The 72089-nt window shown below is 34.9% G+C and overlaps 6 protein-coding genes and 1 long non-coding RNA gene across 7 annotated transcripts in view; 4 read left to right on the forward strand and 3 right to left on the reverse strand.

Moving 5' to 3' along the window:
- Nucleotides 1-741, forward strand: part of LOC136811269 (transmembrane prolyl 4-hydroxylase-like) — a 9912-nt gene extending 9171 nt beyond the window's left edge. The window contains exon 9 of the mRNA XM_067067884.1: nucleotides 543-741. Coding sequence (XP_066923985.1) covers nucleotides 543-625 — 83 coding nt within the window. The 3' untranslated portion in view covers nucleotides 626-741. The remainder of the gene's footprint in view (nucleotides 1-542) is intronic.
- A 9152-nt stretch (nucleotides 742-9893) lies between these two features.
- On the forward strand, nucleotides 9894-11305 carry LOC136811270 (uncharacterized). The gene is made up of 2 exons (XR_010847220.1): nucleotides 9894-10042; nucleotides 10631-11305. It is a non-coding gene; the product is annotated as an uncharacterized lncRNA (long non-coding RNA).
- A 1457-nt stretch (nucleotides 11306-12762) lies between these two features.
- Nucleotides 12763-14308, forward strand: LOC136811316 (fibrinogen C domain-containing protein 1-like). Its single transcript, XM_067067931.1, has 2 exons — nucleotides 12763-13223; nucleotides 13666-14308. Exons 1-2 carry the CDS (start codon nucleotides 12764-12766, stop codon nucleotides 13998-14000), a joined length of 795 nt encoding a protein of 264 aa, XP_066924032.1. The 5' UTR covers nucleotide 12763; the 3' UTR covers nucleotides 14001-14308.
- Nucleotides 14309-17583: 3275 nt separating this feature from the next.
- On the forward strand, nucleotides 17584-34938 carry LOC136811271 (uncharacterized). Its single transcript, XM_067067885.1, has 12 exons — nucleotides 17584-17681; nucleotides 18044-18309; nucleotides 21357-21505; nucleotides 27220-27335; nucleotides 27735-27876; nucleotides 28282-28369; nucleotides 29812-29981; nucleotides 30857-30945; nucleotides 31544-31814; nucleotides 32371-32581; nucleotides 33538-33791; nucleotides 34635-34938. The coding sequence occupies exons 1-12, from the start codon at nucleotides 17586-17588 to the stop codon at nucleotides 34850-34852; spliced, it is 2070 nt and encodes a 689-aa protein (XP_066923986.1). The 5' UTR covers nucleotides 17584-17585; the 3' UTR covers nucleotides 34853-34938.
- A 2336-nt stretch (nucleotides 34939-37274) lies between these two features.
- LOC136811295 (probable G-protein coupled receptor 34) lies at nucleotides 37275-38174 on the reverse strand. The gene has a single exon (XM_067067912.1). It carries the CDS (start codon nucleotides 38172-38174, stop codon nucleotides 37275-37277), a length of 900 nt encoding a protein of 299 aa, XP_066924013.1.
- A 25778-nt stretch (nucleotides 38175-63952) lies between these two features.
- Nucleotides 63953-68195, reverse strand: LOC136811272 (zinc finger CCHC domain-containing protein 9-like). Its single transcript, XM_067067886.1, has 6 exons — nucleotides 67986-68195; nucleotides 67502-67579; nucleotides 66474-66612; nucleotides 65572-65664; nucleotides 65049-65126; nucleotides 63953-64843 (listed from the first exon to the last, which is right to left on the reverse strand). Exons 1-6 carry the CDS (start codon nucleotides 68085-68087, stop codon nucleotides 64707-64709), a joined length of 627 nt encoding a protein of 208 aa, XP_066923987.1. The 5' UTR covers nucleotides 68088-68195; the 3' UTR covers nucleotides 63953-64706.
- Nucleotides 68196-68620: 425 nt separating this feature from the next.
- The window catches only part of LOC136811273 (tubulin polyglutamylase complex subunit 2-like), a 9058-nt gene continuing 5589 nt past the window's right edge, over nucleotides 68621-72089 (reverse strand). The window contains exons 5-7 of the mRNA XM_067067887.1: nucleotides 71124-71213; nucleotides 69753-69910; nucleotides 68621-69477 (exon numbers count right to left, since the gene is read on the reverse strand). Of these exons, the coding sequence (XP_066923988.1) occupies nucleotides 69211-69477; nucleotides 69753-69910; nucleotides 71124-71213 (515 nt within the window). The 3' untranslated portion in view covers nucleotides 68621-69210. The remainder of the gene's footprint in view (nucleotides 69478-69752; nucleotides 69911-71123; nucleotides 71214-72089) is intronic.

The raw sequence follows: 72089 nt of genomic DNA on the forward strand, positions 1-72089 counted from the left end.
GAGATTCGGATATTAGAAGCTCGAATAAACGAGAGTTTTACTTTTTTATGTTTCTAATGAATGTGACGCTGTTTAAAATTATACTAACCTTTGATGAGGGATTCAATAACTTCTTACCTTATACCTTAGGATCAATGCAAAGCACTTTAGTGAAGGCAGCAAGTGATTCTCTGTCCGTTGCTCATTATAATGCATCCCTTTTCACAGACCCGGAAGGCTGTGGGAGTAAAAATAAGGGACCAAAACTCGTTAGTGATTGAAATTCCCATGCCTCTTATGATTGGGGATTTGAGCTCCACTGTTTTTAAGAAGGAAAATTCAGTGGGGATGGAAAAAATAGCTCAATATTTCGCAGTGAGGATTTGTTTATTTGATTATTTTCAATAGGGACAACAGTTCGAGTATTGCTTTCCACAAGGACACAAGGGACGATATTTTGAAAAGTTTTCCCAGTAGGAAGTGGTCCCAATGGGTCTGTGAGAAGGAGGCGTTACAATATCAACAACTTTTTATCTCAATGCTCTTTCAATCTTCACTTTCAGCACATTTGAAGAAGCATGACATGCTTAGTTGGGCAATCCAAGAAAAGGAGAGGAAAATTCAACGTGATCAAAAGGAAACTTGAATCTCTCAATCGTATATTTCGTATGTATGATAATTCTGGAATTCTATTTAACAAATGAGCAGCTCAGTGTAGATGGTATTATGTGAGACAGAGAAATATATAGTTTTCAAAGAAAAGACATTCTCTTTCTTTAAAAAGAAATTCTGAGTGAAGATTTTCTTTGTTCATTCCTGTATATTCCATTTCTGATTTTTTTTCATATTGATTGAATGTGCTGGTACTATACTTATTCTGGGTGAAAAGAGGTTGCTAAGAAGTGCTTTTGTCTAGAAAATATAAAATTTTCGGTTCGCTTTTCTATAGCCATTATATTGCAATCATTTTAGATAGTTTTGAGCCTCGTTTTGGGCACTTCGGCCATTCTAACAGCTTTGATACTTTAAGACCTAAAAAAAAATGAATTCCTTGCTTTTGCTTGAAATGCGAAGTCTGAAATCTTCTCCATAAAGGGGACTCTTTGTCATCACAACCCTTATATTGATATCTTAAGCTTTGGTGTTCTCAGCTAAAAGATTGTAGTACAAGTGTTGTGCTGAAAAATTATTGATCTTAAAATCCAAATATCTCGTGATCTAGGCATCGGAACCCTATAATCCCTACAAATTTTATTTGTTAAATCATTGGGCAACCATTTCGGACCATCCTAGAAGGTCTAGTTAGCGAATACTATATTTTCAAGGTTATGAGCTAAAAATACCTTTCATTTTTGGTAATTATGATAAGATTGAAAGTTTTGAAAGCTTTTTTGAGGCGCTTTAACGCAGCGGGACAAGGAAACTTTATAGAAAGTATTAAGAGAAGGCTAAGGAAAAGAATTATGAATAATTCATGAAAAACTGAACAAAAAAATTAAAAGACGATATTGATCGATTTTCCCACTTCTCATATTCTTTTCTGAAGATCTTCATGTTTTTATAAATATTTTCTTCTTCTTTTAAGTTTTAAGTTAGTGGCTGGAGAACGGGATAAGCGAATCGATTTTTGTAGATTTTAGAGAATAATGAATTTTTTTTTTACGTCTTTTTCAATTTTGACGAATATGGTAATACACTTATGGATTGACGGGGGCTGAAAATTTATTGCGTTTTACGGTACATTTGATATTCATCATACTCATGATAATATATACTTTGTTTATGGACAAGACGATACAGGTTCTTAAACACATAAATAAGTCATTGGTCAGCCCTGGTGACCCTTAAAATCCCGTTATTAATTACGTTATAAACGTTATAAAATCTGTTTTCGGTAAAACAATCCCAAACGGGTTTCTAGAACCGAACAACGCTAATGGCGAGCCCTAAGCTAGACTGGAGTCGTTTATAATGCGTGTAATACTAATAATACCAATACTAATAATAAGAATACGGGATTTAGTTTGTATAAACGACTGGAAGAATCCGGTGTTCTAGCCTTATAGATACCCGACTAGCTACGCAGAAACTTGCGTAGTGAGAAAACAATTTATCAAGCAACAACAAACTCTCAAACCGAAATCAACTCAAATGAAAAACTTTCAATACACAAATCCACACATTTTTTTCTTTCTCAAGAATTATTTTGAGCAGGAAAAAATTATAATTGCAATATTGACACTTTTCTTTTGTTTGGAGTTAGTGCACAAAGGTTTCTAGACGACTAAAATTGTTCCATTCATTACTTTTTGCTTTATTTCTACGATGTATAAATAAGTCGTCTAGCTTGCTAGACTAGCCCTAAGCAAGTGTTAGTTATTACTCCGATCGGAATACAGGTGTGATTTCTTATTCTGTTTTCATTTTAGTAAGGCAGCAAATTCTTTCCTGAGAAAACACGTAACACTAGCATTTTGGGCTGACGTTTTTTTCCTTGTCATTTGCCTGTCAACAAGGAAATCATTCTTTACACCCCTGTTTCACAGACTTAATGAGAGCTTCTTCCCACTGGGGAAAGTTTGACACTACATTGAATCGAAATCCCCATGATTGGGAATTTTTACTGGATTCTTTGAGCTATAGATAATTACAGAAATGAAAACTTCCGCCAACTAAAAACAAGGAACTTCCTTTATCATTTATTTTTTCCTCGGTAGGGAAAAATCACACCGGATAGTTGATACACAGGTGACTGACACTGATTGTTTTAGCTGTAGTCCGGTATTATTATAGTATTGTAAAATCCTTTAAATAGTGCCGAGCAATAGTTTCAGTTTGAATCGACATTTCATAAAAGGGACTTACTTGGTAATAATGTTTAGCTGCATAATTGTATAGTATTCTTCATTGAAAGGTATGATGTCCCTTTGGGGAACTGGTTTTACAATAGTGAAACACTGGGTGTGGTTCCATGCCAAGTTTCTGTTCAAGCCGTAACTTGAAGTAAGAGCTGCGGTGCGCAAGGTTAAGTTATGGGCCCTTGCCGGATTATACTCAAAATTGTATCTACCTCCACATGTGAGAAGACTACCGGGTGGTCGAAGAATGTTTTATGTTAACTCTTTCCTGAAGTCCATCGATCCATCTGGTTTTTACGGCCCAAGACGTCATATGAGCTGTCCAAAATAAAGATGGTTGCAGAAGACTTGCAATCGCCTGCTCCACAGCTTCACGATGATGATGGATGATGACTAAAGATTCTCAAAATGGTACCTGATACCTCTCTACTTGATCACAGTAACTAATGGGACGGATCAAGAGCCTGGGGGGAGGGGGGCACTCGATTTCGAAACAACGGTATGTGCGGCGCAAAACTGCCTTTCAAAATCGCACCTTTACAGTGTAGTTCGAGATGGTTGAAAAGGTACCCTTTCAGTGCATTTTGTCTTGATTTACCCAACCTTATAGTATAGTGCATTATGTTTCTCAACTTTTTCTCAAAAAAACGAGTAAAATATTTAATTTTAAAGCTATAAGCCTTGCTGCGAAAGAAATTTACGGAAATAATAGTATAATATTATTTTTAACTTATCTGCAGTCAAGCAAGTGTTATCTTTTAATGTTGCCTGAAAAACTGGTTACAATAATATTGTAAAATTCGACCCTTACAGTACAATACCACAGAAACACACCCTTACAGTGCATTTTGGGATGCTAAAAAAACTACCCTGAAGCGTGGCACATGACGTAGGCCAGATCATATGAGTGCCCCCCCCCCCCCAGGATCAAGAGTAAGTGGAGTGGCGCCCTATGCTAGAAAAAGTAGAGCTTTCGGGCTGTCCTCGACTACGCTCGCAAACTCACTAACTTCACTTTACTGCCAAAGGAACTCCGATACCATTTCAAGTTTTTATGTTTCTTGTGTGATTTGTAGGTTTTTCATTACCTCATAAAAATGTTTTAAAAATCTCATATCAGTGGCATTAGAAAGATTAATTAAATTGTAAATACAAAAAGAACAAAGATGATTATATCTCTGAATATGCAGCGAAATGACAAAGTTTTGTTATTAGTCTGTAAGAACAATCGAACATTAAAAAAATCTTGATTATCAATTTTCTTTAAAGTTAATTTTTTGAAAAAGGTGTGAATATATCGTGTTCGAGATACAAATGATATGAAGGTACAAGGTTCAAGCAAAGTTTTAGATGAAAGTGTAGCAAAGCTTTGATAATTCTTTGAATTTGTTGGAGAATATTCTTACAAAAAAATTAGTAACCTTATCCTTTTGAAAAAATTACTTCCACATTGTAAAAAGATGTGACTGTTTTGAAGGTTGAAACAGTGGTTAAAAAATCAAAGAAAAAATGTTTTATCTATATCTATGGGAAAATAATTGAATTCCTATGGATTCTAGTCATATGTTTTTGACATATTGATTCTAACCTTTTTCTTAACTGTATAGTGTATATGATGGATTTTATTGATAATTCTTTGGACAAAAGTTTGTTAGTAAACAAACAGTGTTTATTTTATATACTTACTTCTATGAAAACTGACTTCTAAATGAAAATGTTTGGATGAAAGTTTTGAAGTTTTGTCAGAATAAGGAAATAGCTGACTTATGGAGATTATGTACAAAGTTTTTACAGATTTTTAAGGTGTTTTTTGCATTTTAACGTTACAGCAGTGCTTTGGTAGGTCAGTTGATATCAGTGGTAACAACTTTAAAGTTTTGATAAAACATTACGACAGAATACATGTTGAAATAAGAGATAACTCCTTGGCTGACGGAAGTCTAGGAAGTGTGGACTTGACATAATTTTTTTGCCAGCGGGGAGTGAGATACTACACTTCTCAGACTAGGATTCAACGAACTTTTCCGGGATTTTACTCCTGTATTTCCTGGGAAAACCTGCATACAGGTTTTTTAAAGAACTTTTAAAGCTTTGCGACGTTCTTAAAACATGTTATTATTCTCGCCATTTAGTGAGTGTCTTTGTCCATTCTTCTAAGAAATTGGGTGTTTAAGGGTCTTCAAAGCCTTAAAATGTTCTTAACTTGTTCTTAACATTTTTATCATCGAAGCCTTAAGGTCCTATATACTTTGGTCTTATAAAAAACGAGTAAGGTGTACGAAAAACACTCTCCGACGCTCAACTTACAACTACCCAAAAGTCCCAATCTTTTTCCGTTAGAAATTTGGCAGTGGAATTTTAGCTCGGAAAATGGATTCTTATAAAACCACAACCCAACCAAGAGTATATGTTCTGCATTGTCAAATTAGAGATGTACAGGGTGTCCCTAATAAAAGTATCGAGTTTGAACATGCGATTGAGTAGAAAAGTTTGGGTGTGTTATCGCTAAAATATAATAACGTTCTCCATCACATAGGCTCATTACAAAAGGTAGTTACAACGTATAACTGACAAAGAAAAAAGAGGGAGAGCTTAAAATACAATTTTGTGAATACACAATTAAAACTTTCTACTCAATCGCATGTTCAAACTCGATACTTTTATTAGGGACACCCTGTATTGCACTGCATCCCCGTAATCTCTAATAGATTCTAATTAATTTCGAAGCATTTGTCTTCAGCGTAACGATTCTTTTCAATATCTAATTAGGACAAATTTGTATGAACAACTTTTTCACATTGAGTAATCTGTTTATAACAACTGCTTTGTATACTCTGAGAGAAATGGTCAGGGAATGTAGGGAATCTAACTTTTTGCATATGTTGTGGAAAGCTTTGATTTTGTTGTGCTTGTTCAGGAATCATAATTAAGGGCAAGAAATTAAATTAACCATTAGCCTATTATCGGGGAAATAATAATTTTTCATGGTTACACCCCTGTTTCACAAACCTGGTTGGACCTAATGCTGCTAATAAAGGAAATGTTTCTTTTCAACTTAAAATCCCTTTTTTGTTATCCTTTCAGCAATAAAGCTGGTCAAACTTATGCAAACATTTTATATTAAAATTTGGAATTTTTTTAGAGAATCAAATAGGCTAAGGTCTTTGAACAACAAGTACAACTGATCCCGTTTATATGACATAAATGAATCAGGTTTGTAAGTTGGACTCATCTTCCTGGCTTTTTCAAGATGGGCTGGAATTAACAAAAAATATTTTGATTATTTTAACATACAATGTATTGGTATGATAGGTAAAGTTAGGATAAATTTCACACCTTTTTCAGATACAAATGGGATCACAAAACAGATAAAAAAATAGTTGGAAATCTTGGCTCATAATAAAGTATAAAAATTTCAGCTCAGTAACATTCAGCGTATCCGTTTTTCACAAATTTTGAGATGAGATTGAATAGAATTTCTTAAGTGTTTCATCACACTGTAAGAAAAGATTTTGAAAAGTATTGGTTCACGGACACATTTATTAATAATAAGGTGTTTGGGTTCTTTTATGGCTTGCCTAAATCTTGATTTCCTTAGGTATGGTGTTAAATCAGTATATTTTTCCTCGATCTGGGTTATGAGTCAAATTTTAGCGATTATCGACCGTAGCGACCGTAGGATGAAGGTAGAGTATCCAGCTACGGTGCGCAAGGTTGTGGGTTCGAACCCCAGGCGAGTCATACCAAAGATCCCCAAAATGGTACTTGATGCCTCTCTGCTTGATGCTCAGCAACTAAAGAGTCGGATCAAGGGTAAGTGGAGAAATCCAGGGAAAGGACCTGTGAATTTTTGAAACAGAAACTTTGACTTACTTGTTTTCTTTATTGTATTTTTGAAATCTATGCGAAATTTGGGGTTGCGTCAATTGGTGTACAATTTGAAGGCATTGGAAGTAAAACTCAGGCCACAGGACCCTCTGAAAGTCAAACTTTCAATGAAATTCGAAGATGTCAAATTTTCGATTTCTGAAAAGTGCTCAACAGTGAACGTGTTAAAATCTGTTATAAAATCAATTATACTAAAAGTAAGGTTTGAAATCTGAGGCTCGAGTTGTTCTTAGTTTATCTTTCAGGTTTTGGTCAAGTTTTAGCAAAGTCTTCTTATAGAACCATGTTATGACTCGATTTATCAAGATAACGATCCGTCATCCAAATGAAAACAGAGGAAACATCATTAAAATAATTTTACAGGGCCAAAGTGTTTATTTTGATAGATGAAATGATTTTCATCTCAGAGCCTAACAAATAAAATCTCTTTTCTATTAGTTTTTCGTCAATACATTGTCGAAAGCTGATAAAGGAGATAAAAAATAGTTGTACCAATTTTGTAATGGAAGCTTTATGGCAAACAGATATGTAGCGCCTCTGCCTCAGTATTTCTATTGAAAGAGAATCTAGGCAACTGAGGATATAAATGACAAGGAGTGGTTTTAATGGATGAAATTGTATATAATTCTGCAGTTTTAAAGATTCTCGAAAGCTTTGAAATAGTGCGAGTTTATGTACTTACCTATTTGAGGACTGCGGAATTAATGAAACGATTTGGAAGAAACAGTTGTCACGGCTCTGACCCGCATCGAGGCTGTAATTGCCACCACAGCGAGCCTGAGGGCGAGCGAGGATGGCAGTCATTGCTTCACGCTAGGATATTGGACACGCATCTCGAATTTTTGCGCGCGCGTTTTTTTTTTGTTTGTTTGCGTTTGTTAGTAGTGAGGTTAAGTATACCGGGATAATCACGACGACGGACGAAAAATGTAATAGGCTAGTGGAAATACGAAATTTGATTGGTTGAAACTCACTAGCCTGTTAAATTTTCGTTCGTCGTCGTGATTTTACCGATTTACTTAACCTCACTAGTATCGTATAGTATCCCGTAAAGTTGGCTTCCCGGTAAAGTTTCATAGCTTTTCCCTTTTAGCATGCGCGGCGGACGCTTTTCCCTGCTTTAACTATTAACTTTCGGTAATTAGTTCTTACAAAATAAACAATGGATGGCGAAGAAAATTATTATATTTATTTTTCTTATAAGCATCTACTTTATAAGAATCAAATCAATAACTCTTTATTGAAGGTAATACATCTTTCGGTAATTAGTTTTTACAAAGTAAACAATGGATGGCGAAGAAGATGAGCATATTTATTTTTCTTATAAGCATCTACTTTATAAAAATCATATCAATAACTCTTTATTGAAGGTAATACATCTTTCGGTAATTAGTTCTTACAAAGTAAACAATGGGTGGCGAAGAATGATCATATTTATTTTTCTTATAAGCATCTTCTTTATAAGAATCAAATCAATAACTCTTTATTGAGGGTTATATACCTTTCGACAATTAGTTCTTACAAAATAAAGAATGGATAACGAAGAAGATGAGCATATCTATTTTTCTTATATGCGTCTACTTTATAAGACTCTGTTAAAATAAGGAAATTTTTAGTTGCGATTTTGCAAATCTTGTACTGTAAGCTAAGGTTTCAATTCTTTTTTATCAACTTAAAATTTTTCAACCAGTCAAAACCAAAATGCGTAATCCGTAACTTACTCAATATCGACAGTCTCTCCAATGTATTGCTTGTACTTCTTTAGAAAAGATTAACGAAAGATTCTATGATTATTAGAATTAATGAATTAAAAAAGGTATATCTATTTCTTTTTTAGCTTTTTTCGGGGATTCGAAGACATTTATTTCATCTCAAAACTCATCATACAATTGGCGAAATTTTCGACTTTCAGTCGTCTTGTTAAGCTTTGTTTTAAATACGTGACCTTTATGAGAGCGGTAGCAGTTAGTGCAAACTATAACCTAGTACTATCGTCCTTAGTCGATCAGGATTCAAACAAAGAAATAGATAACTGGCTATCTTAGAAAACGCACATACATAAACTCATTATTGACCATCCCAGTACTCTCGGATACCCAATAGCCGTCCCCCCGCTAATTAATTTTTCGAAAATTTTCCACCCAGGACATTCTTATACCTAATAGCCGTCCCCCCGCTTATTAATTTTTGGGAAAATGTTTTTGAAAGTTCCGTTTTTGTCCCAATTATGCTGTATTAGCCTCATTTTCAAAAATATTCCACCCAGGACATTATTATTCCAACCCCCCTCCGTTTATTAAGTTTTGAAATTTTTTCCAACCACCCCCCCCGTTTATTCCAATCCCCCCCGGCATTAGGTACCCGAGAGTAGTAAGGGATGAGAGCTCCTGTGTATTCTTTACGGGGTGAGATCTCAAAAAGTTTCTTCTCAAATAGGACAATCATTCGATTGGTTAGGGGGTCCTGATGTGGCTTATACATACAAAAAACTCCTTCTGATTCGAACTTCTATTTTTCGAATCTTTCTTTAATACGAACTATAGTATTTGTTCCATACTCAGGGAAGTCGTATAAATTACTCTCTGTAATACGAAACTTACTCTAAATCGAAAAAGAATTTTGGTCCCTTGAAGATCGAATTAGAGAGAGAGTTAACTATGTACGTTTAGTATGCGAAATTATGATTCATCATTCAGTAATCTCAGAACTGTATCTTGCTTTTTAATTGCAGTATAAAAATTTATAATAACTGATAAAACCACGAGCAGTAGTAACAGAAAAAGAATACAGATAAAATGTCAGGAAGTCACTCAATGCGATTACTGATTGCAACTATCATCACAAGTCTATTATCAATAGTTTGTTTTATCGTGTCATATTTCGTCAACGTATGGTGGACCGTAACGACGGGCAACGTAGACACGATACAAGGTTTATGGAAAGCGTGTCAAAAATATCAAAATGGAACGGAAATTTGCACGGAGAGAACAGATCTATTATCGTTCAAAGCTAAAAAAGGTTAGTTTGTTGAAATCAGTTACTTGACGCAGGATGGCTTAAGGCTTTTGTTACGAACGCTATCCGTAACAAGTACAGTTCCAAAAAAAAGTGGAACCACTACGTTTGAACAGGGTTTTGCTTTATAAATTCACTTTCGATTTTAGGAACCGATCCGATAATCACGTGTATCATCATCAGTGTTGTTTTTACAATCTTCATTTTGTTTGCATCTTTATCCATTGTTATCTGTTGTCGTAAAAGAACTACCACGTGGTACAAAACCATCCAATGGATGACCTTCTTTGTCATTATCTCACGTGAGTACTCCTTTTTCTTATAAAGCTTAGTTCTCAACTTTAGTTGAGCTAGAATCTGACAATGTCTGTATATATGTCTGTCTGTATGTCCGTCCGAAAACTTTGAGGCATGCAGCCTGTAGACTTCAAAAATTGTACCCTTTTTACGCCGGCCCTTATTACGTCACAAACTAATTTTTGGCTTACACCAATTAGGGCCGTTAATAACGCCAAAATTTGTAAAAATGGCTACTTATACTTCAAATTAGTAAATAATGTTTAAAATTTACATTAAGATGTCATATTTTGGTAGTAAATTGTTGAAAATTCCATTCAAAATCACTGATTTTCGTGAGGTCTTAGATATGGAGTAAAACAATGGATAATTTTTGTCTTCAAATCATACCTAAAATCCTTTGAATTGAGAAATAATCATCGAAAAGTAACGCCACTTTTAATTAAAAATTGCAAAATCTTGGCTCTTTTTACGCCGGCCCTTTTAACGCCGGACCTTTTAACGCCGGCCCTTATTACGCCACGTGCCCAAAAATAACGCCAATAAGGGCCGGCATAAAAAGGGCCGATAAGGTATATGTTTTTACTTTTTAGTTGTTGCTGCTGCAGACGGAATGTTGTACACTGAATTCGAATTCAAAGAAGAACTGAGCAATGGCAAAAGAGGTTTGGCGTACATGATTTCATGGGCGGGTACAGGCTTTCAATTCATACTCTTCATACTAATAATTGCTCAGCTTTGCATCCGCCCTCCACCCACTGTTGATACAAACGCATGGTAAAATGAGTGGAAAAATTAGCACTCTTTCCAAAAAGTGCGTTGCGTATTTCCGTTTATGCGGAAGTGGTTATGCTGTTGCTTTAATGTTATCTTTGGACGTAGTATAGACGTCTTATGCGAGCTCAGGAAGGACAATCAAAGAACATCTACACGGTTATAAGGATACAATGAATCTTGTAGTTTGAATTGATTACTATTCAATTCGACTTGCTGACTCAATCTATTGCAACTTGGAAATTCCATCATTATAAATCAAGCAAAGGCGCTTAAAACAATATTTCAGACAGACTTTTTAAAGATGGCCGTCAGGCCTTGAAGACTAACCTTGATCTTCGAAGCGGGGCGCGTAAATTCGTATTAAACTTGTATAGCGATACATACATTGTGGTAAAATAGATTGATAGAATAAAATTTATACTTTACATTTACCATGTGTTTTAAAATACTGTATATTTTTCAGTTTTGAAATAATATGCGTCAACACTTAAGGGGATAGGTTTGTCCGTTTTTTACCTAGTTTATAAACGGATCATTACAAGGATTAAATTGTAGCTTAATTTTACGATCGCTTGAGCTAGAAAAATTTCAGCCCATTTAACAATCTAAAATCAAATTATAACTTACCCTTAGTTTGTCTGTACCAGATAACGAATATCCACTTAATTCATTTCCCGGGGTAGCGAGTGATAACGCTAGCTAGCCCTATTAATAAGAGCTGATGTTTTCGGGTTGAAAAGAATCTGAAAAAGTGTCGGAAAAACACAAATCTTATAAGCTTTTAATGTTCTTTATATTATGGATCATCGTTCCACCGAACCTCAACTATATTCCAACTAAAGGCCGGTCTCCACTAGCGTGGGCTTCGATCGCGCTTTTTCGAGAATAGCTTCAACGCTATTGGTCAAAAGAAAAATGAAGCAACTACATTGGCGCGATCTGACGCAACGGTTGAAAAAAGTTGAAATGTGTTCAACTTTTTTTTCAAGTGCTCGCTACATTTTTATGAGGTAATCTTTTTTCCAAGCAAAAAGGACTGAACCAAAAGGATGCGATTGCAGCGCGCGCAAGTGGGGACTGGCCTTAAATCTCTCAAAGATTCCCGCTTTTCCCTCTGTTCAAAGGTCAAAGGGTCTAGGGAAATTCCTGTAAATTATTTTGGAAATATATTTAAAGTAAAGAAATTGCGTTGGTTTTCACTCCGAATGTGGGGGGGGGTTAGGTATACAGGATGACGGGGGAGAGTGTGCCGTCCGGCTTTCGACCCTCGGACCCTTAGCAGGATTAAACAGGAGAAAAATTGGAATATTTTGTGAATTTTGACGACCCTTATCGGGAATTTTTTGCGATATTTTTAGGGGCTAAAGTTTTTCCAACCCTTAGAGAGACTGTCAGGTTCCAAGCAGGCACCCTTAAGGCTGGCACATACCTGTACCTTCACTTGCCTAAGTACCCCCTCTCTTCCTCGGAGGTTTATTTTACTGAGTATTCTATTATTTTTCTTGACCATTTTTAAATGCCGAGCCCTTTTTACATTTTTCCAACCTTAAGTCGAGGAAGAGATTTAAAAGTCATGTCATTTTTCATTAGGAGAGGTGCCTTGTTTCTTGGGGAGCAGAATGGGTTACGGGGATGCACCGCTGTTCAGGGTACCTTTTTTAACCTCCATGAGTCCCAGGTAGGGTTGCAAAAACACCAAAAAAGAAAATCAGCCTCTCGTAGAGTCCATTTTTCGAGCCTCAGCGGAGCAGCCCCGCTGGTCGGCAAGGGTAGTACCCCGGGGCCTTGTTTCCCTCTTTTACCATACCTCCGATGTTTCTCATTTTGCTTAGCTACATCTATAGCTTGTACAATCATCATCATCAGAGGGCAGCTGAAAACCAAACCTATTTGCTTTACATTCGAGGACATTCGAGGAACCACTTCTTAACTGTAGATGCATAAGAAAGATGAAATACTTATTACTGTTATTGGTGATTTTACCAGCATTGAATGCGTCTAACAATGATCATGATATCAAGATATTGAAACTTCAAGTCAAAGCTTTAATGAAACTGCAGACAGACACAAGCCTGAAACTAACTCAAACCAATCAAAAACTAGCAACAAATAACCAGATCCTCAAACAACAATTATCTCAAACAGAACAGAAAGTCAAAGCCTTGGTGGCTAAAGATCAAACTCTCAATGGATACTGCAAGATCAAATCCAATCAATGTGGTTCATGCTACTGCGCCCAAGATTTCAACATTCCTGCAAAATTTTATTGTGATTGTCGAGCGAGAGCGGCGAGAAGAGATTGCAAAGAGCATTACTTGCAAGGTGAACGGACCAATGGTTTGTACCGGATCAATTTGAATACATATGGAATAGTAGTTCCGGTGTTTTGTGATCAGACCACTGATGGAGGTATGAGTATTTGCTCATTTTTAATTCGAAACCTGGGTTAGAAAAGCTTGTTCTTTCATTTTCGCGATCCATTTAAAAGACATTCTTAAACTTAAGAAAAATACTGCTGAAAAAGAGATTTTGCGAAGCTAGTCGATGTTTAACCGAGTTTCTAATCTAGAACGCTAGACCACAGAATTTAAGAGAGATATCAGGGTATGGTAAGAAGAAATTAGAGATCTTATACAAAATAACTAATATAATATAATAATATCTAACAGTTTCTGCAACGTTTTGACGGTTGTCTTTATCAACTTTATGCATATAGAACGTATATGTACAACTTGTACTATAAGCAACATTAACCTATTTTCCTTATACCTTTTACTCGTCTCTTGCATTGATTCTTTATTGTTGGTGGAAAATATTTAAAAGTAGTATGTTTTTCCTGATCAAATTTTAGGTGGTTGGACTTTGCTTCAGAGACGAGTTGACGGGTCAACGAACTTCTTTCGCAATTGGGAAACCTACAAAGAAGGCTTCGGACAACTCCAACATGAACACTGGCTAGGGAACGACAATCTGCATCTTCTCACTGCACAATCTGTTTTGACCGGCTCTGAAGTTCGTTTCGATCTTCAAGTCAAAGATTCTACTTCATGGAAATACGCGAAATATTCAAGTTTTCATATCGATGGAGAGTCGAATGCTTACCAACTACATATCAATGGCCACACAGGGAACGCTGAAGATGCAATGGTCAACCACAATGGAATGAAATGGTCTACTCCCGATTGAGATAATGACATCTGGTCTGCAAATTGTGCTTACGATCGACACGGAGCTTGGTGGTATAAAGCTTGTTCTCATGCTAATCTTAACGCAAACTCTTGGGATGAGCTCAAAGAAGAAAGCAAGATCTATAAGACATTTTGTTGGTATAGTTCACGCCTTCAATTCTCAGAAATCAAAGTGCGAAGGAAGTAAATTTTATTTGTTAAACATACGGCTTTGGAAGTAATGTTTGAGCTACCCAGTAAATGGGATCTTTTTCGAAAGATTCTTATTACTTTAAGGGAAGAAATTTTAGGGGGTCTTATGGAATAAAGGTGCTTAAAATCTTATAATTTATAGGGTTTCAATGGCTAGATCTTAAGATATTTGGTATTGATTCAAATATCTTTATCTATCGTGAAACTTAAATGCTGACTGATAAAATGTGCTCGGAGTAATGCCGTTTTTTCTCTATTTTGCAATTAATGTTGTGACTTGTTATTGATATTCAAAGAGTTATGGTTTATGGGCGAGCGATTTGGAGTAAAGGGCCGACGAAGAAAACTTTTCACTTTTTACAACCTCAAAACACCCTTAATCTTTCCAAGCCACTGTTTTTTATATTTTCAGACAGTATACGCGCAACATTTTTTGACTTTTGAGAAAAAATACAGACATGTTCGGTTATTTTGTCATAACTCATGAACAAGAAATCTTTTGATAAAAAATGAGCAACCCCTGAAAAGCTTATTAAAATCTGCAGCTTCTAGGATAACTAAAATGTTGCCTTCGCATTCACCAAAGGTTTTTTCCGCATTTTTCGGTAATGTCATTTTTTTTGTTTTTTTTAAACCTCCAATGCAAAAAAATGTGAAACAAAAAAATATACAATAGACCAGCTCCTGGTTGCGGGATGGCGCCACCTAGAGGAGTAGTAATTTTCCTATACGATTTTCGTGCTCCTCAACATCTCTAGTAATTTTTAATAATGATAGTTGACCGGGAAAACCAAAACATTGCTATCAAAACGGGTTTCATATCGATTACCGGCTTGTCATTTCCCGTAAAAGTCAGCAGCGTCACTAGGTCAATTTTAGAGTCTGTGGAAATTTTTATCTCTGAGATCAATCTGATAAAAGCGAGTCATAGGTATTGTCAGTCGAGTCTGTGTCCATCTGATGAAAGTAATTTTTCTTTATATCCTTTACCTTATTATAGCAATTATATACATTTGGCTATTATTTGAGTTTTTATTGCTACCATTTTAATCCTTTTGTCTGTATTTCATGATTTGCACATTTTTCTCATTTGATTTTCTGATACAGTATTATAATTTATAATAGCCCAATACAAAAAAAAATAGAAAAGTTTCGATATAAAAGAAATTGTTCCATTATTAGTCACTGTTGGCGAGATTTTTTTACTGTGAGTATGACGAATAGATACTGTTTTTGTGAGAGTGCATTAGTGGCTACATGATAATTTTTCTCTTAAAGTATGCTGTAGAAGCTTGGTGTTTTTTGGTTCAAAATTGTAATCACACTTTTATCAAAGTCATGAGTTTTTGAAGTGAAACATAATCTAACGCGTAAACTTGTTAAATGACATTATTTGGTTACAGGAGTATTATATATGTGTTCGATGGATATAAACCTTTTCCTAATCACGACATAATGTTGAATAACTAAGAGCTCCAGTCAATTTTACCGTCAAAACAATATCAAAAAAATTTAGTTAATACTTTTTCAAATCATACATTTGTTCATGAACATATTAAACGATTGGATATCTATCTTTTATTGCCTCTTTGAAGCGAGCTTCGTTGCCGCCTGTATTTCAAAATTGATATGAAAAATCCGACAATATTCCGTCCTAATCTTATTTCTTTGAATTATTTAGGTAAAAGGATTGACAGAGCTTGAACATTACTCCTAGTGCACAAAAATGTTATTCTCGAATTTTTTCACAAGTTTGCAATATATTTATCAACATTTTTAAACTCTGAAATGCAGAATTTCAACTGCGTGTATACTTTTGAATCCCTTTTGTCACTGCATTAATTTTTTTATGACTTGAAAAAAATAGCTTGCCAAAGTTGAGAGCCTGTGTTACAATAATATCAAAATTGGAATGTGACACTCTCTAAAATTATTAGACACTTTTAAGTCAAAATTTAGAAATATTAGTCGGAGTTTTGACAAGCTGACGATGATTTTACCTCTGTTATCTTTGTTATGATATGATAAAAGACTTGAGAAGAGCAGAACAACAGAGACTTTTGTCGAAGTTTTGACGTTGTTAGGGTGGTATTCCCAAGAGGTATATCATCAAAATTTATTGTTCCATTTGATGATTTTAACGAGGCGGCAACGAAGCTAGCAGTGTTATCTTCAAAAATACAAAGGAGATAGATGTCCAGTCGTTTATATGTTCATGATTTGTTTGTTATTATTTAAATGCTGGAGGTTTTAACCATTCAACAAAGTTTCCTTGATTCTAACCTGATAACAGCTAGTCATGATTTTCTTACGCGCACGGTAAACCTCTGAAGGCGCTTGAAAATTAACCATCTGAGGTAAAATAGTCCTCCCACGGAAAATTCGACAACAAAAATCATGTTGTGCGCCAGAAAGTCAAAAACTAAAGTTTCCTGATATGGCGCCCTATTTTTAAACACAATCATGCAACTTTGTTGTCATTTCCAGTCCTATTAGACGAGCGCAGTCCTCACAAATTTGATATAGCTTATTCGTCAGATTCTTTTGTTTTCACCCATCCCTTTAGAGTTTCAGCGTGCTGGGCAGAAAACAATCACAATCTGATCTCAGGTTACAGAGACAGGGGTGACACAATGATTAGAAAAAGGTGTTATGTATCTTACATTCCTGTGCCAGGACCCTAATACAATAAGTTTGAAAAATTAGTCTTCCCGAGCAGGACAGATTACAAACCGGAACTTTGGCAAAATGGCCCAAAATGGGTGTAGGGCTTATGCGAGTTATAAGTGTCCCTTTATTATACCTACAGAGGGGTGCAAAAAAACATCTATTGAGTCTCAAAAGGGGTCCCAAAAATTCGACTTCTTCATAGGTTCATAAATTCACGTACGTTAATATGGAGCATAGTTGAGATTTGAACAAAATCGATTCTTTTCAGGATGACTTTTGATTTCTCAAGCTTTCCTTTAGTGGTAGGGGATGTTAGCCTAGAAGTATTAATTTTGCAACGCAAACTCTCATACATGACAATGTACCCCATTTCCCTTTTTCAATGAAAATCCATATTCCCTTGAAAATTGACAACCGAACCAGGAAGTGTCAACTGTATTCAGAAATAAGACAAAAATACACTTATGTATCTAAAACCGGGGGGGGGTACTTGTGCAAATGGGTTACGGGGATGCGCCGCTGGTGAGGGTACCTTTTTTAACCTTTAAGAGTCCCATTCAGGGTCACTTTTTTCGCAAATTTCGGGAAATTTTTCTGAAAAAACGAGTCCCACGTAGGACCTGGTCAGCAAGGGTAGTACCCCCCCCCCCCAGATCTAGAGAAAGATATAACCTGGAAATTTGCTAATAAAATAAATCCTCGTTTTTCAATTTAGGGCAAAATGTTAAAATTCATTATCTGTATTGTATTATCCATTGTATTGCCTTCCCATCAGAATTCTCCAGGAGGAACAGTTCATTGGTGGGTTGATGGCGCTGTAAGTATCATTTCAGAAATATCTCTTTCCTGTATTTCATTTTTTATAAGAACAAGTTAAGAACATTTTAAGGCTTTGTAAACTTTAAAAACCAATTTGAAAATGAAAATCGAAAAATGAAGAAGAAAGATGACGATCTTTTCTATTGGTGTGAAAAGTTTTTTTATACGCATTATAAAATGTGGAAACTAGTTGATCCCAGAAATTTATTTTGGTCAATTAGACATTAATTGATTATTAGCTAATTTACAGTGTGGTTAGATAAAAAATTCTTTCCAAATTATGTACAATCTCTCTTGTTCTTATGGGAATCATTAAAAAAATATTTTCAAACAAATACAGAGCTATATTTTTTTTTGTAGAATTACAAATTCGAGCTACGGTTGTTTGCAAATGCTGATCAATCTTGTGATAGAACGACCAATCCAACTTTAAGTACAGGTGTAACAGTGCCATACAAGAAGAATGCTGTCTTGGCAAGCCTGGCATCATCGAGTACCGTAATTTCCAGTGCTAATATATTAGCGTGTGTTGATTACCGGGCCGATATTGATATATATCGTGCTGATGTTATGTCATTTTCAATAGCAAAGAGCGACGATACAGCCTTTTATATCTCGTTTTATCCGTAAGTATTACCCACCATGTATTTTTCTTGAAAGCAAAAAAATAAAATTATAATTTATGAGAAAAATTATAACTATCTATCCCGAATAGGGGGTACTACCCTTGCCGACCGACGGCGATGTGTCACTGAAGTTAGAAATATTTTTTGAAAAAGTGACCCTGAATGGGACTGAAATTCCAAAATTTTCTCAAGATTTCTCATAATTTTTCCAAATTCCCCCAAAAATGTACCCTGGATTGATTTTTGGTGTTTTTGCGACCCTACCTGTCGGAACTCATGGAGATAAAAAAGGTACCCTGACCAATGGCACATCCCCTTTTTGCCCAAGTCCCCTCCCCTGATAGGCTAAACCTTACGGGAATAATAGCTATATACATCCGTGTATGAAAACGTCCATTCGATTTTTGGTCAATTTTTCTATATTTTGAAAATTGAAAATTGATTTTTTGCAGCAATTTTCAATATTTCATAAAGTTCAAAAATTGAATTTCAAATTTTGATCCAATTTACATTTTTTTCACGCCCAAAAAAATTGAGAATTGAATATTCATCCAGTTTTCACTATTTTTCAGTCTCAAAAAAGATTGAAAATGTAATTTTGGTCTATTATTTTTAATTTCAGAAAATATGTTGACTTTTAAAATTTATTGAAATTCCGATAGGGGTCAAAACGAAATGGCACTAGTGAGGAGGCCTGGGAACTAAATCCAAAACACAAAAATTAACACAGGTTAAATGGATATCTATTTATAATTTCGTATAAAACACCCCTGTTCCCATGACCTGGTGGAAAATAAAACTTCACCGGAGTGAGTCTGATAAAAGATTAAAATCGGCTGCGGGAAGATTTTTAAAGAAACTTTCCACTGGGGTGGAAATTTGAGCCTTTTTGATTGGTGTGATTTTCGATTAGGTTCTTGGGGATTACTCATATGGCGTTCTAAATCTCCAGATCTACTAAAGGTACACTTTTTTGTGACTCTAGTTTTTTGGGGGATTTTCTAGTTGATATATACACTTTTCTACCTGTTTTTTTGCCAAGTGCAAGTGTGCTTTTTGACCGGGTAGCCTGGTTTATATAAAATTTCACCGGGGGTGGACAGCTTTTATTTCAATTTCTCACTGGGGTTGAGATCACTCAGCTTTAATTACCTGGGGTGAGTCATTTCTTCAATGGAGCTTAAATTTAGGCAATTTTTTTCACCAGGTTATTCACCGGGGCGGACCTGACAGGGACACTGATTTAGGGGTGTTATAAATAAGTGTTTTCAAATAAGTAAATCTACGACTCAACAGTTGGATTCGTTTAACGATTATTGTATTCTGTATCGTATCATAACTACACACATGTTTTCTTGCTCCCAGATCCCCAAAGACAAAAGGTTGTGTTATGGATTTAGTTCACAGGCTTCCTCCCTACCACTAGTGCCATTCCCTTTCGACCCCTATTGGAATTTCAATAAATTTCGAAGGTCAATATTTTTTATGAAATTAAAAATAAGACCGAAATTACATTTTCAAATTTTTTTTAGCGTGAAAAAAAAAACTAAAATTGGATAAAAATCCAAAATTCAATTTTTGAACTTTTTGAAATATTGAAAATTGCTGCAAAAAATCAATTTTCAATTTTCAAAATATTGAAAATTAACCAACAATCAAATGGACGTTTTCATACACGGATGTATATAGTCTGTTATTGGGAAGCTTTGTATTATCACTATACCAAAAATGAAATTTCTAGTATATTAGTTTTTTTCTTATTCATTTTTATCTTTATAGAACTATTTTTCTTAGAAATTATAGTGCTATTTGTTATCTTTTCAGTGGTACATAATTTCTAAAACTACGGGGAGGGGTGACCTTGACGGTGGCTTGGCGGTCGACGGGGACGTACCGCTGGAGGTTGAAAAGTAGATATAAGATATAAATGTTCAGTAAATTTGGGACTCCTTCAGTACAACAAATTAAACATATTTTCCCATTTTTACCCTGAGAAGTGACAAAAGTGATTCAAAGTAGACGAAAATATGAAAATATTTCTAATTTCCACCCTGAAATCAAGCGCCGCGGCTCGACACTTTAAGTGGTCGGGCCACATAATATAGAAAATTTTGCGAATTTCACTCCTCTAGATTGGCTAAAACAGCCCCTCTTTTCTTGAAGAAGATATCTTCACAAATCCATAAAATTTGTTCCAAAAAAGAAATTTAGTCAGCAAATTTATTAATGTTAGACTGTGTTTTGTAGAGCCTTAAATGATAATGTATAAAATATATTCATACAATGATTAGTTATGGATGAAATATCTGAAATAAAAAGAAGTTTACAAATCGTTTTCTGTAAATTTGCCGAAAATATTTAGTCGCTCAGGTTGAGCTCTAACAAACTCATTGGCAATATTAATCAGGGATAGTGATTCCAAATTTGCCCAAAATGACTGTCAAATACTCATATTGAAAATTAGTAGATTTGGGACCCTGTCATCAGATATCTTCAGAACCTAAAAAGGAACCTTGACCAGCGACACGTCCCTATACGCGTATCATTTTTTAGTGCACACTTGAAACGAATGTACTTGAAAATGAACTGCAACTTTCATACAAATTTATGTTGTATTCTGATGAAAAATGTTTCAATTGGCCCAAGACCTTTAATGAGTGAAATCAGATATGGATTTGAAATTGAACTGCAACTTGTTTATGTTGTATTCTGATGAAAAATTTTTCAATTAGCCCAAGACCTTTAATGAGTGAAATCAGATATGGATTTGAAATTGAACTGCAACTTGTTTATGTTGTATTCTGATGAAAAATGTTTCAATTAGCCCAAGACCTTTAATGAGTCAATTCAGATATGGACTTGAAATTGAACTGCAACTTTTTTATGTTGCATTTTGATGAAAAATGTTTCAATTGGCCCAAGACCTTTAATGACTGAATTCAGATATTCAAAAGAGAACTTCGATTAAGAGACTTGAGATTTGGGCTGATGCACCAGCATTGTCAGCGTAGGTTATATGATTATATAAAATATTTCTTATTTTATAGTGGTACGTACAACTTGGTAGCAAAAGTCGATCCAACACGCAAATATTATAATGGTGTAACTATGACTGAAAAGAACAGTTCTCCAAAGGCTGGCTTTTTGAATCAGTTCACTGTTTTCGTGAATGGATCTTTGACATTCAAAATTGCAGGTATAGTACATCGAATACACCCCCGTCCAAATGGAAGGTTTGGCAAAAATTTCGTTCTAGCAGGGGAAATTACGAACCTTTTTCAGCCCAACTGGGAAATCGACTTTGATTTCATCTCCATTTGAAATTCAAGGAAAAATTCGCACTAAAAAAATCATTTTCGACTTTTTCAACAAAATAGATTTTTATTCCCATTGATATTTTCAGAAAGTTCATATCCACTGTAGGAAGAATTGTCATCGGGATATGAGAGATGAGTGTTATAATGAAAAAATACTAACCAAGTTAAATCATGAACATATAAACGACTGGATGTCTATCTTTTATTGTCTCTTTGAAGCGAGCTTCGTTGCCTGTACTTCAAAATTGGTATGAAAAATTCGACAATATTCCGTCATAATTTTATTTCTTTGAATTATTTAGGTAAAAGGATTGATAGAGCTTAAACATTACTCCTAATGCACAAAAAAATTACTTTCGAATTTTTTCACAAGTTTGAAATTTATTTTATCAACATTTTCAAATCTAAAGTGCAGAATTTCAACTGCGTGTATACTTTTGAATCCCTTTGTTACTCCAATAATTTTTTTTATGACTTGAATGAAAAAAATAGCTAGCCAAAGTTGAGTTCATAAGAATATCGAAATTAGAATGTGATACTCTCTAAAATTATTAGACACTTTTAAGTCAAATTTTAGAAAATATTAGTCAGAGCTTTGACAAACTGACGGTGATTTTGCCTCTGTTATCTTTGTTATGATATAAAAGACTTGAGAAGAGTAGAACAGCATAGACTTTTGTCGAAGTTTTGACGTTATTAACAAGGTATTCCCAAGTGGTATATCATCAAAATCTATTGTTTCATTTTATGCTTTTAACGAGGTGGCAACGAAGCTAGCAGCCTTTTCTACAAAAAGACAAAGGAGATGGATCTCCAGTCGTTTATATGTTCATGGTTAAATTTAATTATTGAAGTTTATTAGCCCAAAGAGAATATAAGCCCGTGTAAATGGAATACATGATCTTCTCGAACATATGTATATAATTATTTTTGGTCAAGATTTCACTTTCAAACTTCATGAAAGTGTCTTTGTAGACGCATTTTAAAATATGTGTATATTTTTTTTATATCATAAAAATATCATCTTTACAACGTATTTTCTATATAAACATAAGACTTCAATGACCAAAATATTAACCCTAAGACCACGAGGCACTTTAAAGTTTTGCGTTTCAAAAAGAAAAATGAAAATTTTCAAGGCTTTCTGGACTGATTTCTTAAAAAGATATGCCCCAAAAATGGTGAAAATGAGAACATGTTAAGAACATTTTTAGGCTTAAAAGGGGGTACGGTATTTCGGAATTGCGGAAATCGACCCTTTTTTCTTCGTAATTTCGGAAAACGGGTAAAATTCGTTCGGTATTTTGGAATGCTGAAATTGTTTCGGCATCGGAAATCCATTAATTTTTGCTTCAAAATTTCGGTATTATAAAGTTTTTATCCCCCTTTTTCTGAATTCATACATGAAAAAAGAATAGATGAAAAATTAGTCAAAACGAGGAAAAATACCCAAAAAAATCGGTATCGGAATTACAAGTATTTTTTTACGGAATCTCGGAAATTTTAGCAAAATTATTCGGTATTTCGGAAATCGCAAACCCCTCTTTAACAGTCAAGGACACCTTCAAATTAGCCTATCATAGGCTGATTAGCCTATCATGGGCTATTTAGACTATTTTATATAGGCTATTTAGCCGAAAATCTATAAAAACCTCGATTTCTGACGAAATATAAATAGTCGAGTCTATTTTTCACCATTACTCCATTGCCCAAAGCCAAAAGAATCTTTTTCACTTAAACTGATATAACATTCAATTTTGGAAACAGAAATATGAATAAATTTACTATCCATCGGCTAACTAACCGATTATAGGCTAATTTTCTGATAATGAAGTTCTGCTGAATCGACAAAAAGCCCGATTTTCTTACCCTGCGCATGTGCACGCACGTGCGGTACCAAAAAGTGGAATATTTCCTAAACCAAAATTGACCCAAAGTCAAAATTTGTCATGAGCATTTCTCTGACAATGAGAAACCATGTATTCCTTAGAGAAGACGCGACTATTTATATTTCGTCAGAAATCGAGGTTTTTATCGATTTTCGACTAAATAGCCTATATAAAATAGTCTAAATAGCCTATGATAGGCTAATTTGAAGGTGTCCTTGACTTTTAAAGGGATTCTCCGGTCATTTTTCAAGTTTGGCATTGAAGTTTCGTTTTATGCATATGATAAGGAAAATCTATCTCATAAAACGTAAAAATCTCTCATAGAGCCTTAAATGAAATTTTAAAACAGTGGAAGCTTTTTAAAAAGATTATCTCTTCGACCTTCCCTTCCAAACAGCTGAATCGAAATGGTGTGTATATAACGTCACTGGTTGCCCTCTCTTCTTTTATAGTTTGTTCATGGATTTATAATAGAGAACTCGTTTGACGAATACTCGGGTAAGTTATGCGTGTGTGCATGTTTCGTTCATTCAATTTTTGACGACATTTTTGGTCAAGAAATTGAATTTCGATGGCAATATTCAATTTTCAATTTTCGAGTTAAAAAATTGAAAATTGAATTTTGACTGCTAGTTTCAATTTTCGTTTTGTTTATTGCCAGAAATGAACTGAAATTTCCAGTATCATCTTTGATTTTCTAATATAAACTTCTTGCATTGAAAATTGAAAATAATATTTTCAAATACTGAAAATTGTGTCGTAAGAAATTGAAATTGACAAAACCAAACCAATTTTTTATCACGCTTGCTTTTCCACGAAAACAGATGCTCAAAAGTAGTGTTTCATCGGTTTTATTGTTATTTGTTGCTGTCTAGTTTTCAGGTCTTTTGCAGCTTAATTTAGTTTTGGGTTCTATAAATACATTATGGCATAAATTTCACGCTGGAGCAATTTCCTTTACGTAATATTTAACTCTTCGGATACTCTTTGGTCTTTGTCCGGCCTTTTATATTTGACTACACTCTTTTTTTATAAGAACAATTTCAAAAGAAGGCTGGAAATTGGCCTAAATCTAAGAACATATTAAGAACCCGGGGGGGGGTACTAGGGCAAGGTGGGTTACTGGGATGCTCCGCTGGTTAGGATACCTTTTTTAACCTCCACGAGTCCCAGGTAGGGTCGCAAAAACACCAAAATAGAAAAATCAGTCCCTCGTAGGGTGCCTATTTTTTGAAAATTTGGGGAAAAAGTAGAAAATTTTAGAATTTTAGTCCCGTTCAGGGTCACTTTTTTCGCAAATTTCGAGTCCCACGTAGGGTCCAGCGGAGCACCCCCGTCGGTCGACAAGGGTAGTACCCCACCCCCCGGATTAAGAAAAATGTGAGCCTCAGATTTCAGATTTTAAAAAGGTACTGACTTTAGCCGATTTTTTTTTATTAGAACACCTATAATTCGGCTGAGTCTGGATGTGCTTATTTACTCTCGCCACTTCCATTTCAGCTCTTAATGAAGTAAACGCGTGTGTAATCGATACATTAAGAGAAAAATTAGACTAACAAAGAAGAGACTGAATAAAACTATTGTTTCCTTTGTCTTCTTTGTAACTGGTTGTAAATCATTTTCAACTTTCAATTTTTTCATCCGAGACGTTTTTTTTACAAATTGGTTTGGTTTTGTCAAATTCAATTCTTCACGACAAAATTTCAGTATTTGAAAATATTATTTTCAATTTTCAATACAAAAAGTTTATATTAGAAAATCAAAGATGATACTGGAAATTTCAGTTCATTTCTGGCAGAAATAAAAATAAAATTGAAACTTTCAATCAAAATTCAATTTTCAATTTTTTGACTCGAAAATTGAAAATTGAAAATTACCATCGAAATTCAATTTTTTGACCAGAAATGTCGTCAAAAATTGATTGAACGGAACATGCCTGCATGGTTATGGCATCCGTGTATGAAAACGTCCATTCGATTGTTGGTCAATTTTCAATATTTTGAAAATTGAAAATTGATTTTTTGCAGCAATTTTCAATATTTCAAAAAGTTCAAAAATTGAATTTTATATTTTGATCCAATTTTAATTTTTTTTCACGCCCAAAAAAATCGAGAATTGAATATTCATCCAGTTTTCACTATTTTTCAGTCTCAAAAAAAATTGAAAATGTAATTTTGGTCTATTATTTTTGATTTCAGAACAAATGTTGACCTTTAAAATTTATTGAAATCCCAATAGGGGTCAAAAAGGAATGGCACTAGTGAGGAGGCCTGGGAACTAAATCCAAAACACAACAAATTAACACAGGTCAGATGGATATCTATTTATTATTTCGTATAAAACACCCCTGTTCCCATGACCTGGTGGAAAATAAAACTTCACCGGAGTGAGTCTGATAAAATATTAAAATCGGCTGCGGGAAGATTTTTAAAGAAACTTTCCACTGGGGTGGAAATTTGAGCCTTTTTTGATTGGTGTGAATGTCGATTAGGTTCTTTGGGATTACTCATATGGCGTTCTAAATCTCCAGATCTACTAAACGTACATGCTTTTTGACCGGGTTATATAAAATTTCACCGGGGTGGACAGCTTTTATTTCAATTTCTCACTGGGGTTGAGATCACTCAACTTCAATTGCCTGGGATGAGTCATCTCTTCACCGGAGCTTAAATTTAGGCTATTTTTTTCACCAGGTTATTCACTGGGGCGGACCTGACAGGGACACTGATTTAGGTGTGTTATAAATAAGTGTTTTCAAATAAGTAAATCTACGACTCAACAGTTGGATTCGTTTAACGATTATTGTATTCTGTATCGTATCATAACTACACACATGTTTTCTTGCTCCCAGATCCCCAAAGACAAAAGGTTGTGTTATGGATTTAGTTCACAGGCTTCCTCCCTACCACTAGTGCTAGGGAATTTCAATAAATTTCGAAGGTCAATATCTTTTATGAAATTAAAAATAAGACCGAAATTACATTTTCAAATTTTTTTTAGCGTGAAAAAAAAACTAAAATTGGATAAAAATCCAAAATTCAATTTTTGAACTTTTTGAAATATTGAAAATTGCTGCAAAAAATCAATTTTCAATTTTCAAAATATTGAAAATTGACCAACAATCGAATGGACGTTTTCATACACGGATGGTTATGGCATGTCTTAAAATTACCATAATTTTTAGATCGCATTAGTCGACAGAAAACGACCAAACAAATGACTGAACATGAAGGGTACTATGATGTAGTTTCTATCCTGATGTGTAACCTAATTGTTTTTTCGCTGATTTTCGCGAAAAACCGCAAAAACTGATTATTACGTAATAATCGATGACGTCATCAAGACAATTGGATAAATCATTCTTGAGAAATTCAATTTTTAGTTTTGATGACGTCATCAATTATTACGTAATAATTAGTTTTTGCGATTTTTCGCGAAAATCAGCGAAAAAACAATTAGGTTACACATCAGGTTAGAAACTTCATCATACCCTTCATGTTCAGTCATTTGTTTGGTCATTTTCTGTCGACTAATGCGATCTAAAAATTATGGTAATTTTCAGTTTTTGAGACATGCCATAACTTACCCGAGTATGACGAAAAATCTGAACTTGAATAATAAATCCCATTTTGTACTCGGTACCGTGTGGTAACTATTACAAATTCTGCCCCTTTTGTCAATTTTAGTCCTTTTTTCTATTTTAGCAATTGATAGAGAGTACGACCACGTCAAATGCAGAATAGCGACATCAGACGAAGGCAATGGTACGAATACTGACTACGATGGTTACTTGACACAAGTGCAATTGGGTCTAAACACGGTCATTGTCTTTTTATTATTTTTATTATTTTCATTTTTACAAAATTTCTGGAAAAACATCTTTTTTATAAGAGCAAAAATATATGTACCTTCAATGACTTAAGTCCTGGGGGGGGGGTACTACCCTTGCCGACCGGGTCTTAAGTATCAAGAACAAGATAAGAACATTTAAGACCTCGCAGAAAGTTTTTAGGAAGTCGCAAAAAAAAGATAATCACAAAATGAAATACAGTATGAGCATTTTAAAAACTTTATTGGCTCATTCAAGACATACAAAAGCTCCAAATTTATTGTATATCAAAATCAGGTGGTCATATATTTGCTTAAACCAACTTAATACGTCGCAAACGAATGTTTAAGTTAACAAACATTTTCATTATCCTGTGTGTTTTTTTAATAGGATTGTTCTTTCACTTACGAAGGTGAAACAACAGCTCAAACCAAAATCGTACACATTATGATGGAGGACTATGTCTCCGAAGATGCTTCGACATCAATGAGTAGCATTCCCGTAGTTTTCATAATCAAGACCATTGATTGTTGTAAGTTTGTCGTTAAGTTCTATAGTTCCCAGAGAATTGCTCTTTTTGAGAAAAAATTCAGGATTCTTTACTCCTTTTTTCATCAGAACTCCTTTCCGACAGTAGCTACAGCCTCGTTTTTCCGGAGTTTTATTCCATAAAAGATTTGACCCTAAAATCAAGTAAACAAAAGGGGGGGTTAAAAGACTCTAAAATAATTGAGAGTGTTGCTTCCAGCCCTTTTGAAACCCAAATTATCATTCAAAATGTTTTTTTCTTTTAAAGATTTGTGGGTGGCTGTTATGGTGACAAATACAAAAGTTTTTTACAAAACGAATAATTAGAGTGGCTATCCGCACAACATAAAAATGTAGTGAAGTTTTTTTAAGAAAACAAAAATTTAATTTAAAATATTTTGTTTTTCAGCCGGCGGTGGCTCGTGTGCTGTACCAGTGCCATTCACAAGTCACCCTGCTTGCGAAAGCTACACCACAACATATACCCATACCGGACTGTAAGTGTACTAATTGAATTTTTTTTGTAAAACAAGAGTGACTTACCCTGTACCAAACTCTACTTAGCTGACTGAAAAGATAAAGGTCGGTCTCCACTCCCGTGGGGGGGGGCAGCTTGGCAAAAGGACCGACGGGTATGTGCGGGTCCTAAGGGTACCTTTTCCAATATGTTTAAAATGCACTGTAAGGGTCAGAAAAACTAGAGATGCACTGTAAGGGTAGAAATTTCAGAAAATTCTTGAAAAACCTAGATATTTTGACCAAAAATGCTAGAATTTTAACCATTTTTTGCACGAAAGGGATCAAAAGTTTTGGGGGAAAATGCACTCTAAGGGTATGATTTTCACTGATTTTTGCTGCACTGTAAAGGTGCAATTTTAAAAGCCAATTTTTGGCCCGCACATACCGTCAGTCCGCAAACCCAGTGCCCCCCTCCGGGTCTCCACTTTCGTGCAACATGAGCGAAAAATTTTTGACGTTTTTGTAAGGGTATTGGTCGGTTGAAAATGAAGGAATTCCATTAGTCGAAATTGACGTAACGGAGGAAAAAAGTAGAACTTCCTTCAACTTTTTTTTTGTTCGCGCGAAACTTTTTTATGACGTAATTTTTTGTACAGGCAAAAAATGTTAAGAAAAAAAATGTCGCCCATTTTGCGCGAAAGTGGAGACCGGCCTTAACGTGTTCGGTTTGTAATACGGTTAGCAACATTCCGTATCTGAGACTTTTTTATGCAAATCCCTATACGTCTCTATGGTGGAGCGTAGCTATTTTTAGCATTCAATGTAGCTCAACTACTATTACAGTAACCCATTAATGCAATGGTATTTTTCATTTTCAAAAAGAACACTCCTACGCTTTGTTTTCTCGGATTTTTTACCAGAAAACTGGGACAAACTGAGACACAGAATCTCGCTAACCGCGAAACAGACCGACACACGAAAATTTTTATCAAAACATAAAAAACGTCCGTGGGCGGGGGTGGTACAGGCCAGATTGGTGCGACAGTAATCCTTTTTGGCCTATGTTCACCCAGGGTAAAGATACTACTTTAAGGAATGAAACCTTCGCATGGAAACTTTCTTTATTTTTGTAAATTCTAGGCAGATTCTTAATTCTGCGAACCTAAAAAGTCTGAAAAGCTCAAGCTCAAGTGATTTTCGTTATATTTTTGGATGTGAAAAAGAATAATCTCTCATAAGAATTATTGAGAGAAAAAATTAAAGTAATACTATCTGGTTGGGAATTCCATTGACATCCTGCATAGTACTCCCGATTAAGAAGGCTATAATTCTACTTCGAATTACAGAATTTTTTAAGTATACAGGTTCAAATTAACTTTATTCGAAATGTTCGAAATGACTTTATTTTTAAAGATGCACAAAATACCTTTAGATAGAGGGCTATATTTTGAACTATTGCATATTTTTTCCATTTTTTAAGGCCGTCATTTCATGAATTTTCACCACCAAATACAATTTGGAATGCCGGTAACGTAGAGATCACACCAAGCGATACATTTCATCGTGTTCATTTTTATTGCTTTGCATCCAAATCAACACAGGGTGCTACATCGGATCCAAAATGTTTGTTTCTTAAAGAATCTTCCTTGAGTAAGTATCAATTTCAATTGAAGGTACCTCAAGGGAAGAAATTCTCGCGGAATTTAGTTTCGCGGTTCATAGCTCAAAATTGGGTAGTTTGGCGAAATTCAATTTCACTGCTCGTTTACAGTATGACCTATTCTGCCCTAAAAAGACGAATTTTAGAGGTGATTTTTTTAATCTTGAGAATATTCATGGTTCGCAGAATTTAGCTTCACGGATTTGTCGAAAAAACCTCGAAAATAAATTCCGATAAATTTGTTCCGCGAAAATTTCTTCCCGCGAAGACTTTTTTCCCTCGTGGTAATTAAAAGACTTTTTTCTATATAAGAACGATTTCGTTTGCTTACTCATACAGTTTTGATTTAAAAGCTTTTTGATATTGAATTGACACGGATAGGGGCAAGATTGGTCAGAAAGAGGAAGCATTTTTCTGCTTATATAACGGCACTTTACTCAAACTAGTGCTTTATCAGCACAATATAATAATAAGCAGACACTGTCTTGATATAAAACACGTGTATGATATGAAACGGGAACACCTTTGTAAAAATAATATCATTTAACGTCTTCTTAACGCACACAAAGCGCTTTTCTAGCGCTTTTCTAAAAGAAACAACTTCCTCCGCTTTCCAAACTGCGTGAGCATAAACATTTCATTTGTAGAGTTTTCTTGTTCAACATCATTTGTGCAAGAATAATGTCTTAAACCATTTTAAGTTGTAAAACTTGACTTTCTTTTATACTTTGACCTTAGATTTCAAATACAGTGTTTTTTTCAAAGTATTAAACTCCAAGCATGCTAAAAGACTAATTCAGACGTGATTCCAACATAACAGAAATTAAGTAAAAGCAACAGTTTAATTTTTTGATTTATTTTACAGCACACGAGATTTCGATTGCGAGATTTGAACCAGGAACAGGTAGCGTACAAGCGAAGATTGAGACTGTTACTCTTACATTCAACGGCGCCGTAAGTGTATTATGTACCTTATCGGGGGAAAAAATGTCGGAGTTTTATTTAGTCAGAGTTTTTTTTCGTCGGGGAAAAATTTAGATTCATCTAAAGGCATTTTCGTCACTTTTCCCCGACCAAAGTTTCAAATTCGCCAATTTCACCCGACTAAATTACATTTTCCGATTTCTTTCATTAAGGTAAACAAGGTAAGAAGTAGATACGAGAAAAAGAATTCTACACTAAAAGTACTTCGCTATGTGTCGCGTTTTAAACTTCGTCAATTATTTACTGAATAATTCAGTAACAGTGCCGTAGGAAGCATTTTCATATTGGGGGGGGGAGCTGAAGTTTAGTGACACCGCGAGGGCTAACCTTGGTTTGGCCCGAGTGGGGAAATCTTGAAAATTTGAGCTCTAGATTGCTTAAAAATACACTCAAAAAATTATTGGGGGGGGGGGGAATAGCCCCCCCCGCTTGCCCCCCCCCCCCAGTTGCTACCGCACTGGAATAGTAAATTTAACGGTCCAACTAGAATCCAAGTCCCTCCATAAACCTCTCACAGGCTCAGACTATAACTTTCACAAAAGCAAATATCTTTAATTTCTTTTTACAGATCAGTGGATTAGGAAATGGTGGTACAATCTCCGTACTTCAAACCTCTGATAATGGTGTTGTATTCACAGAGACGTTTAATAGCACAACAAGTACGAAATGCTCAAATATCGGCGGTAATAGATTACAATGTGATATCTCCGACGTAACACTTACACCTGGTACCGAATATTACGCTCTTGTTGGAGCTCCCTCAACATATACAAAATACTGCGCGGAAAGCTCGACAATTTCAGGAGGAGTTTGGACTTTCACGATGAATACACAAATTGGTAAGTTTCACATTTGATTTATTGGAAGGTGAACGAAAATTATGGCAAAGTGCTGGATGTAAGACAAATCACTTTCTTCATTTCAAAATTTATTCAAAAAAAAAAACATTACCCCCCCCCTCCTCCTCCCGGGATTAACTTTTCACCTAAAAAGCAACCTGTTTTCGTCAAGTTGAACATCATGACCAAAAATCTACTTGAAGAAATGTAACATTTTCATTAAAAACACCATCTTATAGTTTGATAAGGATGTTAAATTTGAAATATGAAAAAAATATCACTGTTTCTTTAGTTTTTGACCTACCATTAACAAATAGGTATATTTCTTGAATTGTTTACGAATGGGGGAGGGGGGCTTTCATCGTTTTCTTAAGCAGCTTGATAAGAAGTCAACAATACCTTAAGTGTATAGGTATATTTTCGCAGGTGCTATATTTTCGCGCTATGAATAACCTCATGGCTGTTAACAAACTTGTTTAAATACAGAACTTCCGTCACACCAAATGTTTCGAAGCAGACGTAACTGAGAATTTTTTCTTTCTTTGTCACAATTTAGCTAGTTCATTAGTTGGTACAGCAAATTTAAAAGTATACACGGATAGTAATTATGATACAGAGGTGACAAGCACCCATACTACGCAACTTGGTCACTACATCTACTTGGAGATCAATGTTGACAAAGTGAAAGATTTTGTTCCGTATCACTGTTTTGCTACCGACACGGCTGATTTGAATGACCCCGTTTCACATTATTTGATTTCTCAAGGGTGAGTATTTTTAATTTTTGGTTAAAGCTTAATTGCCCAGGGGTACAGGGGAAAAAAGGGTTACGGGGATGCCCCGCTGGTCAGGGTACCTTTTTTAACCTCCACGAGTCCCAGGTAGGCTTGCAAAAAACACCAAAATAGAAAAATCAGTCCCTCGTAGGGTGCATTTGGGAAAAAGTAGAAAAGTTGAGAAAATTTAGGAATTTCAGTCCCATTCATTTTTTTCGCAAATTTCGCCAAAAGTTTTGAAAAAACGAGTCCCACGTAGGGTCCAATTTTCAAAGATCAGAGGAGCACCCATGTCGGTCGGAAAGGGTAGTACCCCCCACCGGGCATAATTGTTATCTCTTTTTTATTTACAAGAATAACTTTTTATCTTAAAAATGCCATCTATTATGACGTCATGATCCGTATCTACGTGAAAAAATAGCGAAAAAAATTTATCGGTTAAACTGTATAATAACACCATATGTGTATAGTATCGTTTGGTCATTTTCTGTTGGCTAATGCGGTCTAAACATCATGGTTGGCAAGACACGCTACGACGTTTTCGAGAACTGTCAAACAAGTAAAAATTGGGCACAGTCTAATATATCCCGATTCTGTTCCTAAAATTAAAAAAAGGGTAACAACAATTTTTGGCTTAAAGCTCTGAAAAAAGAAGAGCTTAGAGAAAGAGCTACACTAAGAAAAAATTACATTAGGAAGAAAGAAGAACTGACTTAAAGATCACACCTATGTCTAAAATGGTTTTGTTTAAAGGGAATCGAGGTTCGTGTTTAAGTGAGAATACGGAAAAGAATTCAAAGACCCCAGTTTTGTCTTTTGATTACGTAAGAACAGGGTGAGAACGATTTGAGGCTCAAAGAAAGAAAATAAGAATAGGCAAGCTTGCAGTGATTGTTTTTGTAAAAAGTATGATATAAAAACTTTTTTGTTCGATGAATTCATTTCAGATGCGATGAAGATAACACAGTGGTTCGAACTGTCAAAACTTCAACTCAAATGCGATTCTATTTTGAATCGTTCCTTTTCAAATCATCAACAACACCTGCTATTTATTTACATTGTCAAGTCAAGAACTGTGCCTCCCAATGCGGTGTCAGTTGTGGTAGTAAACGACGAAGAAGATCTCTGGATGATGGCGTTGATGAAGATGAGAGTCTTTACCATGTATCAAGTGTGAAAATACCTTTACATCCAAAATCAGGTTTGTATTTAAAGTCTGTTTTGCAATATAATTTGCAGCGTTGACAAAATAGGCTGCAACTTTCAATAGAATTCGAATTAGATAGCGGCTTTTGGCTTGTTGAAAAGATAAACAGGAGTGGAATATTACGAAAAAGAAAATAATTCTTTACTTTGCATCAAGTGTGAAAATACGTTTACATCGAAAATCAGATTTGTTTCTACTCGTCTTGTAATAGAATCTAAAGCGGTGACATAAAAAAGACTGCAACTTTTGATAGAATTCGAATTAGATAGCGGCTTTGGGCTTGTTGAAAAGATAAACAGGAGTGGAATATTATGAAGAAAAAAAATCAAAAACACGGTTTAAAAATAGCTTTCTGCTGCAACTCAGACATTACCATAAAGGACGGTGCTGATTATAAGCATAATTGAGTAATGATATGAGTGTAAACATAATTTTTAGAGGCCCCAGCGTAATCTCCAATCACAACCAACCTATCACGTTAAAAAGATTCTAATCCCATCATCATTGCACTGAAAATATCCTTTTCACGCTATCACATACTCAGTGGCAAAATGTAGGTGTCAGGTCTTCTGTAGGTGTCAGGTCTGCTTAACGACAAGCCATCCATACCAATAAATTATTTTATCAATCACGTATCACGTTTTTTGGAATGATAGGTCACGCAAAATTAGAAGGCCCAATTATGCGATCAAACAAACCGCTGGGGCCTCTATTTGATTAGTTATGTTGCCTCATTCCGCTGTTAAAAAGTTCCTAATATAAGATTGGGGGTATCTTTACCTTCCTTGTGGTGCTTTTATAATTTTGGTTTTTTTTTCTTTGTTATATTTTCTACAGAGTTAATTGAAGATCGACGAATGAAACACATCGTTCGAAATCAAATGAAGAACAACGAAACGATTAAAAAACACAAAGAAGAGAAAACATCCGAAGAAACGAAAACAAATGAAGATGAAGAATGGAAAACCTTGTATAAAATGGTGTTGATCCCATACTTCTCACTTGCTATCTTGGCCATTGTTTCATACACAGGTTACCGTCATTTCTATGACTAAAAGATGGTGTTGTATCCAAGTGAAGTAATATTATTTTCGAGGTGTTAAAAACCACTTATTGAAATTTATCCAAAACTTGAGGTCACGAGGGGTTCAAGGGGCCCCTAATTCCATTTTTCCGTCCATTTTTTTCTCCAATTTCCGTCATACTGTCTTAAAAAAAGCCGAAATTCTGCCACCGTGAATTGTCTTTGAAATTCCCGATTTTTGTAGAAAACTCCAGAAATGTTGTCAATTTCATCTAATTTAGACTAAATTCTGAAATCCGACCAATTTTTAGCTGAATTCCGTTTTTCCAAACAAAAATACTGAATTTTCCGTTTCCGGCAATGGAACTAACTGCCTAGTTCCGTCCATTTTTTCGTCGAATTTCGAATTTCCGGACAAAAAAGTGTCGATTCACAGTGGAATATTCTGGCTGGTCGTATAAGAGATATGCCTTCAGTATCTACCTTCAAAAAAGCAATCCTCGAGTTTCTAAGGCCTAAACCTTCTCCTGTTTTTGGAGCTCGTGACAACCAGGGTGTGATCCTTCTCAATCGTCTTCGAGTAGGATTTAGTCGCCTCAATGAACATAAATTTAGACACGGTTTTCGTGACACCTTAGATCCTTTTTGTCCGTGTCCGTCTATTTACTCTCAGGCAAGACATCTTTTGTTCAACAAACTTCTGAACCAAGACATAAATATTTATCCACTAAGCCCTCCTAAGCTCTTCAACCTTTTGTTGTACGGTGATCCAGAATTACCTTTCAACATAAATAACATAATAATTAATCTTGTCATTGAATTCATTCTCGACTCTGAAAGGTTTAGTGGTGCCTTATTTTAGCTTAATGATCTTCTTATACAGCTCTATAAAAATTTTTAATATTTGTGTTTATCCTTTTAGTGATGGTTTTCCCTTTAAGTTTTTTATTTTATTCAATAGCTTAGTACCCTTGGCGATATCACTTAGTGCCTTGCGGGGGGATGAGCTATTTATTTTTTCTGTGTTTGTTTTTGTAAGTAGTAAATTTCTAAAAAGCTTTTTGTTGGTCGGGACTTGGGATTGAGGAAGTATTCATCAATCACTGGTTTTAATTCCAATGTTGTAGGCATTCAAATCTACAATCAGTGCAATAATATTTGCTAATAAACACAGATTTTTGATGATAAAACTTATTTCCCCTCCCCCCAAGCTTCAATGGTTGAGTCTACAGCCCTGTTGCCTTCTTCAACCATTGAAATTAGGGGGAGGGGATTTAGGAGAGGGAAGTGAGTAAATTCAGTGTTTTTTTAGGCTGGTGTCAATATATTATTGCACTGATTGTAGCACATAGATAGCATTTTCAAACGAAAAAAGAAGAATATTTTCAGAAATTCTTTGATTTTGTTAATTCTGCTTTGCTAGCATAAGAGGCATATGCTTTCTTTTTACAAAAAAGAACACCTTTAAGTTTAAGATGATGACATTTGGGAAGAATTTCCTGAATCAAAATCCTCGTGATCACTTACTGTGCGGGAACTTGTAAATTTAGTAAAACTAGGTAAAAAGCACGTTTTTCCTTATTGAAATATGACTTTAAAGTAATTATCTTTTTTGTATTTTTGTACGTAGTGTATCCAATATTTAATTGGAAATAGATAAAACTCACTTAGAATTCATACTTTACATCATTTTGGATTTTGAATTATTTTGTATGAGGCCCCCAATGCTTTTCGTGATGGTGTGATTGGCGTTTTTTTGAGTTTGTGATTTCGTGATTTAAGATTTTAGAGTGCGTGATTACGTGATCGGAGGAAACAACGTGATCAATGTGATCAACGTGATCGTCATAGAAAGAAATTTAACACGTGATACACGCTTTCTTTTTATAAGAATGGTGTAAATCAATTTTATCATGGATATTCTTAAATAATTCTTACAGCATTCTTAGGTTAGGATCCTAATTCAGACTAGATTTAACATTATTAGTACATACGTCTCAAGCATAAAATGACATTAAGGGGCGAGCCTTACTTGGGTGTAATTGACAATTTATAATTGAAAATGCTCTAAAAATGACATTCTTAGCCTGAGTAGCAAAATTCTATGATGGTGATATTCTTAGCATTATTCTTAATATTTTGGCCATTTTCATCATGGACATTCTTATAAAGTGTATTCTTATAAAAAAAAGCGTGTAACTTTATTTGGGAATTTTTTAAGTGATTGCGTGATTTGAAAGGTGACTGGGGGGCTCTTATATCACTGCCATCGAAGAATCTGGCTCTGACCCTTTTCTGTTATACTGTTGGCGAGAAAGCCAAATTACAGCTACACAAATTGTTATACAGTGCTGTTCCTCCTTTGCAGTCAAACTCTATTAGCATTAAAGCTAGTGCAGATTTGTACACATTTTCGACTTTAAAGAATATATACATTAACATTAGGAAATTTGTCACTTTTTACAAATTGATAACGGCTTCTTTATAACATTACTGCAGTAGTTTTTAAAGTCTTTCATATGGTATAAATAAACCAGTACGTTAATAGAACTGTTGACAAAAACAAGATTTGTGACACACATTTCAAACAAATCTAACCATTCATAATGCAACCCCATTTGAGAAGATCGATATAGAATGGGTAGCATGATTTTTGGTAAGGCTACAGTAACAAGCATAAGTAATGTTAATGCTTTTAGAGTACCCAAGGCAACAAGATTGTGATTGGCACTATCTTGTCTAGTGCTCTGTTGTACAAATTCACTCTGCCTTTTTAGGACGTTCGACATTCTAGCAAACATGTAGACAATTAGGAAAACAGGGAGCAGAAACATTAGTAGAAAGTTCACGATGATAGTTGAAACTAGAATGATATTCGGTGGTCTGTTGGCACCGATGCAGAAGTGTGTTCCAGTATCCATCTCTCGCCAATAATAATAATAAACCCATAAAAAGGCACCGAGTGCGTAATAGAAACAGCAAGTAGTATGTATTATCCTTTGTGGTAATTTCTTGCCAAGTGGTCTGGTGACTTTTAAATATCGATCGAAAGACATTCCGCAAAGAATGCAAACAGATACATCTGAAGCGATGAAGGGAATTGACCACCCGTAACGACAGATTGCATTAGTTATCCGGCTCTGATTGACCATGAAGGTTGTTGAAATAACAGCTACAAAACGTACAAAACATGTTATAACGTCAGCTATGGCAATATGAATTAAGAACAAGTTGTGATTACTCTTTTTCTTCCTCGATGTAATGAAGAAATGTAAAATCAAGATGTTTCCAGGAAATCCAATAAGAAATAAAACACTACTTGAGATGACGTTGATAAGATTAATTTCAATCATTGTTATTGGATTTGAGTGCTATATTTCTGCAATTTTTTAATTCTAAATGAAAGAATTTTAACTATTATAAGAGCTGTTGGTAAAGGCCGGTATCAACTTTCGCACGAATTTGACGGCAGCTTTTTTCTCAACCTTTTTTGCCTAAAGAAAAGATTACGTCATAAAAAAGTTTCGCGCGAACAAAAAAAAAGTTGAAGAAATCTTTTTCAACTGTTACGTCAATTTTAGAACCAATGGAATTGCATTGAAGCGATAGCATTGACTTCCAAGCCCGAAGGGCTAGACTCGAGACTCATAGATGGGAAATGAAGCCACTTTATTTCCCATTCAGACCACTCGCGCAGACCACTCGTTTTTTACACAAACGCCGGATTGAAAGTAAAGTTTATCGCTAGATGGAGTCCTCAAAAAAACAAAGGAACCACTAGATACAATCCGTAGTCATGATTGCAGCGCGTTTTAGGGCGCGTTCGGCGCTCTATGGAAAAATCGGCTTCACTTTTTCTTACCTGAGAAAGGTTAGAGATTCTACTCTAGTCCTGCGGGCTTTAAACTCAATGGCGATGAAGTAACGTCAACTATAGCTAAGTAATTCGAATGCTAAAAATATAGTTTGCGCTCTCCCGCAGAGACTCGAGAAAATGCTTCATTGAACATTCTAATCACATACAGAAATGTTATATCAGTCCACTCCTTCTTATTCGAAGCTTTCTATAATTCGATAAATATTGGTTCCCTTAGACGGCCAGCCGCTAAATAGCACTTTCGGTAATTCGAAACTTTCTGTAATTCGAAGAAGATAGTTGGTCCCATCAAGGTCGAAGAAGGAAGAGTCAACTATACAACATTGCCAGATCTTAAAGCAAAAACTCGACCAACTCAAAAAATAGAATGCTAAAAGAATCCGAACTAAATTGATACCCAGGGGGGCGGCACTCGATTCAAAAACGAAATTAGGCCTTTGAAATTGGATCCTTGCAGTGCAGAGTGAAAAATCGACTCTTTTTTCTCATCTTCGCTGATTTCAACCCTTACAGTGCACTTTTGAAATCTTGGAAAATATACCCTTATGATGGGCCGCGCGTATGCTAGGTCATTTACCTTGAGTGCCCCTCCCGGAATGATACTCTTTAAAACTCACTTCAAACGTCTAAAATTTATGATGGCTCTTTGTCATCCGATCTGAATTTTATTAAAGCAGCTTACAGAACTAACTTTGCCATTTCTATTAGCTACCGTTCCCGTTAACAGCCCCAGAAAATATTTTTCCGGAAAAAGATAGCTTTTATTTTCTTGGACCATTTTAACAAGAACAATCAAAATGGTACTAAAAACTTGGGAAATAAATTCAATCCCAGTCGATTGATCAGCTGCATAAATAAAAATGGTATATGATGTAAAGAACGATTCAAATTTCTATCAAATCTAATTCCTTAACCAATCAATAAATATTTGAGCCCTAAAATAAAATTAAAACAGCGATTCTTTTAGCTTAATGTTTGCAATATTTACACGACCATGGAAAACTAGTACGAATGGATTGTTGTTTTCAGAATTGAACGCGACCATTTAATTTCTGTAAACACTCTTGTCACTGATTCTCGACCGGATGAGGCCTTGAGAAACTTTAAACAGGCGTGTTATAAACATTGAAAATGTGGCTAAATCAAAACTAGACATTCGAACACCCGGCCACGTTCCTTTTTTGGCTGTATTATTTGGTCATATTCAATTTAGCAAAAAAGTCTGTCAGCTAATTGCTGTTGTATCTATTTAATTCAAAATAACATTTCCCCCGGTCATTGATATGAAATCACTATTTTATCTTTCTTCATGTTCCTCGAGTGCCAAGACCACTGAAGAAACTTTGATAGAGAATAAATATCGCTCAAAAATAAACATTGAAGTTTCTTTCAGATAGCTTTAACACCTTCTTACTTAAACATCGTTGCCTAGACACAAAGCTCAACTTAAAAACATTATCAAGATTTAATTTCCGTTTTCAATAATAAAATACTTGAAAAGCAAGGCAGGGCTTTTGATTTTCTTATCATTATTCCTATCTTTAATAAAATTGAAATTTCCAAATACCCCCTGCTATTAGTTTGTGAAATTCAATCAAAATATACCGCCTTTATTTTATTAGATTGTTTTGATAAAAATTGGAGCGAATATTCTAATTCAAACTAAAAAGAACAGGGTCTTGTTTTTTCGTTGGGAAAATGATTTAAATTCGCAATAGCAGGTGCAAAAAAATCCCTCTCAAATATTTCTTTACTGAGGTCAAAACACACAGGTTTTTTTTTATTAGAATCCAGTTTATAAGAGCATTCAGACTGAAATTCGTCGAAAAATTAAGAACATCTTAAGAAGATGCCCAGCCTCAGTTTGAAAAAAATGACCAGAAACTACAATTTTTTCCTCTTTTCAAGCAGTTTTAACAACCGTACTTAGGGATGGATTTTCTAAAAACACGAGAGTTAAATATTGTCCAAATTTTACCAATTTTAAGTGCTCTTTATTTTGCATGATATTGTCGATTTAAAGTATTATGAAAAATTAAGAAAGCATTTAAGAACATTTTAGGCTGAAAATTGCTAAAAAAATAAGCAAATCCGAGCTCAGCTAAATCTATTAGGTGTTCTAATATAAAAACGCGTATGCAACCTAAAAAACGTATGCAACGAGGTGCATTTTTGTTAAGAGAACAAGGGTAGCACATTCCAATATCATTCAAATCCTCCAGCTTTCGAATCACATGAGAAAAAGCTTTATATTTTTTCATTTTTTATTTCATTGCAGATCGAATTACGAAAGTCTGACTCCGGGAGGGCCATAAGGGTATTTTCACACCCTCGAAAGTCTATTAAAGGGGTACAAAAATCATTCAATAGAAAATTGAGTCTCTGTAAGGATTCAAAAATTACAAAATTCTAAATTTCCTCTCTCTCAAAGGGTCATGATTTTCCAAAATTCCGACAAAAATAGAGTGAGAAAAGTCTCTCTAAGGGTCCCAAAAATAATAATTCTTCCTCTCTCTAAGGTTCGATTTTAGATTTTTGGCTCGGACATACCTGTCACCTCGCAAACCTTGTATTTAAAACCTGAGGTCTGAGTCTTGTAATTTCCATTTTCTTTTGCTAGAAATCCAAATTCCAAAAACAACTGACTACTTAAGTCCTTAAGGGCTCTGACCATAGTCAGAAAATTGATTTTAGTATCTGAACATAAAAGTTATGTTTTAGATTCTTTAACACTTTTAACAAAGAATTGCCTTTATAAATTGCTTTTTAATCAAACCCCTTAAGATTAATTAAGAACTTATTTGCAATAATGACGTTATGAACTTTAAAAAACGTTAATAATATGTTGCATCACCTTCTTTTATAAAAAGTGCTAAGTTTTAATGGGTAATTAACCTTTTTGTTTCGAACTTTTTTCAAACTGTCCGCGAAGAATTGAACTATTTTAAATTTTGCGGAAATTTTTTGTAAAAAGATGTGTCAAAAGTTATGACTGTTTTTTTAAGCAAAATCCAGATGAAAAATTGATGAAAAACCACTATTTTGAAGATTTCGAGACAAAGAAGCATTTACAAAAATTTTCCGCAAAAATTTTTATTGTTCGGTAAAAGATACACCATCTACTGCGAAAAAATTTTCAAAATGTTTTTTCTTCGCCGAAACTAAGCTCTTCAAAGTTGAAATACTCTTCCTCGCAAAAGTCTTCATTTTCTTCTTCATCAATTTTTTTCAATGCAATTTTTGAATTTTCAGATTCAGGAATAGTTTGTCTAACAGAAAATGTATAACATGCTATAGTTTTGTTGGTTACATCAGTCAGAAAACACATTTTAAACACGGCAATTATGAAAATTAACTATGGTCAGAGCCCTTAAACGCTTAATCGACGCCACCTTGTCAACTGAGAAATACATAGTGTGCCCAATTTGTACCCCCTATGTTGAGAAGGTCTTTTTTGGAAAGGTCACCCCCTGGATTTTACTTCAATTTTTCAGGACTCTTTGATTTTTTTTTCTCTTTTTGGACCACCCTGGATTTTGGACCACCCTGGACTTTTTACCTCATTTTACTGAACAGCCTGGATTTTTACACTCGAAAAAAACAGGGTCATCAGGATAATGAGGCTCGAAAATGCCAAAAATAAGAACAATTTAAGAACAATGGTGGGCCTGGAATGGCTGAAATTTGATCACAATGTGTCGAATCTGTAAAAACAGGATGTTAATGTCCTAGATATAGAAGCAGCTTACATAAGAAAAACTTTAAGCTTTAAGGGTCAGAAAGCTAATTACAGCCAAGTCTCAGCAAAAGTGTTCTTATGAAATAAAGACTTACGTGTACAATATACAACACATAAGTGGTAGATTGGTTACAACCTATTATGAGGCGGATAGAAATAATTTTGGTACGTCAAAAGTCTAACTGTGAATATAAAGCCTTGCGTACAAGAAGTAATTTTGTTTCACAGTGGATGCCCTCTTGAAGTAACTATTTGATGTAATACCCATGGATTTATACTTTGCGAAGTATCAAAGAGTAAATAAGTTGATTAAAATAAAAACTTATATGTTCGTTATAGAGTATCCCAGGGATATCTCTTATGAGTTGAAATACAGTCTTCCATAAGACTTAGAGATCAACAGCTAAGGGCCGTCCATTGTTGCTGGCGAGATGTTGATTATCGTTGTTTGGATATTAATATTCTATAGATTTGAGCAGAATAAAATGATAGTGCCATCAGTGGGTTATGCTTTTAGCCTATTCTCGTGATGGTATATGACAGAATTCTTTAAGATTTGGTGTAGGAAAAAAGCAGTTAATATATTCAATACATAAAAAATATTTAGAAGCCTACTGAGCACACTTAAACCATGTTATGATATGACACAGTACTCCGTCTTGGTTATTGAGAAACTCAGTATGAACTTTTTCTCTTCATTTCATCAAAGAGGTATCGTTTTGATAAGTTGTACTATGGATGGTATATTGATGGTTTTAATATGTTAAATGTGCAGTAAATGGGAAAGGCTGGTCGTTTAAGATAATGTCGCCCAACATATTGTCCCACATAGTTTGATGGAAATGCTAATTGCTGTATTTAGTTGGGGAAGGGCGTACGAGGGTCCTGGACACCGAAATACCAACAGTTTTTTACAAAACCACCGCAATACGACATATTTTTTACGAAATATCGACACCGAAATTTTTTCATGTTTTTTTTTACAAAATTCTAATATGAGATAAGAGGATAAGGGTGATTTCTGAGAAATAGCCCTTGATTTAGCACCGTTGCTCTGACGTTTTAAGCAAAATTAGCGTATTGCCGATTGAAAATTTAACATTTTCCGTCACCGAAAAGCATCTCAAACACCGAAATACCGATACATTTTTTGTTGATCACCGAAAAACTGACGCAAAAAAAGGTCAATACCGACACACCGACAAACTGGTACCCCCTCCATTTAAATTTCTAGTTTAAAACGTTTTAATTTTTTTTAAATTTCTAGTTTTAAGTGATATCAGAATCACTTGATAAATAGACTGTTTTGGTTGTGGTGAGATTCAAAAATGTCACTACGAAGGTATTATAAGAGAAAGTGATTGTGTTTGAGAATCCGAGATATATCTAACGCCGTGTAACTTTAAGAATTCTAGCTTGGAATCCCGGGGGATTTTTTCAAATTTTCAACTTTTTCCCCAAATTTTCCAAAAAGCGCATCCTACGAGGGACTGAATTTTCTATTTTAGTGTTTTTGCGACCCTGCCTGGGACTCTTGGAGGTTCAAAAAGGTACCCTGACCAGCAGCGCATTCTCGTAACCCATTTTGCCCTTGTACCCCCCCCCCCCGGGCTTGAAATGCCACAATTTTTGAAACATAACTTTCATGATTTTTGAAAATACAGCCCTGAACAGCGGTAGAATGTCAAGTTGATATAGCTAGGGAAAAAGTCACTACAAATATTGCACAATAAATAGACAATTGAATATGGAAAGAAGGACCTGAGATTTACATGTGAAATCAATCAACTTGGATAAGATAATATTCTGAAACGTTATGTACTGAAAAGATTATTTGGATTCTATGAGGATGTTGAAAGGTCGCATGACAAGCTCGCAATGTATGCGCAAGCGAAATCGTCGGCCTTTTCAATACACGTTAGTTCTGAATCAGACGGTATTTCCAAAATCATTATAACGTATTATAGATTCACTGTTTTCGCATGTTCACTAGCGTTTTCCCTTGTTTTTGCGAGACAGTGGCCTTTTAGCAAAGCAAGTAGGTCTAGGCGGAACTATTTATCTGGTTTCACTGGTTTCATATGTATACCAGTGCTTTCCCTTGTTTTTACAAGACATTAGACGATTTCGACGACGATTTTGCTTGACCATACATTGCGAGCTTGCCGCCAAAATTTATTTATAAGAGGCATAGCTCTCGTTAAGACGGTCTACTATTTTTTTCTGCCTACACCCCTTTCTCACAGACCCACGGGGACCCCTTCCCACTGGAAAAATTGGCCAAAATTATCGTCCAATTTTCGTCCCCACTGAAAATAATCAAATAAACCAATCCTCACTGCAAAATAATTTAATATTTTTTCCCTCTCCGATAAATTTTCTGAATTGAAAACAAAAGAATTGAAATCCCCACCCATAAAAAATATGGGAATATCAATCCCATCGAGCTTTTTTTTGTTATTTTTATCCCCACTGGCTGACAAAATCCCATTGAGTCTGTGAGAAGGGGCTGTCTGACTATCATAATTGTGAATCTAAATGGTCAGAAAGTTCTCTGTCGTAGGTAAATTCATTACCTTCCTTTGACGTCAGTGCTATGTCTTCTTTCAATAATTTTAAAGCAGAGATTTTAACTGTAAACTTTCTGCTCATTTTTTGGTTATACTGTAACATTTAGAATAGGCAGAGCAGAATATCGTCCTTTAAACTAGAGCTTAGTTGTCTACCTGTGCCAGTGATATGCAACTCTTTCAGGTGGGGGGCGTACGGGACTTCGTAATACCGATATACCGATCACTTTTTCTCTCAATTACCGATATACCGATAATTTTTTCATTCAAATACCGATACCGATCAATTTTTCCACAGAAAAAATTTGCGACATTGTTCATCGAGATGGATTGAGTAAAGCCTAGAAGAGGCGTAGCCACGAGTTTTCGTTTCGGGGGGGGGGGCCGGGCGAGATTGGAAAAATGTTGACCTTTTTTAGGGGAAATTTTCAGAGAAAGTTTTTTCAGAGTAAATTTTTGCTCTAAGCAAGCTAAAAGTTAGCGGGAATAAGGCCACAAAAAGTGTAGAAAGCATAAAATTTCATGTCGCAGAGATAGTAGGGGGAAATTTGTTCGTTTTTTTGAGGTCGCTCGATTTTTTTAGTCAAAGCACTTGTTATACATTTTTGGAAAGCTAAGGGGTAGGGCAATCAAAATAACTTGGGTGCCAATGTTTTTTCGGACACTTTAGTGTGATTTTCGGACAAATACGATGGTCTCAGGCAAAAATCATAGGGTGAAAAATTAATGAAAATATTTGCTTGAGAAAACGGAGACCTGTTGTATATTTTTGGAAAGCTCTCAAAAAATTAAGATTAGTGATATATTGCGAGTATAGGTATTCTTACCTAACTCGAGATATTATCCTTAACAAAAGTGTTTTTCAGTGTTTTTCAGCCAGAAACAGCTGTTTTGTCCAGTTTTTGCGCTTTCGGAAGCTCAATATCTCAAGTTAGGTACTGAAATCACCTATACTCGCAATATATCACTAATCTTAATTTTTGAGAGCTTTCCAAAAATATACAACAGGTCTCCGTTTTCTCAAGCAAAAATTTTCATTAATTTTTTACCCTATGATTTTTGCCTGAGACCATCGTATTTGTCCGAAAATCACACTAAAGTGTCCGAAAAAAAATGGCACCCAAGCTATTTTGATTCCCCTACCCCTTAGCTTTCCAAAAATGTATAACAAGTGCTTTGACTAAAAAAATCGAGCGATTTTACAAATTTCCCCCTACTTAAGAGTTTGCTTTGTAATGTTGGCGCCACAGGCGAAAATTTTGGTCTAAGAAATATCAAACAGCTTAAAGGAAGCCTTAAAAAGGTCAAAGGTAGCCAGAAAAAGGTCACAAAAACTACAAACCCCTTCACATTCTGTCGGGAAAACTTTGACCTTTTTGGTCAATTATTTTTTTCTTTGGTGGGGGGCGATCAATTACAGTTTAGGGTAATTTCAAGATTTTGGCGTTCAAAAAAGCTCAACTTCGGGAGGCGTGGCCCCCTGTCAAAACGCCAATGGATCGAAAATGGGAGCTTATCAAAGAGTAGAACGTCAATTTAGAGAGAGTCAACTGTATTCACGTGTCAAGCAGACCCCTGGCTGAGCCTCTTGCCTAATCAAAATTTTTCAAATCGGCGCCCCTGAGTGTTCCTTAATTTGTACTAATTAACGTATGAGGGAGGTATTATTTAGTAGATCAGCGCTCAGAACATATCGTTCATATATTCGAATAGTAAAGGAGGCTTTGGCCAAATAGAAAACTTTTGAAAGTCAACCAAATAACATAAACTCTAAAAACGGCATGAATTTGATACTTATCTAGAAGATATGGAAGAAGCTAGTGCGAGCGAAGCGAGCAAAAAAAATTAAATTTTTTGTTTAAATTTGTGTTCGCCAAAACACTTTCTCGAGAAAGCATTGCTGGCCTCGTTCGCAAGCAGAATATATCAACCTTCATTTACGTAGACGTAAATGCATTCCCAAAAGGAAGTTATCAGTTTTAAAACAAAAGCACGCACATTTATAAAAGATAATTACATGTCAAATGACGTTGAGTTACTTAGGCAACAATATTTGAAAACGAGGCCTGCAATGCTTATTTATGCATCTCGAGAAGAGTGTATTGGTAGATTGTGAAAGAACTTTATTGCGAGCGAAGCGAGCGGAAAAAATTGCAAGATTTTAAAATTTATCTCACATAATTTGGTCTTGGGGCGCAATGGCTCATGATCTTTGATACCGATGGTTGACCGACAATACCGAAATACCGACATAAAAATGGGTCTTTTACCGATACCGAGATGATTTTGAAATACCGAGTACCGATCATTTTTTTCCTGTAATACCGATTTACCGATCTAAAGCCAATACCGATGTACCGATATCCCGTACGCCCCACCCCTTTCAGCCAGAAGAAACTAAATGCCAATATGGAAAAAGTCTTTTGCTATGTGAGTGAGGATTTCAAATTGCATTGTTTTCGGCTTAAACATCCAGTTGAGATTGAATACTTTGGTCGATGTTATTCTCAATAAGGATAGACTAGAGTCTACTTTTGGCTGAACTTTGCTTTTTGATAATTTTTTATGACGCTGAGTCCAGTGTAGTAGACTAGGAGCGTTTGGCGAGGTTGCCATTTTGAGAGAAAATGTTAAAAATCCAAATAACAATACAACTACTTGGAGTTGAAAACTATAATCAAAATTGAGAAACAAACACGATTAACAGATTTGCAATCCTTTATTCTCAAATAAAAACATTGATTCATACTGTTTTTAGCTTCCAAAAACAACTAAAATCTGGCGGGCTGTTTTACAGTCCGCCTAAGCAAAAGCATATTACCATATACTACCGGGCCACTTAATCGCGCCATCCAGTCTATAAAGAAACTTTAAGTGGACCCCGGGCTACAATAAGGATGAAATTTCATTATCGTAATTGTGGTGAAATTTCAGGTATTTATTACAAGGGAAATGTTTTATTGCCGATTTTTAGTGAGTAGGACGTCCCACCGGGTCTGCAAAAGTAAAAAACAATAGGAAAGGAAACGAAATTTGACGTTTCATTTTTATATTCTAAATGACAAAACATTTGACAAAAATGACGGAATCCACCATGACTCTATTGGCAATACAACACTTCATGGATATATAGTTAGGGTTAACGGGAGGTATATGTCCTGAACAATGTTTGGCTTAAGATTTGTGTTTGTCCGCAAGTAATTTGAAGTATTTCCTTCTCATTTATTAAAGTAAATAGATTTACACACTCAATATAATGCAAAAATACCATACTGTAAAAGTCTTTGGTATATAACGAAGGATGGAGTTTTTTTTAAGAGCTGTTTTACTTTTTAAAAGGTTTTGTTTAAAAAAAAGAGTGATATCGTTTGCTTACTCGTCAATTTTGATTCACAAGCTTTTTCACATTGGATTGACACGGATGTGGAGCAAGATTGTTCAGAAAGAGGAAAAGAAAGACCTTTTTTTCTTATCAACATAATTCCCTAGGCAGACATTCAAGAAGAAGTCCTTGAATAAAGCTTTCCAGTGAGTTCTTTGTGAAAAAGAGACTGGGTGTGTGAATCTTTGATCTTCTGGGGGTTTCCCCTGAGAAAATCGAGGAAAATCCCATTCTATATTCTGGGAGTAAAGATGGCAGACATAAGGCATGCTTGAAATTTTGAAAAATTGGGACCAATTTCTTTCTGGCTTGTATTGCTCTGAATGAATTTTTTGTGTTGCAGACATAATTTTTATGGGTAGTAGGAAGGTTGATTGTGACCACCTATGCCTTAGTTTTCCATGGCACTCTCTAGAACTTCTTGGCATTTTGATTTAAGATGGGCAATATCGGTTGATAATGTTGTTTTTTTTTTTTCAACTTTTAGATCGGCTAGTTCGAAACGCAGGTCACAGGTCAACAGGTCACAGGTCACAGGTCACAGGTCAACAAAGTGCAGACCGGAAAAAAGATAATAAGATCATAACATATACATAACATAATATCAATACATAACGCATTAAATTACAAAAAAGTAATACATGTTATTTAGATATTATAAAATGACAATTGAATAAAATAACAACCTAGTGACACTTACTTTACAAAATAATGACAAAATCATAAAATATGATGCCTAACAAGACAAAGCACGAAAATATTTACTATACAAAATGTGATGTGGATGGTGTGAATGGATAAAAAATGGCACCAAACAGAAGCTTGCAAGGTCCCTAAGAGAGTGGTTTTAGAAAGATGGAACTAATTAATTATTCAGTTTATTATTTTAATGACTTAATGACAACTTTTGACAAAATGTTGACAGAATCACAAAATATCATGTCTTACAAGAGAAAAACACCAAAAATATTGCATCCGAATGTGATGATAACATATGGATGGATATAAAATTAACCAATCAGAAGCTCGTGAATTCTCTGAGAAAGTAGTTTTAGAGCGATGAGTTTTATCATATGTAACCATCATATAACATTACAAACATTACAATATGTAATATACCTGTTATACGTATAATATGGTTTTAAATCTTCTGGTCTGCATTATACACGGCGCAAACTGCGAAAGATCCATAAAAGCACATGGTTAAATTTTGATGTTTGAAATGGTTTTATATGGATGAAATTGCTTGAGAATTATGTTTTTGATAATTCTTTGTGTTTTCCAAACATTTTCCTCTGCAATGACATTGATTAGAGTCAACCTGTCATCACTGACCTGTGACCTGTGACCTGTTGACCTGTGACCTGTGACCTGCGTTTCGAACTAGCCGCTTTTAGATGAAAAAAATAGTGTAATCTTAGAAAAACTTCCTCTATGGTAATGGAATTGAGATTCTCAGTAAGTATACTTGATTTCCTCTGTGGTACTTTTAGCTTTATCTAGGGAAAGCATTGACTTTATAGTTGGAAATTTCAAGTTTCGACAACAAAAACATTGCAAAGTTCAAATAACTTCAACATGTGATATTTATAAAGTCTGACTATTGATGGGCCATGATTTTGACCGGTCAATGGATTGACTCACAAGGCTTTGACAATTTTTCAGCCAAAACATAATTTCATCAGTGGACTTTACCAGTTTACAGTCTGTGTTAGGGTAATTCATACAGATTGCTTACAAAAAAGCCCTAGTTTTACAGTAGATTTTCATTTTATATATTTTCAGGCTAGTTATCGTCATTTTCTCTATGAAATAATGTTTATAACAACACTTCCCAGAAAAACCAGCCCACGGAAAGTTAAGTATTGGCCATCCAAGCACTGATGCAATGAAGCAAAGATTGACTCAGAATGACTCAACATTTTTGCATTTTGACTTTCACGTTAAGGCATACGGGAAAAGTACTATGCTAAAAGAGGAAATCAAACCTGCAGAAACTATATTACGTGCATTATTTAGCTTGACCAAAACAGAATAGAATGGAGTAATAAATATATGCAGTGGATGTTGATATTTTGTAAATGTTTTCTGGACAACCGTGGATATGAACAGTTAAACCTGGTTGAGCACCGCCTACATATCCTTTGAAATTGGATATATACTTGGAAAATGTTCTCTGGAAAAAGTGGATTTCCATACACGTATTATGTAAATTTGATCAGTCTGGAGAATATTTTTCGAACCTGCATTTATTTGAATGTTTGTTTTGTATTCATGTTGTCCCTGGAAATATGGTCCAAACAAGTCATCAGACAGTTACATCAAAATGCCTCGAAAATGTCAATATGAAAATTGCGTAATCAGAGAACGTATGTCTCGCTCATTATAAAAAGGCCGAGACAAACTTTCAATAATTGGATTGTAACATCGAGTTAAGTCTCTTTTGTTAAGTCACCAGGGGGTAAATAAAACAGACCTTGATACATTTATCGTTCGTTTCAACTTGACCATTTGTTTAAAACTCAGCCTCCTAAATATTTGGGGTAGGTAAAATATGTACAAAGAAATTCATACTTTTCCAACCCGGCCAATCTTTAAAAAAGAAGCGAACAATAAAATGTTATTACCCTTTCCAAATAAACCTCTTCGGTGGCGAGCGTAGTCTACTCTGACGTAATTGTAAAATTTATGTAATGGGAGTTTGACATAGTAATGTAATGTTGTTTGGGGAATTATGAAGTTCTCTGGGATTTCGATTGCATTTATTCAGGTTGATTTTTTATGACTTCTAATGGTACTTTTTCTAACGAGTTTGATTACTCTGTTCTCACACTTATGTCTTTTTTTTTCGCGTCCTTTTCCGTGATTACTTTTATTTATATTTTTAAAGACAGGTAAGAAGGCATATTGATGTAACTGTCAGAGCCAGGAAACACGTGGGCCAAAATTACCAAATGTAAACAAACTAGCAGACTAGAAGATCCCAAAAGTGCTTCTATTTAAATTCTACAATTCTACTTGGACACATATTTTCACTTGTTCTACATGTTTTTTTTTTTATAAGCATAACGCTTATAAGCATATGAAGGCTCAAATTTGCAGAATTCCTAAGCATAACATGAGCATATATGTCAGCCTAAAATATTTTTCAAGTGGTCACTTTTATCTGTTTAAAAAGGTTTTGTAGAGGTCAAGTAAAAAATAAGACATTCCACGGCAAGCTAACATTCCACTGCTCCCAAAATCTGAACAAACTTTTACAAAATTTCAGAAATTTCATTAAAAACTTGGCTCGGGGTGAATCATAAGCATGATTCTTAAGCATATAATTAGCATAAACTATGCCTGGATGCTTTGAGAACGCATACACGAGCCTGACCAAGGGGCATACACTTGCTTATAAAAAAAAAAAAACATGTATCACAAGTTTATCTGAGCACAATGATTATTTTGCCAATATTTTTTCCATATGTAAATGTATTTAATTTTTAAACAATGAGTTACACATGTATTGGATTTAGTCCTCTATGGAGCATTAATATAATTTTCTAGTCCAGCTTTCAAGTTATACAATCTGAATCAGTACTAATTAAAAATCAGTTGTAAGGTTTTGGTCTTTTTTTATAGTCTTCTCAATTTTATTTCAAGTTAAGTCATGAATGATACTGATTTTTTTCATGCTATACGTCTTTATAATTTCCCAGGTGTTATAAATGAAGGTGAATCATAAAAAAACCCTTTTGGGTTTAATCTTTTTTAGAAAAATTTCAAATTATACACTTTTATTATACTGTTTTATTTGCTAGATAGATATATCATTATATCAGGGGAAATCCCTAGATGGAGCTGTTTTGTATAACTATTGTATTTTTTTCAATAATGTTTTTTGGATTATTTTATGCTTTATTCTTTCGAGTTCATAAAGCTCTTAAAAGAAAGACTTCATGATATTTGCGATCTAGCATTGATATCATGAACTATCATCGCTTCTTTTTTCTTTTGAGCTCTATTTTTTCCTTTCCTCCAATTTGTTCTATTACCCAACATCGCTACCCGGCTGAAGAGGCCTTCATGATATTGTTTATTAGAAACTCTAGTCCAAGAAATAACGAAAAATTATCTTTGTTTTACAAGCTTATCATTTTTGGTTTTATAATGTAAATTTCAATTCTTTTAGCTACAGTATGTATAAATTGATTCGATCATTTTATAAGGAAAATATTTTGGTCGAAGCTGAGTAATTCTCCCCTTCAAGCACAACGACGAAGGCTTGAGAAACACTACGTTCAAAGTGAAAAGTGCTTATAAAAAATATCAAAATCCCTGATTTAAAAAAAAATTATTTCACTTTCGATATCAATCACGGCTGCCATTTTTTGTTTGTACTTCTAGTCTTGTGCGCATAACGAATCAAGCGCTCTGATTGGTTCAGAATGAAAACAATCGATCGGCCGCAGACATTTCAATAGAAACAAAAGATTCTACAGCCTCGCTTCAAATAGATGAATAGCGCATTTCTTATCCTCTTTTTCCAAATCTCTGATGTGTCTGATATGAAACGGGAACACTTATGTAAGAATAAAACCTTTAATGGTAGTAAACTATGTGGGTTAATTGTTTTGATGGAGGCTAACACAAACAAGACTGATTACTGGACCTGTTGTTGATCGGGCCCCTTTTTCAAAAGCTCTTAAAATTATCTAACCCGGATGAGTTTTGAAAAGGTATTGTTATGCCTCTGAGAGGACAAAGTCTTGTTGCTTAGGACCTAAACTTTGTCTGTCGTCACTATCCAAAACTTGCCTGGGTGCGCGGCACTTCTTTTTCAGCCGTCAAAGTACTATCTTGTTTTAATATACATCTTCTTATATAAGAACATCTAAAATTCAGACTTTTTTTAAAATTCAGATGCTTATAACTATTTGAGTTTGAAGCCAAAAATGTTCTTAGAATGTTCTTATTTTCACCATTTTGTGAGTATTTTGTGTCTTTTCGTGAGAAATTTGTCTGCATTTGTCTTACAATGTTCTATGAACTAGTTCTTAATATTTTGGCCATCGAAGCATATAAAAAACGTGTATTCGGAAAAAATCGTGTTCTTCCAACCAAGAGAAGCTTTGAAAGAATCTCCATCTCGCATCATTCAGCATGCTAAAATAGAAAGGGTATGTAAAAGGTATACAAGGCAATTAAAAGAAATTAAGCTAATGATTATTAATCTGGTTTCTTTAATTGCTTAGCAGTCTAATAAGCGACTAATGAGGTATTACTTATTTTTGAATAGATTTTATCAACTTTGTTTGTTGATGTTTTTAAGGAGTTTCGGAACGATCTAAGATTTTTTTTCTGATTTTCGATTACTGATTACTGGTTTGATGTTGCGGAAAGGGGCGTTTGTTATTAGTAGACTAGTAGCTCGGCAAAGATACTTATCATTAATCGGATTGATTAGTTTTTGCGACCTGTGAATTCGCCAGTCAGAACTTTGATAAACCCCCGTCTCAGTAACCTGTTACACTTTTTAAAAAGAACCATTTAATTTTTATTAAAGCTCGGCTGTTCTTATCCTGTTCTCACTTCTAGGGCTCAACCAACTATCCATTTTTTTTACTCTTATTTGCTCAACCCTTGCTGGTGGGGGGGGGGGGGTGTACTTTTATGGTGTGACGGTATTGGCTATTACGGGATTTGACGGAAAAAAAAGCGGGAAAACGGTATTTTGAAATCAGACGGTGACTGGCCTTATTTTTTGTCATTATGCCGGTATTTGAACCTGTACAAACCGGTGTGACGGTGTTATTATTTTTTTCAATTTTCGGGATTCCAGGATTCAGCAAAAATTTTGACGGGAAAACGGTATTTCGAACCCCTATAAACCCCCCCTTTTATGTGTCCATGTCCGCAAACCGACATGGGCACATTCGATTTCTTTGCCGATGACAGCATTTTTTTTGCGAGGTTTTTTTTGAAGTTTATTGAAAGTTTGATTTTGGACTAGATTTCATTAAATGACAAGGTTAATGATTACGGTATTTTTGAACGATGTTTTTTTTTTAATTTTTGGGAATTTTTTTTTCATTGTTCTTATAAAAATGTTCTGATAAGAAAAGAAGGTGAAAATCATTGGGTGAAATGAAGGAGCCCAAAAACGGATAGGACTCGAAATTTTTTATCCAGTAAGATTTTTAAAGCATTCCTTGAGTTTCTTCAGAGTGTAGAGACAACCAGAGGGTTGCTCCCTCGTACAATAACTACTAACCAGAAATTCTCATGGGTAAGATAGAACGATCAAATAGACTGGTACGTAGAAAAGGGTGTGGAGGTAAAGATTAGCTGAATTTTGCTCGGTAAAGGAGAAAAAAATAGCTCAAAAGCAAAATTTTACCATATATTCAGAATGTAGTTGATTGTAAATCTAGGCTCATCCTTTAGCGAAAAAGTTTCTTATAGATATGCGAAATATATCTATAGAGGTCTGCGATTCAGACTATGCAACACAAGCCTATGAGAATGCACAAGAGATTTGGGAAAAGAGGATAAGAAACGGCACTGCCACTCACTGTTTTCCTATTCTTATCCCTTTGAATTCTGCACCCTTTGAAGAAGCAAAGCTGTAGAATTTTTTATCAAGAAGGAAGGCCGGAACAAAATGGCGTTACGTACAGGTTAAGCAAGCTTTCCCGCAAGTTCTTTGAGAAAAAAAAATCTCTGAACGCACTTTACGAGAATGAAGTTTGTAAATCTCACCAATTATCATTAATTAATCTCGCTAATGACATTCGGAAGCTGAGGAGGGGTTAAAGATTAAACCGGAAATTCTTAAACAGCACAAAAATAGAGTGTGCAAATGATTATCATGAAACCATGAGCTTAGCAGCCAGGTCTACTTTTACGTTAATTAATATATATCACTCTGTAGGATAATTGGAAATCTCAGATTCAAATTTTCCTAAAAAGCCGGCCGTAAACTCGATTCTAATCAAATGCATAAATTCTATGAAACGTTTCAAATTTAACAACAACGGAAGTGTAACGATAACATCGGTGTTGCTTCATTATGCTAGGACTACAGAAACCTTAAAACGTCTAAGAAATATAATTCTGGTTATCAAAGGAAGGATTTGTAGTATTCAGCGATTTAATCTGGTGGGATGTCCCCTCGTTGATAAAGAATCCACGGGTGTTTAATTAAGCTGGTCTTGTAAACCATCTGACATAATGACACCTTAGGTAGTCGAAATGTAAGGTTGTCAGAATATTGGCTATTCCAATTTCAAACATTGTTAAAAATTGATAACCAAGGAGTAAGCTTGTTTTTAGTTATCTTTGGATATAATGACACATATTGCATTGCGGAATCAAACTTGATCTATCTAAGAAGCCATGCAACGATCTTATTAATGTTTTCTTTTTTAATTCAGCCTGGATGAATCTGTGTGTTGATATTCTAACTTTCTTGTCTGACCTTTATTTGTATTCATAATATTAGTTTATTTAGAGAGTCATAACTTTATCGACAATGTGCCTCAAATAGTTTAGATTATAAAGATAACGCAGTGCGTAGCCATACAGATTGGTATCTTTGTATATGGGTCAGGACGTCAGAATTTTATTCATCAATCTTTTATTTGTAGCTTTGAGATTTGATTGGAGCAATTATAAAAATCAAACTTAAAAGAGTGGATTATCAGTGTAAGGCAATCAACTTAGAGGGAGCATGGGAGCCAGAATTGTAATTCAGAAATGTTGTTTTCCATAGCCAAGGCATATGATAATAAGCATGCAGGGTCTAAGTAATTTTCAAACAAAGACTGATTAAGAGTAACATTTACCGCCAGATTTCGTAAAATGTGCCATACACAGAAACGGAAGCAGCATATGATGGACTCAATAATTTCCATTAGCTCTCTTCTCTTTTTTAGCTATTAAAAACTACGCACAAAAAAAAATTATCAAACCAAAGATTCAATCAGCGAAAAGCATGTAATCAGTGTATGAAATCAACAAATATCTCATTACAAAATCAAAGAAAACAACAAGGTTTTAATCGAGGAATAGATTTGAGACTATGGGCAACGATCATTCATCATATAAAGTGCGTCCTGAAAAGCAGTCAAAACATAAGGAGTGTGGGAAAGGGATTGATACGGACAGCCAAGTATGTGGGCAGAAAATTGACACAGACCGACATTCGCCGAAAAAGAAAATGTCGACAGGAAGCAGCGAGAGCGGCTCACCGGTTAAAATGCTTCGGCGAAAATTGTCACTGCCATCGATGCCGACGAGACGAAAAACGAGTACCGGCGACAGTAAGCCGTTCTCTCGTAACCGAACTTTGTCGGATAACGATAAAGAAGAAAATAACAACGAAATACCACCGACGAAAAACGGAGTGAATGAGAAGTCGGGATCCCCATCCATTGATCACGCCAAGCAGCGCCGATCACAATTCAAAGGCATTCGATATCAATCGGTACGCGGGACAAGTTTTGAACCAAAGTTGAATGCCAGTAACAAAAGCATGGCTTCTTCTCATACCAGTGTCGGGAGTTTCGGTCGAAAATCGACTAAGTCGGCGTTAGAGGAAGAGCTTGAGAAATTGAAGATTTCAAAGAAAGGAAAGCGTATCGCGACTATTAAAGCTATGGAGTATGAATTATGGGATCCGTTCGAGATCGGGGATCGGAAAAGCATCACTTTTGCGTTGCATCCCGATTTCGATGTTGATGATTCTCCGACGGAAGCAACGTGTCATTCGCTTATGTTAAATTTTCTTCACGTGCCAGATGATAAACTGGAAGAACGGATGCAGTTGTTTGATTTCGAAATCAAATTTACCGAAGCGAAATTCTCATACGATAAAGATGCACCAAACAGCAGTAAGTTGCTACGCGGACATACGTTTCTAGGAATGTCGCGTAACGTAAAAGTGACGGATGAACTTGCTCTGATTGAAGGTAATTTCTATAATCCGGAATATGGCAAAATGGATTTCTTTCAATTCGAATTGGTTTTGAGACCGGTCAAGTTGAGAGAGAAGGCGGATGATCTCGATAAGTCAGATACTGAAAACAATAATTTGAGCGAAAAACAAAAAGAATCGAGACAAAAAATGAACATTAACGGAACTAATTGGGGCACGTTTTTTATGAAAGTACGTGGTTCGTATAAATCAAAAGAATATTTATTTGATATTTATGAAAGAAAAGCGAAAAAGGACACATCTACCCAATCAAAACAACAAGAAAATGAAAAATTAAGAACAATCACCGAGGACTAATGAAAAGAAAGAACCATAAACCAACGCAAGTTATGACAATCATAATATCTAGGATAAGAAAAACTTAAAAAATTTTTCTACCTTTTCAAATGCATTCCTGTCTCAGTGACTATGTGAAGACTTTTTTGCCAGTGTGGATGCTGAGAGAATGTGAAGTCGTTAAAATTCAAATGGTAGATTGAAATCGCATGTTTTTAATAGATTAGATGGAGTTTTCAAATTTTACTTTTAAAATACAGGTGATTCTAAAAATGAAAAGTGTTTCCCTGGATTTCAATTGAGATTAAATTTCAGGTAATTTTTTCACTGAGGGAAATTTTTCGACTGATTTTTTCCAGTGGGGATGGGCATTCTACCGGCTGTGATACATTTGGGGTTCAAAAATGTACTTATTAGTACATGTTTTCTGCAGCAGTTCAAGGAATCCGATATAGACGTGGAAGATATCTTAGATCTTATTATTTATTAAACATTATATGGAATAATTGTAAATAGGAGTACACTGATCTATATAAAGTAAGAAAATTATTTTCAACGACAGTCTAATGGCTCAATAAATTCTCAAATTTATAATTCCAACAGTTTGGAAGTCTCTAACATACATAACAATTATTAATGATTTACCCCCGGGACAAAGTGACTTTTGGCTCCCCGGATAACAGGTTTTACCCCCCGGACAAGGCAAATTTTGATGTTTTTTCGCTACCCTCCCCCCCCAGACAATATATCCTCCAGTCCCCCCTCCCATCTACGGACATTTTCTGGAAGAGCCCAATTCCATTAATTTTTGATTTTGCGCATTCGGCTGTGTGCGAGTTAGTGATCATCATAAACGTGTAGAAATCTCATTTTAGCGCTCTTTTTAAGAGTCTTCTGATTAGATTGTTTCTGAATTGTAAGGTCTTTTTAAAATGCAGATTAAAAATCATGTCTTTTTGCCTTCTTTACCATATTTTCAAGAAAAGATGCGCGAGAATTAAAGGGTGCCCGAATATCCTGTTTAACGAAGTGCGCGAATTTTTATTTTAAAGGTAACTATACTATTCAAAAGCAATTACAACATTTTTCAGACGAAGCTTTTTTTTCCTCACCCTTCTCGCGATCAAACTACATAACTTTCCTTTGAAATCTTGGAACAAAATTTGAGCTCGAAGCAATAAATTCGAGATCAAATCAATTTCAGGTATTGTTAATTTTCGATAAGAACGATTGTACGAACTTCAAAGGATATTATAATTTTAAAGGCGATAACAGAAAACATTATTCCTGATGTTTGACCTTGTTGACCCCGCTGATTATGACTAAAATCCCCCTAAAATCCCTTCTGAAAACAAAGATTTTAGAAAATAAACACAAAAAATAAAACTTGTCTAGTTCCCAACAATAATACTTAGCTTTATAGTTTCCATGTGATTTTAGGTGAAAAGTTAAGCCCAAAAAACCTCCCACAGACAATGAATGACAACTAAATTTGACCGTTTACATTATGTAAGAGATTCGAAGCTACTCTTTTGTCCCTTATCTGACAGATCTGCATAATCAAGTCAGCTCAATCCGAAAGCACGTTCACAACATCATTCAAGGTCGGATAATTGAAAGCTGATAACAGTCTCAGAATAGGAAAATTTTCAGACCACGATGGCTAGTAAGGTCTCAGTCAATTGATGACTATATACACGCTTATTTATTTATAAGAACAATTCTATAAGAACACCAGGCCTTCAGAACAATGGCTCTATTGTTTAGAACAATATAACACCGTCCTGTTTTATAGAAATTCAAAATTGAAAGTAAAATTTTCCACTACATTTCAAAATATATAGCACTCGAAAACAAAGAAACCGCTAAATTCATTCCGTCGTCATAAATACGGTACGGCGTATATTCTAAGGCTTAACTTTTTCTTGCCTGGGAGAGGCTAATAATTCGCTTCTAGCACTTCGGGCTTATACTTCATTGGGTCCTGAGAATAGTCATTTTCAGCATCATTTGACATTAAAATGTGTGTGTTTGAGGTAGTTTGATATCAAATTTGAGGTATTCTGGACACAGAATGATAAAAAAATTCAAATTTTGAAATTGCTAAGTATATTTGGCTCATAAGCAACTTTTTGGCTGAGATCCGGAAAAATCCTTAGCAATTCCTACTTAGAAAAGTGGCCAAAATGACCTAAAGTAGTAAAAAATGGATTTTCTAAATTCCACCCTAAAATTATCAAATCTTGAAAATCTTCAAACACATATAAATTTGGGACCCTGTCAGATATCTTCAGAGCCTAAAAAAGGGACCCTTATCAGCGGCACGTCCCCGTACCTGACTTTGCCTAAGTGCTCCCTTTCGGGTTTACATTCTGGCTATCCAGGATAGAATAAATTTAGTACACTATGAAAAAAGAAAAGAAAAAATTTTTATTTAATAAATCTACAGTAAGAAAGGCTTAAGCTTAATCACTTGGATCATTTTTATTCGAGTCATCATTAAAAGGTTAACTCTTGATGTCTAGGTATATGAGAAATTAATGAGATAGCAGACAAGAGCCTTTTCAGTGACAATCAATTTAGTATGTGTTGAAAGTAAAGCTGCCAGAGATTCAATAAGCTTCATTGGGGCATGCGTTAAAACACAGACCAAAGTCCCTCTTTTGGTTCAATTTATGTATATAGAATGTCAAACGAAACTTAATGTTCTGAAAGATAAGGGTTAATATTTCCCTACATTTTAGGATAAAGTACTATATTTATGCTTATAAAAGAATCATCCGAAAGTGGATTAAGGACTAACTGTCGAGGATTTTGTTTGACATTAGTGAGATGAGTGAGGATATAAGACATTGAAACAGGATAAATAAAACAGTGAACGGAGCGAGCAGATAGCGTTAAAACAAGAAAGGGATGTTTAATACACAAACAGTGTTAAAAAAGCAAGTTTTGGAGACATCAACAACTAAACATTCTTTTTATTTGAAACAAAGTTTAAAAATTTTCTATGTGAGAGGATTTATGGTTTGACTATACTGAAATGGTTTGTTGGCCTTTTGAGGTTCAGAAGGAAGGGTGACATTCGGAGAAAAAACTTAATCAAACGAACTTTGGCCTTTTGAGGTGAGCGAAGGTCATAAGTTTTGGTGCTAAAAAACTTTCACTTGCTTTATATCTCTGGTGAGGCGACATTTTGAGCATCTTTGAGATGGGAAATGTTCAACCGAAGGCAAATACATCTGGAAAGAAAACAAAAAAGAAAAAAAAAAGTAAAAAGGCAAAGGATAAGAAGAGTGGCAGCGTCAAAGGTGGAGATGTGGTGAATAACAATAGCCAAGACGTGGTAGATAGTTCCATCCTGAAACCATCAACAGAAAATGTGACTTCTCCACAAGAGAATCACCAAGAAGCACCAAATCAAACTAGTGAAGTTCAGATGAGACGCAAAAGCAGTGCAGAGACTTCTAACAGACGTCAGAAGATCAGTTATGCTGGAGTTGGCGATTCAGTATTGGAGCTGTTTGAAACAAGTGCCAGTAGACGAAGATCAAACCCTATCACCAGAAATGAGAATCTCAATGTCACCAATAAAGGACAACGCGTGAGTAGTTATGGAGAAAGTCAGTATAATAATTACCGTTCACGAGCGATGACTGACAGCCATGTTTACGGTAACGATAAATTGCAGACCAGATCAAGATCATTGACCACTTTAAAGAATAAGAATAAATTGAGATCGGACGAGCGGACGGCATCTAACGGCGTCAAATTGCGTAATCGTCCAAAATCGAATAGCGAATACAATGAGTTTCGCCGTCGATCACTTCCCGTGCACCTCCAAAAACAACTTCGAAAGGAGAGCCTAATGACAAATAATCGAAATTCTTTAAGTCAGAGTACAGTTAACTTACATGACTACCGTAAATTAAAAGTTCCATTCTTATTTCCGTTTAACAAAAAACTTTGTGTGAAGTTAGTACCACCGAAAGATGGACCTGAATTGAAAGTTAGCACTCTAAAACACATCTTATTCCTGAGGCTTGAAACACAAGATCGGAAATTGGTTAAACGGACAGGACAGCTATATAAAGCATCGATTTTGTTTACTGAAGGGAATTTACGAGAAGTTGTGAATAGAGAGACGGGCCAAAAGGAGAAACGGTTGGTCCAAGCACAAATATGGTCCGGCTTATCACAAAGCGTTGAATTTGAAGACGATGTTGTCCGTATTACGGGATATTTCATGTCCGGTACAAAAGGAATGATACCGTATTTAGAATTCGAACTGGAACTAAAACCGAATTTTAAAAACATACGGTCTGAAGATACAGGATATATTTTGTTTGCTGTTGGCGTATTTTCGTTTATTGATACGAGATCGGTTGTGAATAAAATGATGCAATGGCATGCTGTCATTGAGAACTGGAAACGAACAAATTTGAATTCTTCTAATGGTGGTGGCGGCAATACAGAAGACGATCTTGGGTGGTCCAGTGGTGACGAAACCGGAGATAATGAAGAGGAGGAGAAAACTGATAGCGAAGGGTGATTTGAATGTAAAAAAAGTACTATAAAAACTGTTTGGAAAAACTTGAAGAAGTGTCAGAACGTTAAACTTGGAATCTTAATACTTTTTATATTAATCAAACGAGGTAAAATCATATTCAAAGGGTGCTCGATAAACCAACCAGGAGTAGAGCTTCTTCAATTATCAAAATATATTTCGAAACCAAAAATTTGATACTTTTTGTATTAGGTATGTCTTAAGTGACATTTAGGTTCATTTTATTTTCATTCTTCTCTTCAAGGAAAGATATAAGCAACTTTTGTTAATCGAGAAGCTACTCTGATTATTATTTGAACTTGAAGTGTGGAATCTCGAAAAACCGGGCGAAAAACCTAGGCCAAATCACATTTTCTTGCTAAACATTATCACATTACATTATTAAAGGTTTTGTTTTTAAATAAGAGTGGTGTAGTTTGCTTACTCATCAATTTTAATTCACAAGCTTTTTCACATTGGATTGACACGGGTGAGGAGCAAGATTGGTCCAAAAAGAGGAAAAGAAAAACATTTTTCGCTCATATCAGCATATGAAATATGTGTATGATATGAAACGGGAACACTCATGTAAAAATAAAACCTTTAATGCAAATTCAATCTTTATCGTATCACTTTGTCATAATACACTCTTTTTCTTTGATGAGAATAACTTCTATAAGAATATCAGGGTGAGATTTCTGAGTTAAAACAATAGGACTATTGTTAAGAACAATAGAAAGATAAGAATAATTACTCACCCTTCAGCCAAAAAACAAACACTATTCTTATAAAAAGAAAAGCGTGTACACTAATGTTGACATTGATCAAAAATCTTTTAATCTTTTAATTAATCGGAGCAAAACCAGAATAAACAGAAAAATAACATCAACAATGAAATAGGAATGATCTTACCAGTTTGATTTCATAAGAACTTGTAATCAATTCCATGGTTGTCTCTTATTGTAGTCATGTAGGTCGATTTGATTGTCTTCTTTGATTCGGTATAATGTTTGGAGTTGATTTGAGTTCAAAACTACAAAGTGAATGTGAAAAAGAGCGATTTAGTTGGTGAATTTAAAATTCAGTCAAAACATTCATAATTTTGACTGAAAAAATAAAAGTGTTGCATAAACGGTGCGAACAATGAAAAAAATCAATTTTAATTTACAATCTTTGAAAGAAAGGAATGCAATTTACCCTGCTTGGAATTCTTCTTAAAAAAGACTGAACCAATAATCATTCAACAGTAGCTGACATTTTTGGAATAATTATCATTTGCTGAATAATAAAATAATAAAAAATTTGACATTCCTTAAAATCTCATTTCACTATCATTTAGAAATAGCAATACCAGAAACTGTAGCCATTAACATGAGACAAAACTATTATAAAAACTATATATCGCAGATTCTAAATTGTTAATTGTCAGGGAAAAGGGATGCATGCGGCGTTTGAGTTGCCTCCCTTAGTTAAAGCGAGTTTGAGTTAAAACGTTCCCGTAATTTACGAATATGCTGGACAAAACGATACATTTCTTATAACGTGCACTTTTTTAAAATTGGCAGAAATTCATAGTGAAGTTTCTATTATTCAAAAGCTAAAGGAGAGGATGTACAAAATAACCCTTTATCTTTAATAGCGAACCTTAACCACTCAAGTTAAGAGGGTTCAAGTTGTACTATTAAAGACTTTTTCATTAAAGTTTCGAGGAAATATTGATGGTGCCAACTACTTTGTTCGAATTAAAGAGACATGATCGAGTTATGAATAATGGTTTGATCTTTAAGACCCACATATAGTAGGTTTAAATTCAAGCATCCCCAAAAAATAATAGTAATTATAAAAATCATTTAGTTAAGAAGCCATAAAAAATAATATACTACTGTGACTCAAAAAGCGTGTTAAGCGTTAGTTAAGAACTACGCTACCTTTGCTAGAAGGGAGAAAATCTTAAATTTTAAACTATACCTTTTTATACCTATACTAAATTTGGCCCAGAAGTTGTCAAGTTATAAGCTTTAGAATTAAAATTTACTTTTCAAGAGTATATGAAACACATGAAAAGACAACAAAATGAAAGTAATGTAGCTTTCTATGGAAAGTGACTTGGACCTTAACCAAAACTTTAATTGGTCTCCAGGAGGTCGTCAATCGTCGAAAAGTCTTTTGACCATGACCATACGCCATGTCTGGTGTAGACAATGAGTTCTCAAATTGTCCAGAAAAATTATAATACGTGAATCAACAACCATTGTTTATCGTTGTACCAGAATAAAGCAAAGTCAGCCATCGGAGTTGACTCTGATTCATTTTAATATTACACACTTTTTCCAGGTAAATGATGCCTGATACCACGTGGTCAACAAAGCGAACAAGGTCTATCTCTCGGTAATTCGATCAAGATACTTTTCTTTTACACTCCGCGTTATTTTGACAATACATGATTAGATGATGTTTCTCAAGACATTCTGTAAAGTTGGATGGACGTTTCTGAATTACACTAAAATCTCCCCAATCAAAATTTGACGACTTTAGCTTTTTTTGGTTTGGGCGCTTCATTATGATCACTTTCATCGTCTGATGAGTTATCGATAGCCTCTATACTTTCCTCTTTAGACTGTGTTCTCATCTTGAACGTTTGTTTGCGTTCACCTATAAAACGATCAACAAATGAAAATATTGTTATTGTTATTTCTAAAATCAAGGGCAGAGGAACGCAAAGCGATCAAAAACACCCCAATCCGCCCCAATTCGTAAGTTGCAAGCAAAACGTGAACTCTCTAAAAACCCCTAAAGATACAGTGTTATCATGTTGAAAAGAATAGCACTGCGTATAAATGATAAACATATTATGAACCGTTATTCTTGTTGGGGTTCCTTTCTGGGCAATCTCGACGATAATGTTCAACAGAACCACAAAATCGACAACCACCACCTAAAAATGAGGAGAGAAATAAACGCTCGATAATATTCTACGAAACATGGCATTAGAAAAATAAATATAGTTGACGCTCTCAAATTCGATTTTAAATTGGATTTTAATCGAGTAATGGATTAGAACGAATAGAATAGGCGAGCGTCGTTTATGAGAGTTTCTTGCTGATGGTGAGTTACAATATTATCGAGTTATGGAGAGTATCGAATAGTAGAAAGTCGATTTAGAGAGCGTCAACTGTACCGTGTTACTTCAAGTAAGAGCCCTCTTGAATAAGACATACCAGAAATCAAGCAAAAAATAATCGATGGGACAAAGTGTAGTTTATACGTATATGGATATTATCCCGTATATTATTGTAACACCTCTATTACTGTATTACACTGATAAACAACTCCTGTCAGGCTTATTGGTATATCTGTGCTCCTAAAATAAAAGCTCATACCGTCAGGATATAAACCTCTTGGGTTGTCTGGACATTTACTTGAAAGGTGTCCTTTCTGTTTACAAATGAAACAGGTTGCAAACGGCATGTCATCTATAAAGAGAGAAAGGTAGTCATTCTGATTACTTTAGGCTTACAAGCAGAAACTTTCGCAAGTTCGAAAAATCGCAAAATTTACGACATTTACTTTCGCGAATTTGATGAAAAAAATGTTTTTTCGCGAGCATAAACTTTCACGAATCGTTGGATAAAAATGGGAATTTTCTGCCTTAAAAGTGAGAAATATTCTTTAAATCTGATAAAGACGGTAGCTCTTCGACTTTAAAAAGGCATTAAAGGATAAAAATATGCCGAAAATTTGATATTCATTACGATTTCGAGGTTTTATTAGATTTCCATTTTTTTGAGAATTTTCGAGAACATAAACTTTCGCGTATTACCCCGTTAAGAATTTTCAAAGACATTTACATTCACGAAAAGGCCAAAATTCGCGAAAATCGCGAAAGTTTCTGCTCGCGAAAGTTTGTACGCCTAGAACAAACTGAGTTTATTTGAACTTTTATCTTAGTTGAAACAAAGGCCTTGTCGTGGGGCTCCTAGTAATGTAGTCTAGATATAATAAAACTTCAATTATACCTAGCAGTTTCAAATAGGCAAGGGGCAGAGTCTTTTTTCACGATTAACCCGTCTTTTATGATTCCATTCAGCATTCAGACTAATAACCGTTTACAGTGGAGAAAGATCACCACTCTGAAAGAAATTCGAATACTGCTCTGCTAACTGGATTTAACACTAAACTTAACTTAAGACAAATTACAAATACAAATGCTCAGTAAATAATCAGAGTGAAATTGGTAAACTTAACAGATCTAAATTTTTGAAATCATGAAGATACGACATACCACCGGTGTCTTTCTTGCATTGATAGATGCTATGCTCCGTTGAACCACACTTGAAGCAAATGTCTTGTGCGCTTTCTCCTTCGCCTTTTTTCGGACATCTTGCAGCCATATGGCCTGGTTCTCGACAATGAAAGCATGGCTGAAGAAAGAAAGAAATTTGAAAAGGTTCAAAAACAAAATAAAGTAAATCCTCGGAACTTCAAAAGGACCTTCAGTCTATTCAAATCAATTATGTTCCGCATCTTACACGTCATAATTATTTCAACTAGAAATTTGTACGATTGGGAAACCGTGAAAGTTATTACATTTCCTTTGATATTGTAATTAATTAACGTACAAAAGCAATTTAACGCAAAGGAGGATGGGATCGCAGGTCGTACAAGCGAAGTATATTTGTGCAGATTTGTTACTATTTCTAGATTCGGTTAGGCTACGTCATATCTCCCTCCGTTTCGAGCGTAAAACTCCTACTCTTCGGGATATGAGCACTGCTCTTGTTTGGAATATTGAAATTCTCCAGATAAATCGCATGCGCACTGAGGTTGTAATAAAACAATAGAGAGTTTGGAAACCTAAGCCAATCAGTTGTGTTTTAAGCATTCTTTTATTTGAAATCTCTATTGATAAACATCTTTTGTGAAAGTTGTCTATTATGTTTAAACATATTAATAAGCAATTCTCGGTGGGGGTTACTAGTGGCCGCCCGCCTATAGCAGTGCCTATAGACAAAGAGTAAGGCCTAAAAGCCCGGAACTGTCTATTGTGTAGACTAGATTCGGTGCGTTGTGCTATTATGCTCTCTTTTTTGCTACCCTCGCCTGTGAAAACCACTCCAGAGGCAATTAGTCAAATTAAACTGACGTGGTTTACACTTAATAGCAAACACACTTAAAACGAATTGACTTCAATATCTTGTGTCACATTTGACTAACTTTTAACTTAGAAAAGTTGAAAGTTAGGTTCAGTATCATTGACAATACTCTTTCATGACCTTCATTTTGTTAGCAAAGAGTAAAGTAAAATCAAACCTTCCCACGTTTTCTGCGTTCACGACGTGCAGCTCTTCTTTTCTCTAGCCATTCCGGTATTTCTTCCTCCTTTCCGCCCTACAAAATAATAGAGCATAAACTGACGCTGGAAACTCAAGCTAAAACAGGCAGGAAGAAGTGCAAATAAAAACTCCGGCGTTGTTAAAAACTTAACCTTTCACCGTGAATTTACCAATAACTGTAATAGTGATTTTTTTTCTTTGCATAGAGTGTACTTTGAATGATTGTTTGGGTTGGACTAAAATATGCCACATTTTTATCCTTAAAGTCTTTGAAATTTAGAGGAAAGTCCAAGACTGTCTCTTACATTCCCGTAAAAACCCAGAAGGGGGAATTGAATCTTTCAAAATGACTTCCTTAACAGTTTCCTCGAATTAAAGAAAACAATGACTTCCTCGAGTTTATTATTGAAGAATAGCCTATATGGTGGGATGAACTGGTTGTCCATGGATAAAAATGATACCTTGTTATTCTTCCCTCGATTATGTTGTTTAGCTTTCTTCAAATCTTGCCATGAAGAAGCATCATGTTCTTGTTTGTTCTTGAAGCGTGCCCATCGTGTCATCGTGTTCACTTTTCAATTCTTTCCCATCTTTAGAAGTATAATAATCTCTGTAATGTCTTATTTTTTTTCTTCAAATAATAGTTATTTCCTTTAAACTTTCTTTAATCTAAAGATAGTAAGAAGAGTTGAGATGGTAAAACTAATTTACTAGGGTAAGGGAGAATTAGACCATGAGTAAAAGACCGTGTAACAATGGAAATGAGAAACACCAAGAAGTGTCCTTTTTGAGACAAAATTATGAGCTAAAAATAACAGTATTTATATAAAATTGACATTTCTCTCTTTGTCCTTCATCCTATCGAATCAAGTATGCCACAAAGGAGTACCCTGTAGTCACTTTTCCTTCGTAATAGAAACTTGATAGGTCAATTTTCAGAGTTTTTGACGCAATTCAAAGCATAACTTTAAGATTTATAACGAATATTTTATTTAATACTTTTAAATTTTGAATTGAAAATTTGTCCTTCCTCTTTCCATTAATGTAATTACAAAAGGATTGATTCTTAAAAAAACAACTCATAAGACTCGACCACTTCGTTGGGTGAAACATCTTTGTGGCACACCGGTTATAAAAGTTTTTCATCATGTGCAAATGTAGCATTAAATATATGAAATAATATTTACAGTTAAAAACCCTCTTGGCGAGGTATTTAAAGACAAGAAAATATCAGAAGGGTTCGAATTTTTGCCGCAGAGTTGTAAAGTTGCTTTATCTCGTTTACCGCATTAGAATGACAAGCATAAATAGCGTGTAGCTGAATGGGCTTTTCCAGAAAAAAAAATTTACCCCCACTGTTGAGGGTATTGATTTTTCGAAGTATCGAACCCCCTGGATATCCTACTTTATTCTACTTTATTAGTAAATATGCTCAACCACCTAGATATCGTATTTTTTACTTGAAAAGACACTTTACCCCTGGATATCCGCTCCCTTGTAGATATTTAACCCCCTGGATATCCACTTTTGAACAAAAATCGTTAACCCCTTAGATATCTGATATCTTCAACAGGGGGGGGGGCGGACTATTTCTGGAAAAGCCCAATGTAAACCTCAGATTATGCTTCAAAGATATAACAACGCTAATATCAATCTTGAACAAACGCCTTCCACCCGAAAATCGACTCATGGGTTTTTAAAAGAAGCTTTGTTTAATTTAGCCGGAGGTTTAGCTGTTGTCCTTGGCTTCAGGTTTCCAGGCTGTTTTTTCCGCTTGTTTAAATTCTGCTCGTTTGAGGACGCAGTGCCAGTACTGGGGTCCTTGGTCTTCTTTTTCTGTTTGAACAGTGATGCAAAGTCAACTTTATTTGTTGTTTTTGATGGTTTGTGGTCGTTTTCTTTTTGGAATATGTCTTCTTTTAGTCGATGTGGAAGGCAGAAACTGAACCATTGCTAAGACGAAAAAACAGCTTATAGTAACAGTTGACACTATGACAAATGCAAAAATATCTTCCGTATTCCGCTGTATAATTCGTTTCATCCCGAGAAAAATTCTCAATACCTAATTTCATGATATTCATGACGTAATGTTTTAAACCGAAGCACCAAAGACAATTTAGGCGTTTGCCACAAGTTTTATTGTTTGATTAAAAACTAGTGGCTAGTCTTTTTTGTGTTTCCGTAAAAGTAACAAGCAGAAATCAATCGGACACATGTTCTTTGCAAACCTTCGCCTCAGGAGTGAGTCCATATTCGGTGTAAAGGAATTGCCATCCACGTATTCCCAAGTGTGTGACCATCATTCGGTAGTAATGACTGAATGACGGTGCAAGGTAATGCCATTGCAATGATAAATCAATCAGCCAAACCTCAATATTGCCATTTTCTGAAAAAATAAAGAGACACTAAAATATTATGTGTATTATTGTTACACTAAGTTCTATGGAAGCTGATATCTAGAAAAGTTCTATTGAAAAAATGTTGTTGTAGTGAGGTTAGCACAAAAATACTTCAGATGGTGATAAAAGCATGAAATTTGGCACAGATGATCCTTAGAGGGTCTAAAACTTAATTTTAAACAGTAACACCAAATTTTTCAACCTGGCCACCTACCAGATGACGTCATCAGGTGGCTGAAAAAAGATTTATTCTTTTAAATATATTTTTCTAAATATTCAAATTCTGATGGTTCCAGCTTGATGAAAATCGAGGTATAAAGCATGCCTTGAAAATCTTCCTATCAAAAGTTTTGAAGGTTGAAAGTTTGACGTTATCATAAGCCTTTCCAGGCAAAACCTAAAAATCCCGTAATAACGGAACTAGTTGACCAAATTTGGTGTTTTATACATGAATCCATGTCAAAATTCGAAGTTCCTTCTGATGCTTGGGTCTAAACGACATAGGAAGGCTTAAAACATCCAAAAAATTAGTCGGTTGTTTACTGTGTTCCTGAAGGGAGAACGCTGCCTTGATTTGCCTTGTAAATCTCAAAATCTAAGTTTTAGTATTCTGTGGGATTTAAAGCTTTTAATTAAATTTGAACATCAGAATCAGAAAAAGCAATGAATTAAAAGCAATAAAATTAAGTTTTAGACCCTCTAAGGATCATCTGTGCCAAATTTCATACTTTTATCACCATCTGAAGCGTGAAGTATTCTTAGTTTTTATATGCTAACAGACAGCTCAATATTGTTGATATCTATCCGCAGTAGACGTTTGTTTCGTCTTTCCAAAGGACTCGTCAGTGCGGCTCGAGTAAGCAATCGTACATAATTTTTTTAGCAAAGGCAAAAACAACTTTTACACAAAACTGCGCCGCACAAGCACAAAGTATGATAATTATTTTCTTAATTCTTCTTTTTCAGCATAAAAGACGCGCATCCTTTCTATATCACAAAATATATCACGAAGTTGAAAATGTGGCACTTCCCTGTAGTAAAAACGCCCCATGCCCAGAAGTTTATCCTTTAAGCAACACATCATTAACAAACAACAACAAACACAAAAACAGCATTTATGTACGCGTTTTTAGCCGATCAGATTGCTCATATTTTTCATGTTGACCATAAAGCTATAATCATTCAAGAATCTACTTATACCTTTGAAAAGCAGGCAAACTTTTCCATGTTGCCCGTCTGAGCTAATTTCCATGATCTTCTGATTGAAGTTTGGAATTGGTCTTTGATTCACTAAACCAATATAAGAAGAAATTAGATAAAAGGTCCAAAATTACAAGTAGCTCACAATAGCAGACGCTATTTCTAGCACAATCGGTGCCATAAACAGGTAATTAGATATTTGATTGAGATTAACAATGACAAAAGGTCCTAGTTACTTAGCACAATCGGTGACATAACAAAAGATGATTTAAAAACAATACAAGTGATACATTTATGGACCTACCTGGTTATGCATTTAACACATTTATAATTCATATCTACGTGAGCATGAACGTTAAACAATCATTCAGAACACAAATAGTGACGATTTATTAAAATTAGTCGTTTGTTTCTTATAAAAAAAACGTTTAGAAACCAAAATTTCATGCTCTTGAAATATTCTTTCATATTCAAGACTTCGTGAGCATAAAAAGACATCTATTTCATCAAAAAATTGAGTAATTTGGCTAAGAACATTGATGTATGCTTATTAATAGTGATTCTTATAGATAAAGATGCGTTTTTTGAGCTGAATAGTTTTTTTACAAAAATCTGCTTGACCCATCTTTTACCTACTTTCATGCAAAAAATCAGAAAAAAACAACGATCGAATATTCAACAATGTCCAAAAAACCCTTTTTTAAGCCGTTTTTTGGCCCAAATTTGCCTAAAAACATTTTTTTTCGAAAATCGGGCTCAGTCACATTCGAGGGTTTATTGTTATGCATCTTTGTGCAAAAAATCATAAAGAATGAAAGAGCCAATCTCGAGAAAAGCTAATACCTAAGTAATCGATAATGTGCTTATAAAAAAATATCGAATTTGGCCAGTTTTTTCTATAAAAACACGCCAAGCAACCAAAATTTCATGTCTAAACACACATATTCTTTAAAAGTAAGCCCTCAT

The sequence above is a fragment of the Clytia hemisphaerica genome, unplaced genomic scaffold (assembly GCF_902728285.1).
Source record: "Clytia hemisphaerica strain Z4C2 unplaced genomic scaffold, Clytia hemisphaerica genome assembly, whole genome shotgun sequence".
In the NCBI taxonomy this organism is placed as follows: Eukaryota; Metazoa; Cnidaria; class Hydrozoa; order Leptothecata; family Clytiidae; genus Clytia; species Clytia hemisphaerica.

Bases quoted from the DNA above. Each gene is read 5' to 3' on its own strand.
- LOC136811316 (XM_067067931.1), top strand. From the start codon at position 12,764: ATGAAATACTTATTACTGTTATTGGTGATTTTACCAGCATTGAATGCG. The intron at 13,224-13,665 runs GTATGAGTATTT...ATCAAATTTTAG, and splicing joins TGATCAGACCACTGATGGAG to GTGGTTGGACTTTGCTTCAG.
- LOC136811271 (XM_067067885.1), top strand. From the start codon at position 17,586: ATGTTAAAATTCATTATCTGTATTGTATTATCCATTGTATTGCCTTCC. The intron at 18,310-21,356 runs GTAAGTATTACC...CTTATTTTATAG, and splicing joins TTTTATATCTCGTTTTATCC to TGGTACGTACAACTTGGTAG. The intron at 21,506-27,219 runs GTATAGTACATC...TTTCTATTTTAG, and splicing joins TTTGACATTCAAAATTGCAG to CAATTGATAGAGAGTACGAC.
- LOC136811295 (XM_067067912.1), bottom strand. From the start codon at position 38,174: ATGATTGAAATTAATCTTATCAACGTCATCTCAAGTAGTGTTTTATTT.
- LOC136811272 (XM_067067886.1), bottom strand. From the start codon at position 68,087: ATGACACGATGGGCACGCTTCAAGAACAAACAAGAACATGATGCTTCT. The intron at 66,613-67,501 runs GTTTGATTTTAC...TTCTTTCTTCAG, and splicing joins AACGCAGAAAACGTGGGAAG to CCATGCTTTCATTGTCGAGA. The intron at 65,127-65,571 runs GTATGAGCTTTT...CCTCATTTTTAG, and splicing joins AAGAGGTTTATATCCTGACG to GTGGTGGTTGTCGATTTTGT.